The 72,089-nt window shown below is 36.9% G+C and overlaps 1 protein-coding gene and 1 pseudogene across 7 annotated transcripts in view; one reads left to right on the top strand and one right to left on the bottom strand.

Moving 5' to 3' along the window:
- LOC150084061 (protein deacetylase HDAC6-like) overlaps positions 1–18,150 on the top strand; it is a 463,437-nt gene extending 445,287 nt beyond the window's left edge. For all 5 annotated transcript variants that reach the window (XM_090375877.1, XM_090375876.1, XM_090375878.1 and 2 more), the window contains 3 exons: positions 125–283; positions 10,022–10,150; positions 17,969–18,150. In XM_090375877.1, coding sequence (XP_090232003.1) covers positions 125–283; positions 10,022–10,150; positions 17,969–18,028 — 348 coding nt within the window. In that variant the 3' untranslated portion in view covers positions 18,029–18,150. The remainder of the gene's footprint in view (positions 1–124; positions 284–10,021; positions 10,151–17,968) is intronic.
- A 12,846-nt stretch (positions 18,151–30,996) lies between these two features.
- On the bottom strand, positions 30,997–66,430 carry LOC150084060 (lysophosphatidylserine lipase ABHD12 pseudogene; annotated as a pseudogene). Of its 2 annotated transcripts, XR_016547045.1 has the most exons (3): positions 66,263–66,430; positions 36,864–37,081; positions 30,997–32,154 (listed from the first exon to the last, which is right to left on the bottom strand). The product of XR_016547045.1 is annotated as a lysophosphatidylserine lipase ABHD12 pseudogene, transcript variant X1 (transcript). The 2 variants fall into 2 exon arrangements; XR_016547046.1 differs by lacking the exon at positions 36,864–37,081.
- Between the last annotated feature and the right edge of the window lie 5,659 nt (positions 66,431–72,089).

Raw genomic sequence — 72,089 nt, 5'->3', positions numbered from 1 at the left:
AATCATTCTTGAATAATCTTTTAAAACATTTTTATTAAAAAACAGATTAAAATTATTCTTATCCATTTGTGATCAGAATTTTCATGATATTAACCTCTCCTAAAGATTTAATGTATCTTTACAGAGTTTTGATAGTGATGCTTTTTACTGTGTTACTCCTCATGAGTGGTGTCCACATCTTGAACTTCTGCAGTCTCTACCAAAAGAGGGATTAGATCCTTTTGCACTTTGCCAAACTTGTGGAGATGATTCTGAGAATTGGATTTGTTTACATTGTTATCAGGTATGTGTAGAAAAGACAGTTTATACATTAAATTTAAATGGATATCTGAGTATTATTTTGAAAGAGTGGAGATGGGATCTCCATTCTTTTAGAATCCATTGGTATATTATTTATATATAGCATGAGTTAAGGGGCACCTTAAAAAGCATTAGCATTAGTTGAGGCATATGATACAAGAAAGAAAACTTATACAGCATCAGCCAAAAAAAAAAAAAAAAAACCTTCCCATTTCACCCATCCGATTACTCCAAGTGTTTGTCTAATTCAGCCTTAAATTTATTTAAGCTGTCAACTTCCACAACAACAGATGGAAGTCTGTTCCAGCAGTCAACTACCCATTGACTAAAGGCAAACTTCAGCACATCTATTCTACAACTGTCTTTCCTCAATTTGAATCTATGCCCCCTCGGGTTCTTAGTCTGAGCAAGTGGAAGTATCCCATCAGCATTGAGCCTGCTCAAACCATTGAATGCCTTATACACCTCAATCAAATCACCTCACAGGTGCCTAGTCTCCAGATGCTGCAACTTGCAGATCTTAAGCCTTTCTTCATAAGTGCACCCCTTTGTTCCTCTCACCAATCTTGTTGCCTTTCTCTGTACTTGTTCTAGCAACTCTACATCCTTCCTAAAATGAGGCCCTCCAGACCTGTATACAGTCCTCAAGGTGTGGCCTGACCATTGCCTTATACAAAGGGATAATCACCTCCTTGTCTCTTCTAGCAAAATTCCTATATATCATTGACAAAACTCCATGACCTGCTCTGTCAGACCATCTGCACTGCTCAGAGAACTTCATACCTGACTGCACAATTACCCCAGGTCGTTTTCATTCTCCAACTCTCTGAGTGTAGTACCACAGAGTTGGTACATTTCTCATGGGTTACTGCTACCCATATGCAGTACTTTGCATTTGTCAATGTTAAACTTCGGTTGCCACTTGTCAGCCCATCTGCCTAACTTTTCTAAATCCTGTTGCAGTAGCATACTCTCTTTACCTCCCTAACAACCCTGCCAACCTTTGTATCATCTGCAAACTAGGGCATTAAGCCTGATATACCTTCATTGATATCATTGATAAATACACAAAACAACAATGGGCCCGGCACCGAACCGTGGGGGACTCTGCTAACAACATTAGTCCACGTAGAGCCATGTCCCTTTATTACCACTCTCTGCCGTCTCCCACTCAACCATCCCTCTATCCATTGCAGTAACATGCCTTTAATGCCATACCGCTCCTTTTTGTACAGGCGCCTCCATAGCCAGGTGGGCAGGAGCAGCAGTGCGTAGCACACGCTTCTTGATTAGACCAGGATTCGAACCCGTGGCCACCAAATACGGAGGATGCGGAAAGGTCAGGGAATGACCACTGCATATTCCCGGAGCAATATGGCCTTAGTTGCTAATGCTCCTAAAAACCAAATAACAATAACAGCTCCTTTTTGTACAGCAGTCTTCCATGTGTAACAGTATCAAAAGCTTTCCTGAAATCCAAGTACAAGATATCAAAATTATTTTTAGCATCCAGTTCCTTTGTGACCACATCGTAGTATCCAATAAAATTGGTCAGACAAGACTTCCCCGTAACAAACCCATGCTGTGTCTGAACTATTGCTGGTCTTGTCTAGGTGATCCTGTATCACCTCTTTAACCAGTAACTCCATTATTTTACTCAGAACAGAAATTAAACTAACAAGTCTATAATTATTTGTGTCACCCTTTGATCCTCCTTTGTGGATTGGGGTCACATTTGCACATCTCCATGGGGACCTCCCCTGACTCTAAGGATGCTCTCATAATTATGGCTAATAGTTTGCTTACTTCCCTTGCTGCCTCCTTCATTATAACTGGATAGATTACATCTGCCCCAGGTGCCTTTTTTATGTTTAACTTCAACAATTTCTCCTCCACTTTGTTCTCAGTTGTCACAAAATCACTTAACTACCTGTTAGAGTTTGATAAACTTCTGGTATTCCCCTCCTTGAATAACTCCTTGTGTGAATGTACATGCAAAATACTCATTCGGTTTATCAGCTACTTGAGCAGGACCATCAATAGTCGAACCATCTATATGGACCAATCTGATTCATCCTCTTCCTTCTAGAGTTTATATAAGTAAAGTACTCTTTGCTGTTTTTCTTTGCATCCTTTTCCAAAGATTTTTCGTAATCTGCCTGCCTGACCTCCCTGCCTGCCTAACCTCCTTTATGATTGATTACAGACTAGCTTATATCTGTCATAGGCTTCTGTGTCGCCTGATAATTTATATGCATCCCATGCATTTTTCTTCTCTGCCATGAGCCTCATTAATTCATCCATCATCCATTTAGGCCTGAACTATGAACAGTATTTCTTAGTTGGTATCAAAAGCCTAGTAGCCTCCAAGTCCCTGAAGGCTTCCCATTTAGAATTCACCGTTGGTAATATCATCATTAATCCCACTGTATAGAATTTAAAAACTGTTTGGGCAAAATTGCAGACACTTTCAAAATTAACCCTAACTCGCAACTTTTTTTCAGCATTGAACTGTACTTGTTAAGTAAATCTGCAGATCTCTTACTCTTAAGGTCATTAGTGCCAACGTGTACAACAATATCACCTTTTGTGCACTTAAAAGATATCTGCTGTACGACGTCATCAACTTTTGCTCCTGGTTGACACCCTGGTCCTGGTACATAGGGAACCCTGGAGACCACCTCAAAAAACAAGAATACCTTAAATACCCTGGTCCTGTCCCACCTATCCTTTATGCATAGGGATAGGTGGGACAGGACCTGACAGTAGTCACCGAAAATAACTAGTTCCTGTGAAACAAGCGCATAGTGTCTTGGAAATTGCCGCTGTGTGGCCTGATGCACAGTAGTGAGCTCTGACATTGAGTTGGGCAGTTGAGAGCTTCGTGGGCCCTCGTATTAATTTCTTCGAGGGCATTTACCCTACACCTTAAACTCTCATAGACACCCATCAGAATGCTTAGTTCGCGCCTGATTTTTTCAGTCTCTGCACCTAGAACACACAAAGACATCCTCCTTGGCTAGATCATGTCCTGCTCTAGACAGGTCTGCAAACATTTCGCATTTCGCATTGTTTTAGAATGTGATGCGTGGGAGAATTGTTCCCTTCGGTTGTCCCGTGAGCCACAGCACTGTGGCTATTCTGTGAACGCTGCTTTGCTGCTCTAGTCTGGGTCATGATTCCATTTAAGTATAATTTCATTAACAATGAAATTTAATAAGATTAATAAATTTTATTGATAATACTACACTAATCTAACAGATTTCTAATACACTGCTACGTATTTTGCTATCTAGTTTTACATTAAACCTTACAGCATTCCGTATCATATAACAATGGCAGCAAGTTACAAACGTAAAATCTATGGACACTAAGTATTAACTCCCAAAATCGCTATCTAAATTCAAAATAAACCATGGAGCTTGGCTAGAACTATAAAGCTACTTATAGAAAATAATTTATTATAACAATTAAGTGAATAAAACGACTAAATATAAATGAAAACTTAGCGTTTGCCAGAGCTGCAAAAATCTTGACCAATGTGGTAGTACCCTAGTAGTACTTATTATACTAGCGATAGCATTAATCAAAGCGCTTACAATTTTAGAAAGTATTTGGGGAAAAAAAAAAAAGTAAACAAAATACATACTAAAAAAAACTTGAAATTTAGATTTGGTCAGAGGAAGATGTTCTGTGGCAGAATGGTTTTATCCACACTTTTATGATGTTCCTTTTCATTTGGAACTGAAAGTTAGTATGTTGCCTGTTCTGACCTAGTAAATACACATCCATCCAACCCCTGAGCTGTGGTAAGGGAAAGAATATTATTGTCTTTTTTTTTTTTTTTTTTCTTCGTCTTTTTTTTTTTTTTTTTCTTCGTCTTTTTTTTTTTTTTTTCTTCGTCTTTTTTTTTTTTTTTTTTTTTTTTGCTGTTGAACTCTAATAGTGGAGCCCACATTGGTCATGCACAGACTTGAGGATCTGCATATGACTGAAAGTAAAGGAACCATAATGCTAACTTAGATGCCTACTGAACCTACTGATGAAATTGACACTTTGGTGCCTTTACTTTTCCTTCTTTTGTGTTTCATTTCTTGTAAGTATTCTTCTTTGAGCAGTCTGGGCTGCTGCAGTTGCACCTTTTACAATGAAGTTTTGTATTGGTGCACTTCCCAAAGTGTTTGCTCTCTTATATTCCCGACAAATGTAACTTGTAATTATAGCTGTTCTTTCACGTGGTAAACAAATGTGTTTAATTTATTAAATACAATTTTGGGTAATATTAAACAGAAATTAAATACAGGCAGATTTTAAGTGAATTATTGCATTAGGCCAGTGGTTTTCAACTGGGGTGCCGCAACAACATTCCAGGGGTGCCACATAATTTGGGTTTAAGTTACTTAAACTTATATTTTTTTTAAAACTTTATGTTTACTTAGTACCTCTATACCTCTATATAAAGAATAAAATTATTATATACTGTATATATATAATTTGTATTATGAAATGTAATTTTTATAACAATATTATTGTAATAACTATCATATAACACATATTTTTTAATATTAGATATATAAGAGTACACACACACATGCACGCACGCACGGGGAGAGAATTGGATCTAACAGGCAGAAAATTGAGTAGGGGGTGCTGCAAAATAAAATAAATTACTTAGGGGTTGCCGTTATTAAAAAAAGGTTGAAAACCACTGCATTAGGCCAACCATAGGGAACATTCTATTCCCTCCAAAGATCAATTAAATTTTGATTTATGTCCACTTAGAGACAAAAATCACTATTAACAGTTCAGCCTAAGTTGCTAATATCTTTTAAATCACATATAAGTACAGTAAAATAGAATATTACAACATTTAATTTTTTTTTATTGCATAGTATCCACTTTTATTATTCTTTCTACTTTTTTTACATCCTAGCAACTTCAGCCAACTATATGAATTTTTCCTTTCAAATTTAAAGAACAATAGTCTGTTAAATTGAGATTTTATTGTATACAAATTCCATCCATTATCTGGGAATAGTGGAATGTCCTCCAGTATAAATGGGCTGAATACACCACCTTGCAGAATCCATGCTGTGGTAAATTGCTGCTGTTCTGGTAATTTAATGCAGATCCTACATCAGGCCTAGCCAACATTATTGAGCCCCAAGCCACTTTCAGACATTCATATATAGTGGCAGCAAGACACATTACTTTAAATTTTAAATTGTTCTATGTTTTAAATTTGAAACATACATAGACTGAGCTACACACATTGCAAGGTCAAGCCTGTACACTAGTATATCAGTTGCAATAAAAGTTATAATGAAGCTGTGACCATACTGAGTATAAATAGAATATATTTACCAATTATGAAGAAGTTTAGAGTGCAGAAGTGCCTGCACAGTATTGTCAAATCAGTGGCAAAAGGCATTATAATAAACAGGCACTTTACAGGGTTCCCCCCACACACTTTCAATAAATTGTTTATTTATCACCACAAACAACATTATGCTTGGTCCTTGAGGTTGTCACAGACATTCTCTCAGATATGCCGGACAAGCTGTTCTTGCTACCTGGGAGTCTAAAACGCTGATGGAACTGATATTCGGGTGACACTTAAGTCAAGTGAACCCAATTTCGGCGAAGTCCGGACGGTCTATGACAGCCAGATCCTCTGCTTGCACCTTCACGATGGTGAGACTGTTAGTAATCCTGGGTATAACCTCCATGCACAAGTATATGGTGGGTGACCACCCAGGTGCGAACCAACGTAAGCAGGGGTCGAGGTGTGGCGCCCACACCACATGGAGGAACGCCGACCCTCTATGTTACCAGGCAGTACTAGGTGGTAGATGACTCTCATCAACCGGTGAAATACCACCACTTTGCTTATTGGAGGCTTGAAGTGGTGGAACCCATGTTTAGTCTCTAGAGCTAAGTTCCGGCCAACCCTTCCCTATCTCTTCCATCATGCAGTATGATTGATGATTTTTGAGGTTATGATGAATGTCGTGGCGAGATCCAATATTCCTTACATTTTGAGGGTACAGCTCTAAAACGGTTTTCGCAGGCCGGCCGCTAGATAGTACACCAGACCAAACCTATTGGAAACTCTCTAGGAGGCTTCCGGATCAGCTAGTGTATAATCTTGCTACCTCTACTCTGCCAGATAGTGACTGGAGGGAGTCCGAGTAGTGTGTATGCGGGGAGCATTGTCGAGGCCACGTTATGTCAAGGATCTGGGTATATTCTTACCACATGTACGCCATATCCAAAAATTTCATTACTTCATACAGCATGTCCCACCCACTTTTTCTTACTATTGAATACACCATGAATTGTCAAAATAATAGAGCAAGCTTATCTGCGAAAAGATCTAAACCTCCCAAGGACTTCCTAATTCATTTCACAAATATACGTGGTCTTAATTCCAATCTCAACGATGTCCATTTCCACTTGCAGTCTTCCAAACCCCATGTACTTTTTCTGACTGAATCTCAGTTATCAGTTGATTCAACTACTTCTCATCTCAGATGTCCAAATTATTTGCTGTATGATTCCTTTCGCCTCAAAGGTGGTACTTGTGCATTTGTCCGTTCTGATATTCCCTGTCAAAGACTTGGCAATTTGGAATCTCCTCTCTTTGATCTTCTCTGGCTTAAAATCTCTCTACCTCATTGTGTCAAATTCATCTGTTGTCTCTACCGTTCTCCCAACTCCACTAATCACTTGGAGCTCTTTGACTTCCTCTCTTTGCAACATGAATTTCTCCAGTCCAACTTTCCTAACAGTGAAGTAATTTTCCTTGGTGATTTTAATGTTCACAACTCCAGCTGGCTTCCATTTTCTAGTCACACCGACCCAGCAGGTCGAGATGCTGAGGCTTTTGCAATTACTAATGACCTAGCACAGATTGTTCATTTACCTACAAGAATACCGGACAATCCTAATCATACAGCCAATACGCTTGATCTTTTTCTCACAAACAACCCTTCTAAGTACAAGGTCGAAGTGCGAGGTCCTTTAGGCACTTCAGATCACAACTTGGTGATTGTCTCTTCTCCAATGGAACCTTTATCTCATGGCTATTCCCAACCTCGTATTGTTTGGCATTACAAGAATGCAAAATGGGATGACCTGAGAGACTTCTTTTCTTCTTTTCCTTGGTCTGATTACTGTTTCAAAACTTCTGATGTCAACGTTTGCTCAGATCGTGTCAGTGAAATTATTCTTGCAGGAATGGAATTCTTTATCCCACACTCCACTTTAAAATCTCGTTCTTTATCTAAACCTTGGTTTTCCAATAAATGTGCTAAGGCTGTCCAAGAGAAGAATGTTGCATATCGTAATTGGCTTGTTTCTAATTCTTCAGTTTCATTTTCTGCCTACACCAAAGCTCGCAACAATTGTAAAGCAGTTATTAATCAGTCCAAACTAGAGTTTGAACAGGCTAAGAGTAGAAAACTTGCTTCTTGCCCTAATGGTAGCCTAGCATTCTGGTCTCTTGCCAAAGCTATTGGCCGCAACTTTTGCCCATCTCTGCTCCCACCTCTGTCCAAACCAGATGGTTCTGTTGTCACTTCAGCCAAGCTGACATGCTAGCATCCCATTTTTCTTCCAGCTCATGTATTAATGATCTTGGTAAAACACCTCCCACCATTCCTAACACACTCCATTCAATGCCTCCTGTGGTCTTCCGTGAAAAGGATATCAGAAGGATTTTGATGAATCTTGATGCTAAGAAAGCTCCAGGTCCTGATGGTATTTCTCCACTTGTTCTCAAAACCTGTGCTCCTGAACTTACTCCTATTCTTTGCCGTCTTTTTTCACTTTCTTATTCCAAAGGTGTTTTTCCTTCTGCTTGGAAATTTGCTCATATCCAGCCAGTTCCTAAAAAGGGTGACAAATCCCTCCCATCCAATTATCGTCCCATTGCAATTACTTCTACTCTTTCTAAAGTAATGGAGAAATCAATTAATCGCCAACTCTTAAACTACCTAGAAACCTTCCATCTGATCAACGATCGCCAGTATGGATTCCGTCAGTGTCGATCCACTGGTGATATTCTGGCTTATGTTACCCATTTATGGACTAATTCAATGGAAAGGTTCGGTGAAACACAAGTAGTTGCTCTTGACATCTCAAAGGCTTTTGATCGTGTTTGGCATAAAGGTCTTCTAAACAAGCTTCCATCTTATGGTTTGCCAACTGTTTTTAGTAATTGGTTATCCAGTTTTCTCTCCGATCGCTCACTGAGGGTGATGGTATATGGCTCTCTGTCTTCTAACTTCTCCACTAATGCCGGTGTCCCCCAAGATTCAGTTCTTTCCCCCACTCTTTTCCTCTTGTATATCAATGACCTGCTGCCAATTCCTTAAATGCCGATCTTCAGGTAATTCTCCAGTGGGGCAGACAACTTAGTTGATTTCAACCCTTCTAAAACTCAGTCTTGTCTTATATCTCGCAAAAAGGATTCTTCTGCTCCTATGCTTATCTTTAGTGACACTCCGATTTCTAAGCAAAATGATATCTCTTTTGGGGATTACCCTGACTTCTAATCTCTCTTGGCACAAGCACATTACAAATATTGCTTCCTCTGCATCTAAAAAACTTGGTTTTCTCTTTCGCTGTCTGCGTTACTTTTCTTCCAAACAGCTGCTCACTCTGTATAAATCGCAAATCTGCCCTGCCATGGAATATTGTTCCCACATCTGGGGTGGTGCCCCCAAAACCTCTCTCAGGCTTCTTGATTCCATTCAAAAGAGGGCAGTTAGGTTAATTAATGATTCATCTCTAACAGAGTCTCTCCACTCGCTTTCTCATAGATGCACTGTTTCTGCTGCATGCCTCTTCTACAGATACTTCCATGGGCACTGTTCTTCTGAATTGGCTTCTATAATTCCCGCTCTCTCTTTCAAAACAGTCCGAACACGTGCCGCCACCAGCCAACATCCATTTACTGTCTAACTTCAAACCCACAGAACCAACTTTTCATCTTCCTCATTTATTCATTCAACTGCTGTTTTCTGGAACAACCTTCCTTCATACGTATTTCCTGAAAATTACAATCTACAGAAGTTCAAGTCCAATGTCAACAAATATCTTCTTTCGTCTTCTCAACCTCCAACCCAAGCACGGTACTAAGTACTATAGGTTCTAATACCTCTCGTGTGTGGGGTTCTCATAAAAAAAAAAAAAAAAACTACACTGGCTGTTTTGTACTACACAATACTAAGTTGACATTTATAATAGTGCTCACTGACTGTGTAACACCTAAGAGAACTTGTATATCCCTACTCCTCATAACTATTTGATTATGTATTCATACCATAACCATAATAAGAAACCTTCCCATTCTCGTCGGTTGGTTTTATATTAAATCTCTTGTTATATTTATTTAACTTATTTATTTAGTATTCATTTTGATGTTTTATGAATTACAAAAAATAAGCTGTTTCGATCTTTTGAGAGCTTATATATTTTGTTAGAATTATTAGCAAATAATTAGATTTAAAAAATTACAATTACATATAGTTGTTCAGAGTGTACAGCAAAATAGTCTGAGGCATTAGATAATGCAGAGATTTACTTATTAGATAATGCAGATATCCCAGATTAGCAACTACTGATATAAAAATGTTTAAATGGATATATCACTTATTTTACTTTTCTTCAGCGTTTTATCAAGTATGAATTATCAATTTTACTATATTGTATGTAGGTGTATTGTGGACGCTACATTAATCAACATATGCTTCATCACGGTAAAGAATTAGGACATTCACTAACTTTAAGCTGTAGAGATCTTTCTGTTTGGTGCTATGGCTGTGACTCCTATATACATAATGAAGTAAGTATAATGTTAGATAACAAATGCATGCAGCCTCAAAACATATTCGTGTGTAATAAATGAAAATATACAATAAACAGTGCAGAGAGGAAGAGTATTGGCACCCATCAGTATTGGCATGAAATTCTGAAATGAGTGTTAGTATGAGTTTGAAGAAATTGACCATCTTAAAATGCTTATAACTTGGATAGTTTTAAATATTTCTTATGGGACTTCTTTTTTTTTTTTTTTTTTTCTGGTCAATGCAACTTTGCTCTGTAATATTGAAATATTATAATGGCAGTAGTAGGTGGTTTTTTTTTTTTTCAATCTAACTATTGAAAAGTGACAAGAATGCTTTGTGTTACCAAAAGCTTATACACCCACTTATATAATGTTTTTAAAAATTAGACTCTTGTTCCAGTTGATTTTTATTTTGGAGAAATGTTTGTATTGTTTCCAGTCATTTTGTTTCCTTCAGAAATGATCACCCTTTTGATAAGATAATTTTAATGCATCATTACAGGATGATATAGTAAGGCCTAGGAGACTGAGATTCTTTTCTTCTGTTAATTTTTTTCATTTCAGTTTGGTACAAGATTTTCTCTCCAGATAGTGCTATTTGATGATGAAATTGGTTCTCCAAATATGATTCTACTTAAGTTAAATAATATTTAAACTTCACATTATTAAAATTCAGTTGGCAGCTTTGCTCTCCACTATTCATTATATGTTTGGTAGCTAGCAGACTTAAAACTAACATAAGTAAATACTGCATTCTGTGAACTGACAATAGAAAGTATGCAAAACACAAACTAAATCCAAAGCTTACCAGGTTTATTTCTAAAGCCACATGGCTTGTACTGCAAATACATTAAATACTTGAAGTTGTAACACTTCACTGTATTGGTTCAGCACACTCACTTGATGGAACAATATTAATAGAATTTCAGTAAATTGCAATAATTCTACTTAGTTTCTTTTAAAAAAAAAAAAAAAAAAAAAAATGAAATCTTAAATTTTTCTTTGAAAGATGGTTGGTTATATTTTTATATATATTTTGAGAAATTACATATGAATGTAGCTGTAACTGTTTAGTATACAAACATAAACACCTATGGTAAAGTTCGTTTGCTGTGATCATTATGCTATTAATTCATTCACCATCAGCAACCTGTATGATGTTCATAATATGTCACTGTACTCATCTCTCATTTGTCTTTAATAATTGTGATTGACAGTTGAAGAAGTATTGGAAATGAAAAACCCACAAAACAAAGTTTACTTGATGGCTAACTGAACAATCATGACAAATTTTTCCGAGGTGTTTATATAGCCATATTAATCACATTTGCCTTTTTAGTCATACCATTTAGCTGTTTAATATTTGATAATTAAACTACAGGAAGTAAATAGAATAAGGCTGTGGAGAACATTTTTCCCAATTACAGCTTCCCAGTAATATTCAAGAGCACAACTGGTTGATGGTACAATACAGGAGCAGAAGCCTGAAAAACAAGATGCAGGATATTTCAGAGACTGCCGGGAGGCATTGCGGTACAAGTAAACACATGGGTTGTGTTAGGGTAGCTAAGAATAGAAATAGGTGCATGTATACTTGCATGTACACCAATGCTAGGAATTTAGTAAATAAATTTGATGAATTTGAGGTATTGCTCAAAACATCAAAGGCAGATATTGTTGGGATATCAGAGACGTGGTGTCACACAGATATAAGGAATGCAGAACTGGAATTTGGGGAGTACAACGTCTACAGAAAGGATAGACAGGATAGGAAGGGAGGAGGGGTTATGCTATTAGTTAAGAAACACATAAAAATCCAAGGAAGTAAAGCCAGTCGACATCGCTGGACAGTGCAGTGTCGAGTCAGTTTGGTGTGACATAAGCATTGGGAGATCACAATTGAGAGTAGGAGTGTGCTATAGGCCTAATGACTCTGATGAGTATAATAAGAAACTGTACAGGGAAATAGAGTGGGCCAGTAAATCAGAGAGTCTTATAATGGGGGATTTTAATTTCCCAGATATTGACTGGAATTTGGGGGCTGGTCACTCACACACTAGCAAGGCTTTTGTGGATTTATTGGATGATTGTTTTCTACATCAGCATGTTCAGGAGGCAACTAGAGGGAAGAATACTCTTGATTTGATTATCAGCAGTGATTCTTCATGCATTAAGAATCTGCAGATAAATGAACCACTAGGTGGCAGTGATCACAGTGTGCTGAAGTGGGATTTACTCAAAGAGGTAACTACCATTAGGGGTAAAGGGAAGGGTTATTGCTTTCGTAAAGGCAACTACGATGGACTGAGACAGTATTTAAATTCTATACAGTGGGACCAACTGATGATGTTACCAACAGCAAATGCAAAATGGGAAGCATTCAAAGAACTTATCTTGGAAGCTACTAGGCTTTACATACCAACTAAGAAATATTGTTCAAGGTTTAGGCCTAAATGGATGTCAGATGAACTGACGAGGCATATGGCAGAGAAGAAAAAAGCATGGGATACATACAAATTAACACATGACACAGAAGACAATGATAGATACAAGTTGATCTGTAACCAAGTTACAAAGGAGGTTAGGCAAGCGAAGGCAGATTACGAGAAATCTTTGGCAAGGGATACGAAGAAAAACAGCAAAGAGTTCTTTACTTATGTAAACTCTAGAAGGAAGGGGATGAATCAGATTGGTCCACTTGATATCGATGGGTCAACTGTTGATGATCCTTCTCAGGCAGCTAACAAACTAAATGAATATTTTGCATCGACATTCACACATGAGGAGTTATTTAGCGAGGGGAAAGCCAGAGGTGTATTCAACTCTAGCAGTAAGCTAGAGAATCTTGTAATAACTGAGAGTAAAGTGGAGGGGAAATTGTTGAAGATAAACACAAGGAAGGCACCCGGGGTGGATGGGATCTATCCAGTTATATTAAAGGAGGCAGCAGAGGAAGTAAGCAATCCGAGAGCCGTAATTATGAGAGCTTCCTTGGACTCTGGGGAGGTACCCACAGACTGGAGATGTGCAAATGTGATCCCAATTCACAAAGGAGGATCAAAGGCTGACACAAGTAATTATAGACCTGTGAGTTTAACTTCTGTTCCAGGAAAATTAATGGAGGCACTAGTTAAAGAAGCACTGCAGGATCATTTAGACAAGACTTCAGCTATAGCTCGGACACAGCATGGTTTTGTTAAGGGGAAGTCTTGCCTGACCAATTTGATTGGATACTATGATGCAGTCACAAAGGAACTGGATGCAGGGAATAACTTTGATATTATATACTTGGATCTTAGAAAGGCTTTTGATACTGTTGCACATGGAAGACTGCTGCACAAATTGGAGCAGTGTGGCATTGGAGGCAAATTGCTGCTGTGGATAAAGGGGTGGCTGAGGGAGAGAAGACAGAGAGTGGTAATCAATGGACACTGCTCGTCGTGGACTAATGTTATTAGTGGAGTCCCTCAGGGCTCAGTGTTGGGTCCATTATTGTTTTCTGTATTCATAAATGATATTGATGAGGGTATATTAAGCTTAATGTCGAAGTTTGCAGACGATACAAAGGTAGGCAGGGTTGTCAAGGACACTACTGACACTATGCTGCTGCAACAGGATCTGGAAAGGTTGAGCAGATGGGCTGAGAGGTGGCAAATGAAGTTTAACATTGACAAATGTAAAGCACTACACATGAGAAACAGCAACACCAGAGCAACGTATCAACTCTGTGGTACTACACTGACAGTGGTAGAGAATGAAAGGGACCTGGGGGTGGTTGTGCAGGCAGATATGAAGTTCTCTGAGCAGTGCAGACGGGCTGCAAGAGTAGCTCATGGTGTATTGTCAATGATATATAGGAATTTTTCTAGCAGGGATAAGGAGGTGATTATTCCCTTGTATAAGGCAATGGTCAGGCCACACCTAGAGTACTGTATACAGGTCTGTAGGCCTCATTTCAAGAAGGATGTAGAGCTGCTGGAACGAGTACAGAGAAGGGCAACAAGATTAGTGAATGGAACAAAGGGGTGCTCTTACGAAGAAAGGCTTAAATTTTGCAAATTACTGTGTCTGGAGACTAGGCACCAGCGAGGTGATCTGATAGAGGTGTATAAAGCCTTGAATGGTTTGAGCATACTCAATGCTGATGGGATTCTTCCTCTCGCTCAGAATAATCACCTGAGAGGGCATAAATTCAAATTGAGGAAAGCCAGATGTAGGATAGACGTGCAGAAATTTGCCTTTAGCCAGCGGGTGGTTGGTTGGTGGAACAGACTTCCATCCCTTGTCGTGGAAGTTGATAGCCTAAATAAGTTTAAGGCTCAGCTGGACAGGTATTTTGAACGAACAGAGGGGTGAAGTGGAAGTGGTTTTTTTTTTTTTTTTTTTTTTTTTGGCTGATGCTGGATAAGCTTGCTTTCTTGCATCAAATGCCTCTACTAATGCTAATGCTAACTCATTAATAATAATAATCAGGGCATATATATACATCATCGTCTTCAGCCATTGTCAATCCACTGCAGGATGAAGGCCTCCTCAACACGTTTCCAGCAACTGTGGTCTTGTACTTTCTGTTGCCATTGTACACCAGCAAATTTCACAGTTTCATTGATCCACCTCATCTTTGGTCTTTTGCTTGTGCATTTAGAGTCAAGTGGTATCCATTCCAAAATTTTCTTGGTTCATCTATCATCAGTTCTTTTGATATGTGACCAGCACATTTCTATTTTAAGAACTTTGTTCTTTCAGTGATGTCACAGACCTTGGTTTGTTAGTGAATCCATGCACATTTTTTAATCTCTTTTGATTATGTTCAGATTCAGCGCCCCATACTTCTCTGTGTAACCCTCAGTCTTTGTAAAGCTTTGGCATTCAATGTCCATGTTTAAAAACCAATATGTTAGGACAGGGAGGATACATTGATCAAAAACTTTTCATTTGAGACAGAGTAGCAAGTTTGTCTTGAAGACTATATTAAGCTTTCCAAATGTTTGCCATCCCAATTTCATGTGCCCTTCATTTTCCATTGTGATGTTTTCCATCTGCTGAAATTTCTTGTTCAAGTTAAATATACCTTTCCATAGCTTCTAGTTCTTGTCCATAATTTTCTTTGAAAAAAAAAAAAATGTGCTTTTTTTGATATTTCTTGGCTTTTGTGTGTAACCTTTTTTTTTTTTTTTTTTTTTTTTTGTCCTTTAGCCCTTGATTGTCTTCTAGTGTTCTTTTGACAAGATCAGCATTGCACTTGTGCATTTCTTCTTTTATGCACTTTCTTATGGTCTTGCATATTTCTACATATTCTACCTTGTTTCTCGTTGCATCATGGAAATTGTCTCTTTTGATATTCTGGTTAATTTTTTGTGTTTTACAGTAGATACTGCCTATGCCCTATTGTTTGAAATATCTGCCAGGAAGGTCTTGCAGCACACAAAAACAAACAGTTCTAGTTCAAAGTTTTGATGAGTTTTCAATAGTTGGTTAGTGTCAATCTTCTTCACTTGACCAATTTCTTTCATTCTTTCTATACAGGGTGTCTCAAAAATATTGGTACAAACGTTTAGGGGAGGTAGGTAACATCTAAAGGAATGTGAATCGCATAGGCACCCATAACCAGAAACGTCACGGGAAAGTAGTAGCAGAGGCACAAGAAGCAGAAATGACACAAGACAGTGGCAAACATTTATTTTACATAATATTAACAATGGAGTATGAGATGGATGCATTTCATGATGTTACAACAGATGCTCGAAGGTTCCACCATGAGACGCGATGCATGCGTGACACCAACGCAGCATGGATTGGCAGACACGGTCGAACACACCTGGAGTTTCTTTGACAGTAGCAGCAGCAGCGCAGACGAGTCTCGCCACAAGATCCATTTCCATCTCCACAGGCGATTCATACACGATAGATTTGAGGGCCTCCACAGAAAGAAATCAAGGCTCGATAAATCAGGTGAGCATGGGAGCCAGGCAATGGTCCACCACGGCCAATCCATCGACGCCCAAAACGCCTGTTCAAATGGTCACGAACACACCTTCCATAATGGGCAGGCTCCCCGTCATGTTGAAACCAAATGTTGCGTCTCACATTTGCTGGAACATCGTCAAGTAACCCTGGTAGAACTTGTTCAAGAAAGATCCGATATTTAGTGGATTCATGTGGGATGATAACAGGTATGGGCCGACTAAGCAGTCACCGATCATACCTGCCCACACATTTATTGCGAAGTGATGTTGTGCCGCATGGGGGCGCACACCGTGTGGGTTGTCGTGAGCCCACACATGAGCATTGTGCTGATTGAATAAGCCTTCCTGAGTGGAATAAGCCTCATCCATGAACAAAACATAGGCTGGAAAATTCAAGTCTTGAACGCTTTCTTGGAGAAACCACTGTGCAAAAGCCACATGTGCAGGATGATCTTGGGGGAGCAGTAACTGAACCCTTTGCAGATTAAAGGGGTGTAAGGAATTGTCGTGCCAGACATGCTGTACACTGCAACGAGACACTCATAAGGCAGAGGCAACAGCACGTGTGTTGGTAGTAGGATTATTCTGGACAGCATTCAACATACTTTCTTCCATGGTGGGAGTTCACATCGAACGTGGTTTGCCCACACTACTCCTGTTACCTCTAAATGACCCATAATCGCACAAATTTTGATGCACACGCGCAAAGAAACAGTGGTCCCGGTACATGTCTGTCTGGGAAGTGTTCTCCATAAATTCGTTGAGTGGCTCATCCATTGCCCTCTGCTAATCCATACACTAGGTACATGTCTGCCAGCTCACAGTTCGTATATCGATGCATGCTCTTCGTGTGGCGACTACTGCTTGAATGAGTAAACCAGAAATTTTCCCTCTTGCAAACTGATGAACAGCGCCATCTACTGAATTACGGTGACGTTTCCGGTTATGGGTTCCTATGCGATTCACATTCCTTTAGATGTTACCTACCTCCCCTAAACATTTGCACCAATATTTTTGAGGCACCCTGTATATGAGACACCCTGTATATTTGAGACACCCTGTATATTCAAAAAAACTGGCCTGTCTCATATTCCAGGCTTTCTAGATAAGTGCGTCAGGACGGTTTGATACCTGTATTATACATGCCGAGATATTTTGGCCAAAACTCTGCATCAGAAATAAAACATTTCATAACATGTTTTCTTCTATAGAGTGATTATGGGCTCTTGGTCAAAATATCCCATTCAGTATTTGCACTTCTGTTTTTTCTTCTTGTTATTTTATTTTTATTTTTTTGAATGGAACATTATCAAAACAATTTTGTAGGCTATTGCTTTGGTAACTTTATTGTGCCTAAGTTTCTTATTTCAAAAATTTTGGCCATTGTCCCAATAAAATTTTTATTCCTTGAGTAAATAAGAATAAAATAATTAACTTAATCACATCGAGAAACTGACAAAACGTAAGTGGCTGTGTTCTGATTTTGGCAATTCATGCTTAAGTAAATTTATTGCCCAAAAACCTGGAAAAAAATCCAAAACAAACAAATTCCAGGTTTTTAGTTCCTAGAACAGAAATGTCGTAAAAAATTATATTGAAGACCAATTAAACAAGGGGAAAAATCAGAAACCAAAAGTATTCAGAATTGAGTCACTTTACACACTTTAGCAAAATAATTTAAATATTTAATTAGTTTTTTAAACTAATCAATATTTATAAAATTTTGAAAACATTAAGTAAATAAGTAAATTTTTATATAAATTATATATATGTATATATAATATGAACATATAATTTTGTTATATTTGTTACGCTTTCCCTATATTGGACATCCTCTTATATTCAACAGGTCTTATTACCAGCCAAAGAAGAGGCTTATATGAAGAAATTTGGTGGACATATAAATTAATTTAATGTTTAAATTTTAAAAAAAAAGTCTGAATAAAAAGAAAGGTGAATAGAATGTGCAGAAGAAAAAATGACTAGAAGATGAAAAAAGGAAAGATGAATAGAATGTAAAAATGGGAATGAAATGAGGAATGGGATGAGTAGAATGCAAAATATATTTAATTTTTATCCCTCTACATGTAGGTGGGAATTTAAAAAAAAGTGTTTACTGTTCTATGATGGAGAAATTATAATTCCCTCTTGTTTCTGTTTTAGGATGTGTATCTGTCAGACACAAAGTGATTTATCTGGTTTAATGAAACTCACTGCTGACTCTAGCTCTGTAAGGGAAAAAAAAAATAGTAGTGCAAAAATGCTCTTGTAAAAATGATGGAGAAGCACATCCTTTAGCATTTGATAATCTTCATAATTTATATGGTGAAGTTAACGACTTTTAAAATTTTGTTTTAGCAACAGATTCAACTAGTTGTATATTGCTGCGATGGCAGATGCAGAAAGCGTACCTCAATCACTGAAACATATAACTTTTTATCGTTCAGCATAATTTATGTTTTATACTACAAAGAGATACTGAAATGGAATTAAGTACAGAGATTAAAAATACATCATATTTTGTAGATTTTATACTCAAGTGTTATTATCCATTATATTTCTCTGTTGTTAAAAAAAATCATATGGAAGCAATAGTTCTACAATTAGTTTATTACATTATTTTTATTTTAAAAATTCAGATTCCTCCAAATTTTGCTTTTATTGTACAGAATAAATTCACATGATGAAACATTTTAAATAAAACAGAGTTTAGTAACGATTTGTTTCACTTATTCCTTTCCATTCTGTGGAGAATAACATAATATGCCAATATATATATATATATTTTTTTTTTTTTTTTGCCATAAATATTTACATTTGGAAAATAAACTCACATATTTCTTCTCTGAATGACAGAGCTTTTTAACTTAAAAAAACTACTTTTAATACTAAGAAAATTCCCTAACATTTTATGCATATAAATGTGTAGTACAGTCCAGATGTTACTGGAGTGGATAGTTTTCTTCAAAATTCAGTAATAACTTCTTTCATTTGCATCTGAATACAGTTATGCTTATCTTTAAAAATTTCCTTTAGTGTACTGGCCTTGAGCGGCAATATATTTTAGCTAGCAATTGCCAAATTAGTGAAAAACAATCAAGGAAGTTCCAGTATCATTAGTGGTTTAAGTCACAAGCAGTTTGCATTCAGTTGGCATCTTTGAAATAACCTTTTAGAAGTTGTTTTAACCCCATAAAAAATCACATGCTGCAAGGTTTAATCAGTAGATTGGATGCTTAAATGCTATTATTTTATGTTTAATGTAGAGACATGGCATTTCATTCAATGACTTGCAGCAAAATCAACTCCCCTGGAACACATCTTTCCAGCAGAGCCAACATTTGTGACACCTTAGACAAAACCTTGTTATGGCACCTAATTCATATTGTATCTTAACACACATGTATATGTAGTAGTGCATCTAGCAGCATCTATTTTAGGTGGCTCCAGTGGCAAGTAGCACCCCTAGTGCTGCTCCTGCTTTCCATTCTTTTTCTTATGATTATATCTGTTAGATGATGCCTGTCAGCAACAGTTTAGTCATAATTCATCTTCTGGTAGAAGGTAAATTCAAAGGTATGCCATTTTGAAAAAATAAAGCTTTGAGTATCGTGGCTTACACTTGGCTTTTTCTATTGAATCTTCATATGGTTGTTGTAACAATGTACACATTACAGATGGGGGACTTTTTTAATAACCTGTTATAACATTTTGCAATGTGTGTAAAGTTGCTATTCTAATTTAGGCACCATGTGCCTAAATTAGAATAGCAACTTTACACACATGGACTGTGATTGCCAGACATATTTTATGCTGTCCCATCCCTCTCTGGGAGATTTATTATAATATATATTATCCTGTCAAAAATATTTGGTCACTCTGTCCAAAAGTAGTGAATAATATGGTGTGGGCATAATAGAGATCTAGCAAGTATGAGTCATGGTGAGGAATTTGGAAATTTCTAAAGAAGTATGATTGTTAGTTGTCATTCAGCAATTTATCAGTATGCTACAGTAGATAGTTTTGATCTTCCAAAGTCAACAATGGACAATATTTTTTGAAGATGATACAATTAAACTTTGATCTTGTAGGATAAGAAAATTGATCAATGAGAATTAATGATGCTGAAGAGAATGGTTTATGTTGCCTACAAAACCTGACAGAATTCTAGATGTTAATGCTTGCGTGTGTGTGTGTGTGTGTTGTCTCCAGGAAGTTGCATGGGTTCTTGTTTTCAAGGGAAGGGAGAGTTGCAGTTAAACGTTCCACCTAATATTGATGGTGAAGAGAATGGTTTATGTTACCTACAAAACCTGACAGAGTTCCAGATGTCTGCGTGTGTGTGAGATAGTTCAAAGCATTCATCCCAGAATGAATGCTTGTTTAGATTGATGAAATTTCAACCATTAATACTATGAAAATTATTTGAGTAATTAAGACTGAGTCATACCCATAGTTTTACCATATGAATATTAAAAAAATTTCTAGATGGTTTTTAAACAGTCCATTTGTTATGCCAGCATATCCCAAGGGATATGTGTACCACATTTTGAATATCACTGTGCTACACAATGTTAAGGTCTAACACTCAAGTTTAGAGTGCACTTGGAGAACATTAATTACCATAATGCATTGCCTAATAATGAAATCTGGAGAGAAGGCAGTGCCATGGTGTGGGGCTGCTTGTTTGGAATGGGACTAGTGCCAAAAAATCCTCAATGCCATATTGTATATTGACATTGGATGAATCCATGATACTTAAATTCTGGCATTTCTATGGAACTGGGACTATTATGTTCCAATTATAATGCTCTCTCCCATAAACTTTATGGAAAATGAAGCTGGAATTGTTCTGAAGACTATCTCAGAGTCTTGAGAACAATTGCATAAAATCCTTTTAGGATCAACTGGAACAGTGGTATCAGGATAATGCTATCTGTGCTGAAGAACAAATGGCACCAGATTTACAAAAATTTTGCACTATGACAGTAGCAGTCTGCCATTATGAGCTAGTGGAAAGTCTTCCATAAAAAATCAATTATCATTTGATTCAAAGGTGAATACATATGTAATTAATTTTTTTAATAAAAGTATACACTATCCTCCCGCGTGTATTAAAGCACTATACGAAAGAAACATTGGTTTTTAAAAAAAAGGGAAATTTTAAGTATGATCCTTATTTGTGTTTTAATGACATCAAGAACCTTCTGGGGAAGGGGGAACTTACAAGTTTTTAGTATGTGGAGAATGGAATCTTGCTTCACTCTTTATGTTTGAACATTTTGACTTTACTGTTCTACAATATTGCAAAGGCCTTCAGTTAGATGGATTTAGATTTGGAAATGACAGGTTCACCACATTCTCCTCAAACCATTGTTGTGTTAGCTGTACTTTGTGACACAAAGCTTTTGCCAAGTTAATATAAATGTAGTCTCTCTCTCTCTCTCCAAAGAATTACCACAATGCAGGTATGGCAGAATTGTTCAGAATAGCACATAGACAGCTACATTCATGGTTTCATGACAACCAATATAAGTCCAAACTAATAAAACAGACTCATATCATCACACTTCAATGGATTCATTTCAGTCTGACTGAAACTGTTTGGACATGGCACACACAGGTGCATCCATCTGATATCTGGATCGCGTAGCATGATTTATGATACTATATTACGTTCTGCTGATTGGGCATCACAGGGATTAGAGGAGAAGTATATTGCTGGGAGACAGATTCAGCTTATAAATGGCTACATGACCATGGTAACTAGTTTTATGAAGAGCTTTTCCCAGTTCTGGCAGCTATCTATCTCTCAAGTCAGTTGCTGGGGATGCCTTTGATTTCCTGTCATGGTAAATTGTATCCAAAACCATACATCCCAAGCCAGGCAGCCCACTATTAATGATGGGCTGCCTGGCTTGGGATGTTCAATTGTGTTACCCTTTTTATTTCCATTGGTGTGTGACATTTGCAACATTTGATTTTGGGTGTCCCACTCTCTGCTATCTCTCAAATAGAGATGTCTGCTATGTGAAAACCTGATACCATATCTCTGTTGAAGGGATCTAGGTCCTTTTATCATTCCATGTGCTTGTCGTATGACCTCTGGAATTAATCATCCCAAAGTATCTCAATCATATTTAAGGAATGTTTATTATTTTAGGAACTTCTGCAATGTACCTTGTAAATTATAGCAACAGAAAAGTTGACACTTCCTAGTACTAGACTAGCTGATTAAATTAGAACTCACAATCACAAAAAAATGTTATATTTCTGAATTGCATATTATATAAAGGAAATGACAAAAGTGTTGGATCACACACGTTGCAGTTTCATCGGATTGCAATTATGGCTTCCCAATTCTCCAGCTTGATAAGAAGGTGAATTAATATTCTCTCTGTATCTCACTGACTAAAATATCAGAAAGCCATGATTAACTGAAATTGCACTTTGATAGGATTGCAATTAGTTTCCTGGTTCATAATGACTGGATATGGGGATAAATTAGTATCATCCCCCCCAACACACACACACACACACACACCTTGGTTAAAATATCAGTAAGATTCAGTAAGTTTGTTGCAGTTATAGTTTCTAGATGTTTGACCAGCATAAAATGGAAATGAATTAGCATTCAAAGAATTGGATAAGCACTTTTTGAATATTGGAATAATATTTAGATTTTTTTTTTTTTTTTCCTTCCTGTAATGAAAACCTGTTATTTAGAGTGCATGTCACTTACTCAATTTGCCCCATCTCTATGATGGCCATCATAGTGGTATTCAAAAATAATTAAAAAACAATTTTTTGTACTGTGGTTTACATTTTTATTTTTAATTTTCTGTGCTTATAGAAGGAGTATTTCATAGTCAGTGTAACAGATATACTGTATTTAAGCAAATTTATTAATTTCAATCTGCACCACTGATTATTTTTTAATTGGAGAAGAGAATCCAAAACTGGGGGAAATGAGTAAGCAGATGTGTGGCACACTTTGTACACAAATGCATATTCTTTATGGCTCTACTCTGATTAAAAAATAATCAGTGGTGCAGAATGAAATTAATAACTTTGCTGAAAATATGGTAGATCTCTTAATATACTGATTGGGGATACTACTTATATAACCACAGGCTATAAAAATGCTAATCACAGTATAAAAAACTATTTTTATGATAACACTGATTAAAATATACAGATCATAAAGATAGGCAAATTGAGTAAGTTACACAAAACTCCAAATAACAGATTTAGAGCAGTGCTGGGAATTTCCAACTCAAAAGGGAATGATAATGAAGGATTGTCATATATTTTTTGAGCCTTAGTATTCTAGAGTTAAATAAGCCAGACACTTTTGTTATTTTTAAAAACATTTTGCACAAGAAAACTGGACACGCACATGAGCTGTGTCTAGTGACCTATACAGCAATTTTTTAGCAAAAAAATTCTAAAAAACACAGGTTCTGTTTTATACTCTGACATGGTACCAGAGGAGTTCACAAATTCATTGAACTACTTTATTGCAGCCAGTGTACCAGTAAAATAATTCAGTGTTTTCTGATCTGTGGTCTGGGTTACTTATGAAAGCAGTCTGTAAGGTGGCAACAAAAGTTTTCTTGCAGTAAGCAAGTCTCATTAATGGTGATAGGAGGTACAGGTATGCAAACCTAAACATACTATACAGTAAACCCCCCGCTAATCGCGGGGGTTACGTTCCTGAGAAATGCCACGAATACCGAAAACGCGAATACTGAGTTATGGCTCCCATAGTAATAAAGGGGTTCCATTCCAAAGTATGAAATATATAAGAAAAACTAGTCTAAAATTTTGTCTGTGTATGTATTATATGTACCTTCATAATATGACTATGTACATAGACAGTACATAGTGAAATGCAAGCATATGGCATCGAAATGAAAATAAGAAACAATTTAATATTAAATGTAATATTTATTAGAAATTTCAAACAAATCTTTCAAACCAGCACCTTTGCTAGCTAAAAAACTTATCCCGCCAGTGCTATCACCAGTTTTGCTAGTGTTGATAAAGGAGTTTTGCCTTTTCACGAATGATGAGTGAATTTAACGGAATTTTATTTTGAGTTCGGTCTTCTATCCACAGATTTAAAGCTTTTTCCATTTTTTCTAATTTAACATCGAGTTACAGAGCAAATTTTTGAAGCAATTAGTGCGTTTTCACGGACACTATGGCAGATTTTTTCTTCCGATTTCTTTATTGATCGTACCGTTGACTCATTGATTTTATAATGTTTTGCCACTGAGGAGACACTTTTACCATTAGAAATTGTCTAATAACTCAATTTTATTCGCTAATGTCATCACCTTTGATCTTTTCACATTTCCCTTGTTATTCGTAGCCATATTTTTGTACGGGTTAGAAAGAACTTGTCCACGATAAAGTCACTTTCTTCCGATAACACACTCGAAAAAGTCTGTAGATTTATCACTTTTGTAAGCATATCAATTTATAAGCATATAAATTAAAAACAAACTACAAAACCTTCCACGACAAGCGCATAACACATACTGAACAAGGATTAGTGAGAAACATCCACTCTCACGATTTTGTCACCCCTCTCCCCCCACCCACTGAGCGCTGTTTTGACCAGGAAAGATAATTTTAGCCACGCCCATGTTTTTTTATGGCGGAAAATGTTCATGGCACTTTAAAATTCGTATTTTTTCAGATTTCATTTTATATTAAATCAGCGACCGTGAATAGCAGGGGTTTACTGTATAATTTAAGTATGAGTACATATCAGTATACAGGCAACTCTTAGTTTACGAACGAGTTCTGTTCCAAGATGTTCGTTATATATTTTGTTCATTATTTGTATCTTGCATTCCTGAGTTTTACGATACATATCGTATATGTTAGCAGCCATTTTAAGCATTAAAACCCTGTACTAAACATAGATTGATCTATACAATACATTTTATTATAATGTATGTGTGTTATGGTTTATCGTATACAATACATAACATAAAATAAGAAAAGAATAAAAAAACAAGATATCGTACTTGTTGATTTTAACAAGTATGATAAAGGTGTGCAACAAAAAACTTCTATTTTTTATTATTCTACTCATTAAGACAGGAGTTGTTTGCTTAACCGTCTACACAATTCTTTATCTTTAATAATTGTTGTGATACTTGATAGGTTACCATAATGACGAGCTATGTTCGGCTGCTTCTGACCTCTTTCTGTCCTTTTTATGATGTCTAGCTTAGTTTCTAAAATTTCTAAATTGATACTGCGTCTTTTATTACTACCACTATCAACACCAGCACTATTATTTCACTTTGGACCCATGATCGCTTAAATTTTTAAAAATATATTTTAAATCACCAAATGCAGAACTACACTTAACGGTGTCTATAAAACAACTGACCACGTTTATTGTTGTGCATCGCAAAAGATTGGTCGGGCACATCGATCGGTCGGGTGGATGATAGCAGCACTGTGTGTTCACAGTGCTGCTATCATCCATTTCAGGTATCTTTGCGACTGGAAAAGAAAGGGATGGGGAAGCTTCCCTTTCTCAGACCCTAAATGAACTAACGGATGACCGTCTAAGATAACCTAGGCAAAGAAAGTGATGGTCCTATTATATTATAATAGGGGGAATCACCAATTTCTTTCCAAGAGAAAACATTCTACACTGCATGGCATGTAAACCAACATTTTTTTACTGGCTAGATTGGTTTTATTAACCAAGAACGGTTCAGTATAATTATCATATAATTTTCTGTAATAAATACATTTTTTAAAGTTTATTTAAATCTTACAATTATGTTCACTATACGTTTATAAGGAACTCTATCTATTGGCAACTAAGAAATTTTGAAAGAATTGTGACGTTCGTTATAGCAAATATTCGTCAATCAAACATTCGTAAACTGAGAGTTGCCTGTATTTAAAAAACATATTAAACATGTATTTAATGTATAGTTTAATATTTGGCAGTCCGTATCTGAAAAAAGGTTTAAGATTTAAATCCCTGCAGATGTATTTGTTATAAGAAACATTGCAGCAGTTAATAGCGAGTAATTCATTTTTAGTGGTGCACAAACTCAGTCTTGAAAATCACACACCTGCATTCATGTATTTTAATGGGGTTGTTGTTTACTTCATTAGGAATATAAAGGAAGTGTTCCGTGTTTGAAGAGAATTAACTCTAAGTCATCAACACACTACAAAAAAATTATGAGAAATTCACATATGCAGATGGTCAATTTCATTACCTATCCACACCAATGTTTTTTGTTTTAATTTTTGCTGGATTTGTATTTATAATTGAGAAAAGGAAGGAAAGGGGATAATCCTCTTGAAAGAAAATATCTATACACAAGATGAGCCAAAATTGTGGTAAATATATTACAAAACACAGCTTGAAATATTACATTTAGAGAGAACTATCTATTAATATATATATATTTTTTTTTTTGCCAAAAAAAGTAAATTTATTACAAACATTCACGTGTGACTGATATCCAAAGGAAATGGCCTAAGCATTCTGACTATCACGCTCAAAACATACTGTCTGTCAAATAATTAAGCATTTTGAGAAGGTCTTCGCTAGAATCATGTTCAGTTCAAATTTATTATAATGCTAAACTTCTAGATTGAATCATCAAAAAATCCACAAGAGGGTTTCAAGTGAGCTGAAAATACCTAGCAACTTAAGTACAAATTCTGGGAGCACCCTGCAAAATTTGTAACTTCCCTTCCACCCACATTCTGTAGCAGATCTCGCCAGAAAGTAATTTCACCACTGCAAATACCCCAAACTTCAGTACAAAGAATTTTAAGACTTGGGATACATGGTTTATATTCCAAAATTGCATCACACACTTAAATATAATTCAGACAGAAAAATTGAATTGGCAAAAAAAAAAAATCTAGATGGCATGATATGATATTTTTCCCAGTAAAATCTTGTAGTGTGATGGAAAAAAATTTTCAAGATCAACAATGTTAACTGACAATTATGGTTATTGGACCATTGACGATCCTGATATTCAAACTGAAAAGGAATTACTTTCGAGCCATTCACTGTTTAGGCCAGGATTGACTATGAGATAAATCATTTTTTTTATATAATGTAAAATATTACTACAGCCATCTATTTATCAATTTTATAAAATCTCACTTATCCTGAAATTGAAAGAAAAGACCTCTTCATACAGAATGGTGCTCCTGTGCATTATTTCTTCAAATTTAGGAAATTCCTAAATGCAAAGTTATCAAACAAGAATTTCATTACCCTATCCAAGTGGTTGCCAAGGTCACGAGATTTAATCCCTGTTCTCTCTCTCTGTCTGTGGGGGGGCCCTATTTAAAATACTATTTCAACAAGTCACTGTTGAAAAAAAGCCGTGAATTAGGGTTGAATTTGAAAGTGTCTGCAATTCTGCCCTATCGTGTCTGGGCAGAATTGCAGTGTCTGCAATTCTGCCCAGACACGATAGGAGGGAGTATATGATGAGAGCCCTGTCGATCAATTCGGCCCTGGAAAGATCGTGCAAGGCTCAAGGGGTAGAATTTTTTTTCAGCCTGGTCTGTACTTGTTAACAGGAGAGACTGCTTCTACAGGGATGGGATACACTTAAATAGAAAGGGTGCAAGAATGTTTGCTGATGCTATCGAGGCAGTGTTAGGTGGGTCGGAAAACTGCTAGATTGGGGGGATACAAGGACTAATAGATTAACAGTAGCCACTGGCAGAGGTGAAAGTGATTCTTGCACTGCTTCTATTGGAATGAACAGGAGCTTGGAAAATAAGATGCAGGATATTTCAGAGACTGCTGGGAGTCATTGGGATACAAGTAAACACATGGGTTGTGTTAGGGTAGCTAAGAAAAAGAACAGGTGCATGTGTACTTGCATGTACACCAATGCTAGGAGTTTGGTAAATAAATTTGATGAATTTGAGGTATTGCTTAAAACATCAAAGGCAGATATTGTTGGAATTTCAGAGACGTGGTGTCACACACATATAAGGAATGCAGAAATGGAATTTGGGGAGTACAATGTCTACAGAAAGGATAGACAGGATAGGAAGGGAGGAGGGGTTATGCTATTAGTTAAGAAACACATAAAATCCAAGGAAGTAAAGCCAGTCGACATCGCTGGACAGTGCAGTGTCGAGTCAGTTTGGTGTGACACAAGCATTGGGAGATCAAAATTGAGAGTAGGAGTGTGCTATAGGCCTAATGACTCTGATGATTATAATAAGAAACTGTACAGGGAAATAGAGTGGGCCAGTAAATCAGAGAGTCTTATAATGGGGGATTTTAATTTCAGAGATATTGATTGGAATTTGTGGGTTGGTCACTCACACACTAGCAAGGCTTTTGTGGATTTATTGGATGATTGTTTTCTAAATCAGCATGTTCGGGAGGCAACTAGAGGGAGAAATACTCTTGATTTGATTATCAGTAGTGATTCTTCATGCATTAAAAATCTTCAGATACAGGAACCACTAGGTGGCAGTGATCACAGTGTGCTGAAGTGGGATTTACTCAAGGAGGTAACTACCATCAGGGGTAAAGGGAAGGGTTATTGCTTTCGTAAAGGCAACTACGATGGTCTGAGACAGTAATTAAATTCTATACAGTGGGACCAACTGATGATGTTACCAACAGCAAACTCAAAATGGGAAGCATTCAAAGAACTTATCTTGGAAGCTACTAGGCTTTACATACCAATTAAGAAATATTGTTCAAGGTTCGGCCTAAATGGATGTCAGATGAACTAATGAGACATATGGCAGAGAAGAAAAATGCATGGGATACATATAAATTAACACGTGACACAGAAGCCTGTGATAGATACAAGTTGATCTGTAACCAAGTTACAAAAGAGGTTAGGCAGGCGAAGGCAGATTACGAGAAATGTTTGGCAAGGGATGCAAAGAAAAACAGCAAGGAGTTCTTTACTTATGTAAACTCTAGAAGGAAGTGGATGAATCAGATTGGTCCACTTGATATCGATGGTTCAACTGTTCATGATCCTGCTCAGGTAGCTAACAAACTAAATTAATATTTTGCATCTACATTCACACATGAGGAGTTATTCAGGAAGGAGAATGCCATAGATGAAGTAAACGCTGCTAGATGATCTTGTAATAATTGAGAGTAATGTGGAGGAGAAATTGTTGAAGATAAATACAAGAAAGGCACCCGGGGTGGATGGGATCTATCCAGTTATATTAAAGGAGGCAGCAGAGGAAGTAAGCAATCCGAGAGCCGTAATTATGAGAGCTTCCTTGGACTCTGGGGAGGTACCCACAGATTGAAGATGTGCAAATGTAACCCCAATTCACAAAGGAGGATCAAAGGTTGATACAAGTAATTATAGACCTGTGAGTTTAACTTCTGTTCCAGGAAAATTAATGGATGCACTGGTTAAAGAAGCACTGCAGGATCATCTTGACAAGAATTCAGTTATAGCTCAGACACAGCATGGTTTTGTTAAGGGAAGGTCTTGCCTGACCAATTTGATTGGATACTATGATGTAGTCACAAAAGAACTGGATGCAGGGAATAACTTTTATATTATAAATTTGGATCTTAGAAAGGCTTTTGATACTGTTGCACATGGAAGACTGCTGCACAAATTGGAGCAGTGTGGCATTGGAGGCAAATTGCTGCTATAGATAAAGGGATGGTTGAGTGGCAGAAGACAGAGTGGTAATTAATGGACACTGCTCATCGTGGACTAATGTTATTAGTGGAGTCCCTCAGGGTTCAGTGTTGGGTCCATTGTTGTTTTTTTGGCTGATGCTGCATAAGCTTGCTTTCTTGCATCATATGCCTCTACTAATGCTAAATAGCCTGGCTTTTTGGCTCACCTTGTATATTCACATTCATAACACCCAGTATAAAATTTATCTGACAATGTGAACATGTCCTCATACAAAAAATTGTATAAACTTAAGACTCTGATGAAATATTGTTCCCAATATCAGAAACAGTATTTAATGTATAGTAATATTACTATGTTAAGAAGATGTCAGATAGCTTCCCATATTGAAATGGTTTCACTCCAGTTATTGATTATCAGTAACTTAAATTAATAATTTCTTTAAAAGTTGTTGGGCATATTTTAATAGCAGGTGTAGACTGCAGTAAGGTACTTCACTTGGTCTGCATATGTGGCAGGCAGTAAAGATTCCCATTAGATGAGATATGCCAGACTATTTCAATAATGTGATATCTCAAAATTCATTAAAAATAAAAATCTTTATTGCCACCTATGTAAAGAGGTGTATTATTGGTTGAAGTAAACACCAGCCTTATCCTCGCTCAATTCTCATTTTAAATATTTACATTTTAGCAGGAACAGCACTTCACTATATGTCCAAAGTATTTGCAAAAAAGTGTGCAATACTGAGAGAAATGATTACAAAACAACTTTTGTTTTAAATTCTAAATCATCTTCATTACGTGATATACATTATATACAACATAAGAAATTAAGAAATGGCAATGTTTAGTTTTTAAACTGCTATAAAATTTTTAAACATGCAAGAAATTAATATCTTATGGATGTTTTCATTAAAGTGATGTTTGCACAATCTTTAAGAGAAATAAGCACTTCTTCCTGCTTTAAGATAAATATATTTCTTACAAAAGGCATACAAATTTAAAACACATACAGTTTTTTTTTTTTTTTAGTTACATTGAGTTTTGTGATAGAGGACTGTACCATAAACTGTATGCTCCGAATTTATATACTGCACATATCTTAGGAAATAAATACAAATTTATCCTGACACTGGAAGAAGTGCTTATTTCTCTCAACTTTAATGAAATAGTTTATATATGTACAATTCAAAGAACATATTGGATGTTAGCACAATTAATAGATTGTTCTTTCATTATTTAGCTTCTTGACCTTTCAATGAAAGCCATTATTTTTTCTGGTAAATCAGGGGCCCGATAAAGATACTTATGCCCATATCCTAATTCAGCATCATATTCAATGAACTCTGCATTTGTTTTACCATTCACCTCAATATTTAATGCTCTCTGATATAGTTGCTGTCCAAGGTGGAAAGAGACAAGTTCATCATCTCGAGCATGCAGTATTAACAAAGGGGAGCTCACGTTGGCTATTCTTTGCTCACTGTCCAGATTGGTATCTGGATGTCTTGTAGGCTCTACAAAAAAACTGCGAAAAAATGGCATATAACGGTAAATCCTTGTTAAAGGATGAAAAGCAGAAGCATCAGCAATACTAGTAAATGGAGCCTCTAGAATAACACCTGCAGGGCTAAGATTTGATGATAACCCAGCAGCAACACGCACAGCAACACCACTTCCCATGGAGTGACCCCATATAAACACTCGTGAATGATCAACTTGTTCTGTTACCCACTTATATATGGCATTAGCATCACTGTGTAGACTCTCGGCAGAAACAGGAAGAAGGGTTGAGTCACCCCAGCCTCTGTAATCAAAGGTTACAACATGAGCATCCAGTTTAGGGCCAGTTAATACTTTATACATAGCAACACGATGCCGGGAGGCTCTTGATCCTCCACTGCCATGCAGATAAATTATTACTGTCCTGTTTGTGCTAAATTCTGTTTCAGATAAGAATACTGAATCATTACAGTGACTTTCAAGACCGCTTGGCAGAATATGCCATACGCCCAGTGTAACATTTGGTTCCGAATCAATGTAAAAGTTTCGTGCACAGGTGAAGCCTGCCTCATGAGGTGCAGAAAGGTTCCGAGGAGGACTAAGGTTAATGTAATTCATGTAGATCATGTGTCGTCTTAAGCAAGGACAAAGATAAAACCATACTGGAATAATTACGTAAGTGACTATTAATATGCCTGTTAATATTCTAGCCAGGTGACGAAATAAAGACAATACAATCACAGACTTCTTGCTCCCTTCTTCAACTTGGTCATGTGTTTTAATTTCATTTTCATTTTGTGGTGTAGTATCTGACACGAGAGTTGAAGTCCTAGTGCTCGCTTCTCTATGTCGAAGCATTGTAACTAAAAATAAATAAATAAAAAAATTAGCCATCAAAAAATAAATTACTTTGTTGTAATTATGTATTGAAATTCACTTTAAATCTACAAAATATGCTATCATACAAAAGCTGCATCTTAGTTTTCACTTTAATACGTTTACTTTTGAAAATATAATCACAATATTGGTTACATTATACTTGGTTGATTAGCATTTACTTCTTTCAACTGCTGTCATGTTCTTTACTGTTGTATTTTATTCACCTTTGCTCAAGTTTTATTCACTTTTATTCATCTTGTATAGCATTTTAATTCAAATTTTGTTAAAATACTAAACTGATGACTACCATGGCCTAAATGTTTAGTGGCTAATAGAATTTCAATTGCTGTGAGTAAATGCTGTACTCTTAATACACTCAAGATACTAATTTTCTGGATAAGTTTTTCTATATTACTCAAATTCTATTCCAAGTTTATTTGATTCATTCTTTTCTGATATTTGTATATGCATTTCGATCTGCTTACCTACCCATTTAATTGTATTCTCTTTAAAGTTATGCCATTTCATTTTATTTATTTCTGTTTATACCTTGGACATAATCACAAAGTGCAAAACCCACTAATAGCATAGGAAAAACAGATAAAATTATACCACCCAAAAACAGTACACAATATTGCTAACCATGCAGCACGTATTTCTTTTGTCATTACAAGTTATTTACAGAATGTCTTCTGAAATACAATGGAGAGAAGTTGCACAACAGTATGCAAATGCATGCTCATGCTCATATTCACAACTCAGTTAAGTTCTCCCAAATACTATCTAATGCTTTAATGTGCATGACAGGCTTCTGGTTATTTGCCCTCAGCAGAGACTATCAATTTCACAATGTGTTGGAAATCTCTTTCAAAAACGTTTCAGGATATGTGAATGTGAGAAAGCAACATTCTCAGTTTGTCCTTGTTGTGGTACAGTACCAATCTATTTTGAACATCTTATTTCCATACACTACTACCTCGTGGAATAAACCAATTGAATAAATTAATATTTATCGACATACAGTAGGCCCTCGATTTAACAGACAAAAAAATTTTGTCCTAAAGGAAATATTTAAAACTTTTTTTAATTCATGAATAGAGCACACTAACAGGTTGAGTCAATGAGTCGGCATTATCTTATCATGCATCTGATGTTGGGCTTGGGGTATTACATCATCTAGGTGAGGGATGGGGTTAATAGAGGGGGATGATTAGCAATGTGCATAAACACTGTCAGTCTTCCAGTGCAGTTTGTACTATTCTATTGTTTACATTTTGGTTGTTTTTGTGATTTTTACATATTTTATAATAAATACATAATATTTGGCTATCATTAGGGCCTCTTGGGATAAAGAAGTAAATGTGTTAACTTGAGCGTTGCACAAAAATTAGAACTGATCGAGAAGCTTGAAGGTGGTGTAACCGTTGCATGTGTGTGTGAGATTTAGAGTCAAAAAGCAAACAGTTTCAGACATTTGCAAAAATAAAATAAAAAACTTAAGGGAGTTTGCATTAAAATACAGTGTAAATGGTTGTTCCAAGACTACTTCTACAGTTGGTAGTAGAAATCATATGAAAGTGGCCAAAGATAAAAACCTAGAGGAAACAGTGTACAAGTAGTTCATTCAGCAGTGCTCAAATGGTATTGTTAGAGGTGGTGGAAACACTCCATTAGTTATATTGTATAAGTTGACACTATGCTTCTGCAACAGGATCTGGAAAGGTTGAGCAGATGGGCTGAGAGGTGGCAAATGAAGTTTAACATTGACAAATGTAAAGTACTACACATGGGAAACAGCAACCCCAGAGCAACGTATCAACTCTATGGTACAACACTGACAGTGGTAGAGAATGAAAGGGACTTGGGGGTGGTTGTGCAGGCAGATATGAAGTTCCCTGAGCAGTGCAGACGGGCTGCAAGAGTAGCTCATGGAGTATTGTCAATGATATACAGGAATTTTTCCAGCAGGGATAAGGAGGTGATTATTCCATTGTATAAGGCGATGGTCAGGCCACACCTAGAGTACTGTATACAGGTCTGGAGGCCTCATTTCAAGAAGGATGTAGAGCTGCTGGAACGAGTACAGAGAAGGGCAACAAGATTAGTGAATGGAACAAAGGGGTGCTCTTACGAAGAAAGGCTTAAGTTTTGCAAATTACAGTGTCTGGAGACTAGGCACCAGCGAGGTGATCTGATAGAGGTGTATAAAGCCTTGAATGGTTTAAGCATGCTCAATGCTGATGGGATTCTTCCTCTAGCTCAGAATAATCACCTGAGAGGGCATAAATTCAAATTGAGGAAAGACAGATGTAGGATAGACGTGCGGAAATTTGCCTTTAGCCAGCGAGTGGTTGGTTGGTGGAACAGACTTCCATCCCTTGTGGTGGAGGTTGATAGCCTAAATAAGTTTAAGGCTCAGCTGGACAGGTATTTTGAACGAACAGAGGGGTGAAGTGGAAGTGGTTTTTTTTTTTTTTTTTTGGCTGATGCTGCATAAGCTTGCTTTCTTGCATCAAATGCCTCTACTAATGCTAATGCTAAGTTTTGACGTGTTTGTTTAAAATAAAGTGGTTCCTGTCATAAATTTATTTTTAACATCTTTTAATGGCGTGTATAAATTACTCAATGTACATTATAATAATATTTAATTATACTATACATTATAATGCATCCTGTGCATTGTAAATTCATTATTAATATCTGTTTTTAAAATACATTGGATTCAGCGGACTTTTGGCAATAGCAGACACCCCTTCCCACAATTAGTCTATTAAATTGAGGGCCCACTGTATTTCTAATCTAACTTTAGGATAGTTTTAAATTAATACAAGGAGCAAAAAACTTTCTATGTACCAAACATAAAACAGTATATTCGTCTTTTAAAAACCACTGACATATGTAACTTAAACAATTAAACATTATTATATACATTATACCTTAATTAGACAGTGTCCAACAACTTTATACAAAAGTTGCACAAACTGAATATGACTACAGTTTTCCCATACTTTTGCTTCGGCTTGTAATAACTCTGATTACAAAACAAATTCCATCACACTTTTTGCCCATTTCCAACTCATTGCAGATATTTCACCTCAATCTGATTCTCAACTGTTGGAGCCTTCCCCACTCAGTCAGTTTTTGAATTCTACGAAAGATAAACATGCAGGCTTTGCTTGAGAAAGGTTTTCAAGCTACACTGCCCAAGATATTGCAAATTGGAAAAATAAACAAAGGTGAATTGCCATCAAATTTCCTAAATTTTTGAGGAAGTCATTCCTAGATGCGCATAAAACTTAATGTTTACTCTTATTGTTCAAACTGCAACATTCTAGAACTTGCACTATGATTAACAAAACTGATTACACTGGTGAATTCTGTGAATCAAGTTGATTAAGCAAGCATGCCCAAATCAGTTGCTATATACAAAGGAGAGTCAAATAAAAATACGACTTTTTTCTTTCTTTTTTTAACTAATAACTGGTGGTTTATTTTTCAGAAAATCTCCGTGCTTTAGAAAGTTTCACTGTCTGTGTGGAAACAACATCCCTTGCAAGCTCACTTTTCAGTCTTCAAAAAAAAAAAAAAAAAAAAACAAGAAAATCTCCAGGCCATATAAAGGATACTCAATCGCTTTCCAGTGCAGAGTCTGGATGATTACCATAGCTCTGATGAGCTGTAAGTGGTCACCCATGTGTAGCAAATAACATTGTCAACAAAAAAACGTCTGGGTCTCTTGTTTTTGTTGTAGCATTGAAGATCAACTTCGGGGATTTGTTTATAATTTTGGGCGAATTGTTTCACCCCTCCAAATGAAATCAAACAGCTGAAGTCCCTGTGATTAAAATAATCACAGGAGCATAACTTTCCTAGTTATTTCAACAACATGTTACATACTCTGTGGTTCAAGTACCTGCACTATCTCTCAATCCAAAAGATCACCTCAGACAATCCAATTGCAAAAAATTTCTATTCATCTCTGAGACACGTGGGAACCTACTGTGTACAGACCTTTCTGTACTGCAAAATGTCATGAATGATGTATGCAGACCCATGAATGTTATCCAGCTTCCTGTCCACATCAACTTATAACATCTGCCAGGGCATTTTCTTCTGTGACAAGTGTGTGAGCTTGTCCTGGGAGAGGATAATCCCCCCCCCCCAGAGTTTTCATTCCTTTACAGTGATTTTCCCCTTTATATAATTGTGGAATGGATGTATAGTTGTCAACTATACATGCTGACAACTATATTCACATGCTGGGTGATTTTTGGTCGGAGACCCTCCACAATAAAAAATTAAATAACTATGTTGCAGTAGTTTGAAAGCACTCATCATTGTAAAGACATTTTTTCTGCTGCTGCATATCATTCCCCAAATGTATAGGACCACCACCACTGTATTACCGTATTGTTCAGCAAAAACATTACGACCAATTTTAAATTTTACACTCATAGCAGTGTGCAATTTACATTTATACACTCCTCATTTTCAGTTTACTCTCCTTTGTGTATCCTTACATGTTGATGCATGTAAGGATACATTTAGCAACTATTTTAGGAGTTTCAGGCCTCTGAAACTCCTAAAATAGTTACAAAATGTTCATTCCAAAATAAAAATATTTCTGTTAATGAAATTAGAATCATTGGCAATATTTAAAGTGACATAAACATAGAACTAAGACATCTTTTACCTTTTGTTCAAAAGCATAAAACTAATAATGGATTCTCCTGCAGAATGGCTATCTCTAAAATGTTAGAAAGAGAAAGAATAGATTATTCTTAACCAGTCTTCTTTGTGTTCAAAGTGTTGAAAATGACAGTTTCTAAACCTTAGCTGATGCATATATTTTCTGTTTAAATCAGTATCTTTGAGAATCATATATCACTTTTCCATGCTTTTATGTAAAGTCTGAAACAAAAAAAGTCTGTTATGAAGTCTTATCATTTGATGAATTTAATTATTCAGTTTCAAAAAAACAAAACTACATACTCATAAAAACTTAAATGTAGTGGCCAGTGGCAGTCCCAGTAGAGACTATAGCCCTCACCCATCAAATGATTATTAAAAGCTTTCAGAATACTGCATTAGCCCTCCCCTTTAGAAAATCCTGATTTCTCAGAAAGATTACCAGAAACTGCTTTACCCTCCCCACCTTTCAGAAATCCTGGAACCACTAGACCAGTGGTTTTCAACCGGGGTGCCACGGCACCTTAGGGCGCCACAACAACAACATTCCAGGGGCACCATATAATTTGGGTTTAAGTTACTTAAACTTATTATTTTTTTAATTTATATGTTTATTTCATTATAAAGAGGTGTATGGTATCTTTTTAATTTTGTTGTGATCTATAATGGACGTTTACTTAGTACTTCTATATAAAGAATAAAATTATATACAGGCATACCTCGAATAACGAATAGGATGCGTTCCACGAAATTACTTCGTTAAGCGAAACTTCGTTTTCAGAGGTAAAAATACTATGGCCAGAATAGGGATACGTTCCTACGTAAAGAAAATGAAAAGCTTTTTTTCGAACAAAGAAAAGTTTTATTAAATAAACAGTCAACTTACATACAAAGTGAAATCACATTTTAAAATTGATTGCTTATGCTTTTTTTCTCTTTCATTTAACAATTGCCTATACGGATGTTATTGCATTTAACACTGATCGCTTAACAATAACACTTCTTCCTAAATCAGGATCATTTTCACTAAAAAAATTTAAAACGTTTTCAAATGTCATTTAAGCACCTTTTTAAATCTTTGGTTGTTAACACTTTTTCGGCAGGAACTTCTTTAACTTCGTCTTCATTATCTTTGTCTTCGTTGCTAACAAGGTTTTCTAAATCTTCCACAGAAAAAACCATCATCTTCTGCATTCAATAAATTTCTAACATCCTCTTCATCGACATTTTCGAAACCAATTGATTGAGCCATCTGGATAACTTCATTTCTAATTTCTTGGATGTTATTTTCTTCTTCTAGTACAACTTCTGGCCATATTTTGCGCCAAACTCCATTTAAGCATTTCTTAGTGACTTCTTTCCAAGAACTATCAATGTTTTCAATTGCGTTTTTAATGGTGTAGTTTTTCCAAAAAGTTTTAACTGTCACTTCCTCTTTATCCTCTAGTTCAGTTAAACTGCTTAATGTTCGACGCAGATAATAAGCTTTAAATGATGCTATTACTCCCTGATCCAATGGTTGAATCAGGGAAGTTGTGTTTGCTGGAAGAAACAACTTTGACAGGAATGCATGTGTCCAACGTGTTAAGATCAGTAGGATGTCCCGGAGCATTGTCTAACAACAAAAGAGCTTTCTTCAAAGTTGTTTTTTTTTTGACAATACCGTTTTACTTCAGGACAAAAGTGGTTAACAAACCAATCAGTAAATAACTCCTTGGGAACCCACGCTTTTCTGTTTGCTTTCCATATTACAGGTAAATTCATTTTTATGTTACCTTTTAACGCCCTCGGATTTTCTGAATGGTAAACTAATAACAATTTTAATTTATAATCGTCAGAGGCATTTGATCCAAAGAGTAACGTTAAACGGTCTTTGGCTGCTTTGAACCCAGCAGCTGATTTTTCTTCAATAAAAATGAAGCTTTTTGTTGGTAGCCGTTTCCAGAACAAACTGCTTTCGTCAACATTGAACACCAAATTTGGAAAATTTTCACGTTCAATTATTTCCTTTAGTTTTCCTGGAAACTCATTTGCAGCTTCTCCTGTTAATTTTACACTATGAATCCTGGCCCGTTTTTTAAATTTCTCAAACCAACCACGAGAAGCCCCAAAGGTTTCCGTAATTTCTTCAGTTTGTTTAGATTTCAGGTGATTAAACTGGAATATTTTTTTTATGTTAAATGGGGCTTGAAATTGCCGACTTCGTTATATCGAAGCTTCGTTATCAGAGGTAACGTTAACTGAGGTATGCCTGTACTGTATATATATAATTTGTATTATGAAATGTAATTTTTATAATTATATTATTGTAATAAATATCATATAACATATATATTTTTTAATATTATATATATATATATATATATATATATATATATATATATAATTATTCTTTTGTATTATGATGGTTCAATTCGTATTTTATTTTTAATATTCTATTATAGTAGTAATATTCTATTTTAATATTCTATTATAGTAGGGGATTGATGTCCATGTGATGTAATACAAAAATGTATAAATAATATTATATAGTTATAAAATAGTATTGATAATTTGCCTATTGCTACAGTTTTTCATCAATAATTGTTATGACAATTTCTTTGGCAATACGCAACAAGTTGCAAAATCCTAAATGTATAGGCCACGGGATATTAAGATAACCGAGAATAGGCTAGCTTAAAGACCAGTAATGTATTAACTATAATACCTATAGGTAAAAAACACCGGCACGGATAATGTTTAATTAGCCATCATGGCGTAAAACAATGACATTAATGATGAACAAAGACGAATTAAACCACAATAGAATGATAATACAAAAGAATAATATATATATATATATATATATATATATATATATACATATACACACACACACACACACACACACATACACGGATATATACAGAGATAGAATCGGATCAAACAGGCAGAAAATTGAGTAGGGGTGCCACAAAATAAAATAAATTACTTAGGGGTGCCGTTATCAAAAAAAGGTTGAAAATCACTGCACTAGACATTGGCCATTTTAGCATAAGAAAAATACAAAATAATCATATTATAAACACAGCATGCATAGTGGTGAAATTACCATACAGCCAGGTACACTGCCATAAGAGGCCCAACAGCTGAATATTTATAGTTTCACCACCAAGCATATATAAAAACTAATACTGGCCACTGATATAAGAAAATAAATAATATTTATGATACATAGCATCCTTTTACTAACCAACTTAAAATCATACAATCAATTTTTTTTTATTCCTCATTTATTTCCTGAAAATTACAATCTGCAGAAATTCAAGTCTAATGTCAACAAGTACCTTCTTTCATCTTCTCAACCTTCAACCCATGCATGGTACTAAGCACTAAAAGTTCTAATATCTTTTGTGTTTGGGATTTTCATTAAAAAAAAAGAGAAATGGCTAAATTGTTTTTTTTTTTTTTCTTTGAGATAGGGAATTGAAATATTCAACTTTTTTTTTTTGTGGAATCATTCTGTTATGTACCAACAGTACAGGCTGCTGGAAGAAGTGTAATAGTGTGGGTCATGTTTTAATGGCACATGCTTGGCCCTCTAATCCCACTAAAGGTCTGTGAATGCCAGACCATATCTAAATATCATTGAGGATTATGGAAGAATAGTGATCAAAACCATTGTGTCAGCATTCAGGGGAAACATACTGGGTGGTTATAAGTTTCCTTATTCGGGAGACCCTAGTGTCAAAACGGTTAGAGTTAATTATGTGAAAATCGGTGGGTATGTCATTTAGGGCATGGGGAAGCGATTTGTAAAAGAAAAATAAATTAGTTCGAATTTTCGCCGCCAGGGGGAACGGCGCTGCACATGTAAAAGATGTCATTTACTTCAAGACACACAGCTTAAGCAAATCACATCCTGTTAGATAAAAGCAGAAAGGCCAACACCACCATCAACAACCATTATGGCTCTTACAAAAAAGAAATGTGCTCTTTTAGTAAAACTGTTCTATTTGACCCCAGGGGCTCACATCTAGTGAGTATGGGCTTGGCATACCCAGGGTCCTGAGCTGGATATCATCATTCTTTTCTTTCTTGGTGATTCCCTTCTACTTTTTTCTCTCTCAATTTTTTTTTTTTTTTTGGCTGGTGCAGCATAAGCCTCAGGCTTCCTTGCACCATATGGATGATAATAATAATATATATATTTTTTTTTTCAATAAAAACCCAAAACATGAGAGATATTAGGTTGAGAAGACGAAAAAAGATATTTGTTGATATTAGACTTCAACTTCTGTAAAATAAAAATAATATAACTTATATTTATTTATTCTAATAAAATATATTTTATTATCCTATTCCGTTCCATTTTGTAATTACTTCGATATTAACCTTTACTTCTTCTCTGAAACAGTTTTGGGAAAATATTCGCCACGGGTACACTAGTAATAAAAGTAAACACATGTAGTTATTACTAATTAACATTTGTTTATTATTGATTTGTATTTAAATCGATATAGATTTTTGTTCATTTTATTGTACGCTGGTTCCCGTACAAGATTCACGTAATGCAAGAACTAAAATCTTGTGATCAAGAACAACGAAAAGACTTTGCTCTACGATTTCTGACTCGTACATGGGGCTGTTAAATGCACAAAAGTACCGATTATGGGGAACTTCTCATCCATCTACTGTGCATGAAAGACCACTACAAAGTTCATATGCTACAGTGTGGTGTGGATTCCCAGCAGAGTTTATAACAGGACTATTTTTCTTTGAAGAGTCTACACCTCATGGCCCCGTAAGGTGTTCGGTACTGCGCTCTTCTAAGAGATCACATTATTCCCGCTCTGCAAGAAAGGCAATGCTTGGAGGCCGTAATGTTCGTTCAAGATGGTGCCCCTCCCCACGTTGGTCGACAAGTGAAAGAACTGCTCCGTTCAACATTCGGAAATGATCGCATCATTTCTATAGACTTTCCTCATTTCTGGCCAGCCAGATCACAGATCTCAATCACTGTGATTTCTGGCTATGTGGTTACCTGAAAGACAGTTTACCATGGCGGCATACGTATGTTTGTAGATTTGAAAGCAAGCATTAAACAGCATTTAGCCAACATTCCCAATGAGATGCTACGCGAAACTGTGTCGCACACAGTCCTCTGTTTTCAGAATGTCATCTCAAGTGAAAGAAAGCACATAGAACAATATCTGTAGAGTTCTCTAAGTTCTGATATTAAAATCTAATCCTAAGTTAAGTATTCCATCTCATGTTTACAGTGCAAATTTCTCCCCTGGTGGCGGAAATTTGAACTTTTTTTTTTTTTTTTTTCTTCTTCTACAAATCGCTTCCCCATACCCTAAATGACGTACCCACCAATTTTCGCAGCGCTATCTATAACCGTTTTGACACTGGGGTCTCCTGAATAGTGAAACTTATTTTATAACCGCCCGGTAGTTATACATGTAAAAAAATTAACAAATTGCATTTTTAGTCATTATTATAAATATATTTTATTACCCGATTCCATTCCATTTTGTAATTACTTCGATATTAACCTTTACTTCTTCTCTGAAACAGTTTTGGGAAAATATTCGCCCCGGGTACACTAGAAATAAAAGTAAACACGTAGTTGTTACTAATTAACATTTATTGTTTATTATTGATTTGTATTTAATTCGATATAGATTTTTGTTCATTTTATTGTCACACCGCCCGTTGAAAATACCAGTGTCCGCTACTAGCACAAGGTGCTTGATGGTCATGCAAAATCGAAGTGCGTGACTATATTTAAAGCCATACTCGCATGATTAGATGTGCAAATGTTCTCATTATGATTTGCAACACTTTATCCGTGTGAAAAATTTCACTTCAATCTAGTTTACAAAATACGAACTGGACTATACTAACTTTCGTTCACTAATATATGTGTTGCTCCAATGAATTGTGTATATAAATAATAACAATAAATTTCCGTTTATTCTCTAGACGGCTGGGCAATAGAACTTTACAAATATTATATATTTAATTATTATCAGTAGCCAGATTTCCATCACCACAGCCACAAACAGGCTGTGCATTTTTTTTTTTTTTTTTTTTTGTGATAGTAGGCAAGGAGGTTGAGGGTCCGAAGTCTCAAACTCCTTCCTTGTAACTGCGCGCACTAACCACTGGACCATACTTTTACCTAGATACGAAGCTTTCATAGTTCATATTTTAAAATGAATTTCGCATATTAATAAATGCGAAATCAGTTACATGGATTTTCAGTTCCAAAATTGTAGGAGTGCATTAAATTCCAAGTTGAACTAGCTCATTTATTTCAATGTTCTGTACTAAATGGATCGAAGTTCTAATATCGCATCCTGTTTCCGTACATATAGGTATAAACTTTCAGTAGGTTATAAATTCTGATGTACCATATGCTTCGTTTACAGCCTGAGTGCTCCCTTCTTAATATAGAAACTTATCGTATAACCAAATGGCATGAAGCCAATGTAGAGTTCGTTTAACTTTTACTACAGCTGTAAATAAATAACTGCAAAATAATAATAATTACACCGGCCAGATAGTTTTCTTATCTGTCTTAAATATTTTAGCGATTCTTGCAAAGTGATTCTGAAAATGGTATCCAGTTTTCTCCATCATGTACAGAATTTTCACAAATTTTGTACGAGATTTCATCATGTTTAAGCGCGGTAGCATATACGCGTAAAGAGCCTACTGTCTTCATCATAATCCGTCAGACGCATTTTCGTGAAATTTTATATTGAGCTCTTTCGGGAAGATTTGTCAAGCCATCCCAAATTTTATTAAAATCGGGTGTTGAGTAAGGTAAAATTCGGCAATTATTATTATATACCGATATATATATATATATATATATATATATATTTTTTTTTTTTTTTTTTTTTTTCAATTACATGGGCTATCCGTATATTATACACTGGTGTGCAAAACTTAAGGACCAGTCAAGTTTTCACCAGTAGCTTTTCATAGGAGTGGCCTAGATATGGGAAAAGAATACCAAAGGAACCTTGTGAGGTATAGAAATGATGAAGGAAACAACACCGACACAACGACGGAAACAAAACGGTACAGAGGGACTTTACTCACAAATGGCAACATAGCACTGGCTGCTATGATACAGAGGAATCACTGCCAAAGATGGAACAAAGGGAAGAGGTGATCCTCAGTAGGAGATATGGCCACCCCTAATGTCTATGCAAGCTTTGCACCACCTGTCCATACTTAAAAATTAGAACAATGTTGTTGATAAGTTCTTGCGGTAACATCGTCCATTCCTCTGTCAGCGCCATCTTCAGCTAGTGAACATTTTCTGGTGGGTGTGAACGTGCCACTAGGCGTCCCCCCAGAGCGTCCCATATGTGTTTGATGGAATTTAGATCGACGAAAACGGGCAGGCCAATCCATACGAACAATATCCTCACTTTCCAAAAGCATATTAACAGCTGCAGTGCGATGGGATGTGGCGTTATCATCCATAAACACGAACTCGGGGCCAATGGCACCTCGGAACAGCGCACACGGGGAAGGATTACCTCAGTACAGTAGCGTGCACCGGTTACAGTACCGCCTTCCAGTACCTGGAGTTGTGTACGTCCATCCAAGATAACTCCTCCCCAGACGAGAACACCTCGACCGCCATATCGATCCCTTTCAGTGATGTTTTCGGGATGATACCGTGTGCCAACCTCTCGCCAGATTAGCTGACGTCCAGAATCGGTGCTGAGACTGAATCTACTCTCATCAGTAAAGAGTACCCCACTGCGCTGCTGTCCAGTCCTTGTGTTCGATGCACCACTGTAAACGGGGTTAAAGAGACAGAGCGTACTGGTCGTGGAGCAAACAGTCCACCTTCGTGGAGTCGCCTGGCCACAGTAAACCGCGGTATCCTGAGTCCTGTGCTCCTGTGCAGCTGGTTTGCAATGGATCCCGCTGTCTGTTGTCGGTCCCTCTTGGCCTGTAGGAGTATACAGCGGTCATCATTGGGCGTTGTTTTTTGTGAACGACCATCACTGGTCCTTCGAACAGCTGTACCTGTCGTTCTGAAGGCCGACCACGCACGTGAGACGATGCTATGGGCGATACCGAACTCTGCAGCCACACTCCTCGCACTTTGACCTTCCCAATTATTCGACCCCGGGTAAAGTGATCCAGATGTTGTCTACTGGCCATTTCGTTGTCTGTAGCACTGTATGAAACTAATCGAACGTCTGTAACAATCGTGCTCACCATTCCGTAATTTGCACATAACTGCTGAACTGCTGCTTTAATCTGTTTATGATTATGATTATTATTATTAGCCATATGATGCAAGGAAGCCTGAAGCTTATGCTGCACCAGCAAAAAAATTCCTGAGTTACCCTGAGAGAGAGAGAGAGAGAGAGAGAGAGAGAGAGAGAGAGAGAGAGAGAGAGTCAAAAGTAGAAGGAATCATCAAGAAAGAGAAGAATGATGATATCCAGCTCAGGACCCTGGGTGTGCAAAGCCCATACTCACCAGATGTGAGCCCTCTCATCACGATTCAAATTTTTGCACGTACATCAGCTTTCTACTGAACGGCCACAGTTATGCAGATCGCCACAGGCTGTTTCGTTTGATTTTGTAGTTGTAACCTTTAGAAACAGTGTTGGTCCTTAAGTTTTGTACACCAGTGTATATCAGTGATGCTCAACCAGCGGGCTGCATGCTGCCTGCCTAAACATTTTTTGTGGCCCGTCTCAGCCTATAAGAATATTTCAATAAATTTTGATTAGTGGCGTAACTAGGGTAGGGCACGTGCCCTGGGTGCCAAATTTGGGGGACGGCTTTTTAAGGTTAATAAATGTAAAATTTCCAAAAGAACAGTTTTAAAAGTGCGCCATTTTTTTATTTGCCGTGGCTGTGATTGATTGCCATCAACCCTAGTTACGCCTCTAATTTTCATAAAACATGCAGCTGCAAGTATCAAAAATAATAAAATAAATAGTTTCCGAAAACGAAGTTTCAAATAAAATTTCTCTTTTTCATTATGTAAGAAAATATCCAGAATGAAGGAACCTCATCCTGCGGCCAGCCGATATAGAATAATTTTTTTAAATGGCCCTTCGAAGGAAAAAGTTTCGCATCACTGCTGTACATTATAGATGAAACACTGGATATTATGTTTGTTGGAATGCGCAGAAAATAAAGGAAATAATAATGAAAAAGAATGCGCTACATATATTAACTAACTTGTTATTTCTTAAATTAGTTGAATTTTTTCTTTTTCCTGTTAAGCGACGTACCTCGCAACCTAAATATTCGCTCATTTTGTAATACTTCCAGCTGGATTTCTAAAATACACTAAACAAACGGAAATCGGAACACCACTAAATCGTTATCCGTGTTTCAAAGTTGGTGATAATGTTAAAAAGAATTGAACGAATAAATAATTAAATTTTCAGCAAATATTATTCACTATTAAATGACATATAGCATTGTTTTTAACAAAATCTCGAGTTGAAATTACTGTTTTTTTATACAAAAAACTAAATTTTTCGAAAGATGAATAATGCTGAGAATAAGACGAATTCGTTTTTTGTTATCAGTTTACTAAATTATCAATTCGCTCACAGTATTTCCAACTCACGAACTTCAAGAGAAGACAGATAGTCGGCCAACGAGACGGCCGAATGACGTTCAGCGATATCGATGTTAATCGCAATGGGAAGTGGAAGACGCACTTCCTTCGAAGACCAGATAAGACAGGACCTCACAGAACCACCGACGGTGAAAATCAAGGTCGACACGGACCTTTATTTGGTATATCAAATAAAACTTACTATAATCACTTTAAAATTTAATCATTTATTCCTACAATCTCTCTTAACATTATCTCCAAAGTTGGTGATAATATAAAGATCGGATGGTGTTAACGTTAAAATCTGATCACTCTTCTGTGGAATTCCAGTTTCAGTTTCCTTTAGTGTATAATAATTTCATTTATATTATTGTTTTCTTTCTTCCCATTTTGTAAATCTTTCTTACTTGATAGAGAAAAAAATGAAGGCTATTTTCGAAATCAATATAGCTAAATTATGGAAAATCACTTAGAAGAAAAACAACTTTTAAGGTGTTTTAAATTCGCAAGCCAAAATTCGCTAAACAAAAAAGTGTAGTTAAACATTTTAAACTATAACCAGGGATGGTGCCATGGTTTTCAAAGAAAGGGGAGGCTAAAGAGTGTTCACGGAAATCATTTAAGCTTTAATCATCATGCAGCAGTAAAAAAAAAAAAAAAAAAAAACCTCACATCATTTTGATCATAATGTGAGAGCTACAACCCCTTTATCCAAGCTAGCAGGTTTCTGACCCACCTATCACTGCCTTGATAGCATCAGCAAATATTCTTGCACCCCTTCTATTGAAGTGCATCCCATCCCTGTAAAAACAGTCTCTCCTGTTAACAAGCACAGACCAAGTTGAGAAAAATTCTATCCCATGAGCCTTGCACATTCTCTCAGGGCCGAATTGATTGACAAAGCTCTCAACATCCCTTCTATCGTGTCTGGACAGATTGCAGACACTTTCAAATGCAATCCTAACTCGCGACCTTTTGCCAACATTGCCAATAAAGAGTGGCATACCTCTCACAAATTTACGAATCTCTTTTACGAAACTGTTTTAACTCAAGCGCTCAGTAAAAGACCTAATAATAAATTATAGGTAAGCTTTACTTTATATACTTTATGGCCACTTTGTTAGGTGCACCTGTTTCATGAAATGGAGCTCTGCTTCAGTAATAGCATCATATACCACGCAATATAAATGCAATTCCATGCGAAAATGGACAAGACGAGATATTTAACTGATTTTGAATGTGGTGTACTATCGTCGCCAAGCGCACCAATAAGTATCTCAGAAACTGCGACCCTGTTGGGGGGAGGGGGGTTCACGTATGACGTGTCTCGGATATATCGAGTTGGTCCAATAACCAAATAATATCCACCCAACGACGATCATGTGATCGGAAACAGCACGGTAAAAGAAACGCTAGAGTCTGTCAAATAACAATCCAGAATATGGACAAGCATCCCTATGTCACACTTTCGACATTATTATTATTAGCCATATGGCGCAAAGAAACCCGAGGCTTATGCTGCACCAGCCAAAAAAAAATTTCCAAGAGAGAGAGAGAATCACCAAGAAAAAGAAGAATGATGATATTCAGATCAGGACCCCGGGGGTGCCAAGCCCATATTCGCCAGATGTGAGCCCCTGGAGTTAAATCTCATTAAGACCAATCCCACGATGAATCCACGATGAATTCTGAGGGCTAATGGGAGAAATGGTGGTTTGCTAATAATGAGGCCACTCGTTGCTAGATTTCCTTCTAATTTGGTAAGAGAGAGAGTCCATCGTATTCCAACGCTTGGCTTTAACTTTACAAACCACTTTCAGTTTCCCAAAATCCAATGAGCCAGCTTAATGCAAGTTTCCATGAGATACAAATTACTACTTGTAACAGTGCAATTATATGAATTCACAAGTTAAAACCATCAACTGATGGTATTACTCAGAAGAGTTCAACAACCTCTAAATACATCCCACTTCCCCCCCCCCCTCCCCAAAAGCAGTAGACTATGATAATTTCCTGTTAGGAGGAAAATTTAAGACGTACGTTTACGACGAGTGTTCTAATTTTATTCTCAGAATTAAAAGAGAAACATTAGAAATAAAATAACTGAAAAGCAGAATATACAACGCTGTAAATACTAAAAGCATAGAGTAGGGGAAATTAATTTCGAAATATTAATGTTTAAAAAAAAAAAAAGGACTTTCTGTAAGGGAAGAAAATTATTCAAATCAAGTACAATATTTCTTACCATGAAGCCACAGCTATACGGCGTGTATCGCGATAGATGATGTATCTTTAAAGTAGAGAAAATAAATTTTAAAAATTAAGTTGTCAACAAATTCAGATAAAAGGAACAGAAAACATGTTTTTATTACACAGCGCGTGCAAATACACGATAAGAGAGACCCAAACTTGGTCCTTCGGTGAAACACTAAAATCAGTTCGAAACAAAATGCGTGGATTTTGCAGCTGTCATAGAATGACTCATTCCGTTGTATTTGAAAGCCACCAATGACTGTATCTTATATTATGCAAACAGAATCTGGCATGCACTATTTCACTAGCAGCAGCAGCAAAACACGTGCTTCGATCGCCTCAGATTACCGGAAGTTTCGTACCAAGGCGTAGGATATAATTTCAAAACATCACCGAGCACTTTCGTGGTCTTAAACGGAAATATTTTTGGAACCCATATCGCAGCGGTTCCCAAACTGTGCGCCGCGGCGCCCGGGCGCGCCGCGGGATATTTTAAAATTTCGAGGGGAACAGTGGTACTCGACATCTCACGGACACTGCGCGAACTACTAGCCCGAGGTAGTTCACAGTTTCAACATTACTTATTAAGTTGTTTGGACCTAACTACTTAATAAACGAAACTTTTGTCCTAGGGACGCAAAAAAAATTACTGAAACACTAAGGGCGCCGTAAACCGTGAAAATTTGGGAACCTCTGCCATATAGTTAAAAAAATACATTATATACACCTACTTGCAAAAAATATCAGGGACGTGTATTTTTTTAACGAAGTAGCAGTTACAGACCAAAGAATCTCAATGTTGAGGGTATTAGGCCTTGACACTGCGCCTTAGATACTGTAATTTAGAAAGGGTTATACACTAAATTCAGAGACCTTACGCAGACGATTATCCAATGCTTACTGTGACGCTGTTTCAATAGAAGTTTTTTAATGAGAAGCATAGCTTATATATAACTTGTTTTTCTGAAGTAAAGAAATTCATTATAGCTATGGCAGGATTTCGAAATTAAATTAGTTCCATACGGTTCCAAAAGAATCTCCAGTACATGCTCTATTATTCATGAAGTTTCAGACGAAGTTTATGGAAATTATTCAATCGTAAATTTGATTTCGTCAAGAAGGTAATGACACAAAGTCCCCAAAAAGTGCAAGACCACAGATGGTAATCGCTTGTTTCGCCTATGCTTAACACCATCTCTTATATACACTCAGTGATCACCAAATTATTACCACCTACCTTATAACGTGTTGAGCCACGTCGCACGGATAATAGTCGCCATTCACCTAAGCATCGACTCCACTAGATGTCTGAAGATATCCGTAGGGATTTGCATCCATGCTGCCTAAAAGTCTTGCAACAGCGTTATATATGACGGATGCATGTCCATATGCCTCACTTTCCGTTCCAAAACATTCGATAGGCGTTTCATTGGACTGAGGTGAGGCAAATTTGGAGGCCAATTAAGACGGGTGATTTCTTAACTGTGTTCATCGAACCACTCGTCCACAGTGCGGGCCCGATGACACGGCGCATTATCGTCTTGGAAGATCCCGTTTCTGTCCGGGAAAAAAATGCAACATGGCAAGATGCACATGGTCTCCTCACAGCTATGGGTAGATCTCACCTGTGAAGCGCTGGTCCAAACGCACCAGAGATCCTAGTTCTTTCCAGCAAAACTTGCCCCATATTAAGCAACCACTGCCACCTGCCTGGAAAGTGAGCACAATGCACGATCCAGGGACTCATGCACCCATCGTGCATGGCGCAAGCAACACGCACCCTTCGTGCGTGTGTTGCTTGCACACACACAAAGGCATCCGTCGGCGTGTTGTACCAAGTATTTCGACTCATCCTACGAGCACACTCGTTTCTAGTCCTCCAGTAACCAACCAGCGTATTGTTGACATCACGCATTCGCCGTCGACGATGATCAGGAGTGAGGAGAGGGTGTCTCTTGGGTCGCCTGCTATGGAATCCCATACGTATGTGTGTGCGGCACATCATTTTGGATATTGTTCTTACACTCTCCATATTGTATTGCAATGTCAACTGTTGCACAGTGACGTGCCGATGAGCCCGTACAACGCGGTGCACCCTTCGCTCACCACGACCATCCGCCTTGCGCAATCCTTTACAGTTCTGCCGGAGGGATGTAGTTTGATCCGTTCGACACCTTTCTTTGTACACCTTAACTACAATGGGCCGTGAGCAACTACAAAGCGTGCCGTTTCCGACATGGAAGAACATGACGCATAACCTCTCACAATCATACCCTTTTGAAAATCCATGATATCTTTACTACGTCCCATAACTGCTACTTGATCCTTTGACTTGCACGACCATATGCAAATTACCACTGCTCTAGTGTAAGAAGCTGCTCGGCTTTTTATACTACGAGCTATACGGTATAGTCTATTACGGATGGGTGGTTAAAATTCAGTGATCACTGAGTGTATCACTTTAATTGTATATCTATAAGATAAATTATAGGACCAAAAGTATTCGGCCACCCCGGGGGCATGCATATCGGGTCAGACATACCAATATAAATCTCGTGGGTATGTCTATGCCAAATCAATACGTTAAAAGCGAGTATAAATCGTGCAGTTTAACGACTTCCTGAATTTCAACATGGAACAGTGGTTGGATGCAAAGCCAGATTTACCGAGAAGTAGTGGTACAGTTGCAGAAGGGCTTCGGAACGATGTAATTACTGTTTGTCTAGGCGCCCCAGCGACCTTATTTTAGAGTGTCTACAAATATGGGCTCCAGCACCCCAGACTACTTAAATCCGGCATTAGTTGGCTGCCACATCAGTAACCTTTCTAATTCAAAACTTGTTTTTGGGCGCAAGTGGTGCTCGTGTGAACCTCTCAAAATCCACTATGGCAGCTGTAATTCAAAGATGGAAGACCGTAGGTGACACCTGAACGAAAAAAAAAATAAATAAATAAATACTCCCGGCTTTCACAGACTCTAGAAAGTGGCAGAAGGCGCTATTATGTGTCATTCCAGTGGATACGTTTGGATATGGAAATTGTCTGAAGAGCGCTTCCTGTCAGAGTTAGCTTCTCGGCCGTGGAGTTTGGTGGAGGCAATAGGATGGGATGATATTTCAACTGGTTCGAACTTGGTCCATTGGTTCCTGACACCTCGTACAGGACTAGTCTTTAGACAATGACGTCGGATTGGCTGGATCAGTGCGTGGACCTCAACCCCAATAAACACCTGTGTTGCAGCGTTGGATTAGGCTGCGGCCGAAACGAGTCTTCCATACCGATTCTGGCAGCTGCTTTGCATTAGGAATGGAGGCGAATGCCGGCTGACACCTATCGGAAGTTGGTCAAAAGTAAATCCAGGAATGTTGAGGCTGTACAAATAGATAGGCCAAAGGCGGTCTTATTAAATTAAGTTTTTATTCTTTTTTTAAATTCAAAAACCTTATTATAAGGTTTTTTGGCAGGAAATTGTTGGTGCGGAAACTCGCGTACATGGATATTGTAATGTGCAGGCGCACCCACCATCTTGCTGGAATCATGTCGGAAAATCTCCATCCTCGTTCATGGCACTGAAAAATGCTTCTTCGTTAAGCATACGTAAATAGGCGTCTGAAGTGACATTTCATTGAAAAAAAGAAGGGACCTATGATGTGGTATTTCCAAATGCCACACCATACCATTACACGAGTAAGCACCTTATTCCCTCGAAGGAGTAAACCAGTGAAGTTTGCTCTGAGACAGTAGCGAGTTGTAAAATAATTCTGTCGATTTATGTTCATCAGCGTCATCACTAAACAGAATTGTGGATGGGAAATTTGCATTTGGGCATATTGTTCTCTGGCCCATTCACAAAATTCCATCGGTGGTCTGGATCACTGCCTGCGTCATCTTCCATCCATCTGCGCCTGTGTCAAAATTCCATCCGCCGGTCTGTGCCACCAACGATGATACAGGCAGTGATAAAATCTCGCAGAGGATATTTTGATGAAAAATCCTTAAAGTTGTTAATATTAATCATTTCAATGTTTTTTGTTGTAAATTTTTCAAAGCTTAATAAAAAATCATAAAATACTTTGTAGTGCGTTGTTTTTTATATTAAACCTTACATTGCCATAGCATCAAAAAAATTAACGAAAACTATTGTCATACAGCGTGATTCCAAACTTATGGGCGGGAGTGTACCTTGATGGGTCCGGTTTCATTATTCACAATTCTGAAAGTAATGGAAAACCGGCTCCATTAGTTCTAATTAGAATTTGGTTTTATTTTTATATGAACAATTTGAGTGGGTTGAAAGTAGCCTGCACGCTCTCTCCTATCTCATAAATGTGATTTCTTGCTGTGAAAACAAATGGAGGGAACAAAAAAATATCTGTTTTTATAAACGAACTACGTAGTGCATTGCGTCAACCATTGGAAATAACTAAGTAAAGGCACGTGTAAACAAATCAATGCGAAAACACGAACGAATTGAAACTGCGTATTGCAAATTTACGAGATATACAGAACATTGCAAAAATAACATACCCCAATATTCATTTCAAGCGCATCAGTCACTAGTATCTAATTACTGTATTACCAAAGGCAAGCTGGAGTTCTGATTTTTGTAACGCGCAGTTTTTCACAAAACATAGTTCTAAGAGTATCTGTGCAGGTTCTGAACTTCAGATATAAACGGTTTTATTTGTGCAAGTCTAAAAATCCGTTATATTCGTTAACTTCAATTTCAGAGAAAACTCATTTATAGTAATATAAATTAAAAATACAAAAAAAAAAAAAAAAAATGTAAACATTTAATAGAAATTCAAAATAACGAATTCGTAATAGTTGTCATATACACTGAGTGAGCAGAAATCATAGGCTACCTACCTAAAAACGGGTAGGCCCACCTACCGCCCGGATAAGGGCAGTCACACGACGAGGCATTGAGTCCACTAGTTCACGAAAGCGTTCCACAGGTATTTCCATCTATGCTTGCTGCACCGCTGCCCATAATTCCGTCACATTCCTAGGTGGAAGATCCAAAGCTCGAACCGACCTTTCCACAACATCCCAAAGATGCTCCACGGGGTTCATGTCCGGTGAACGAGAAGACCATTCCATGGTGATAAAATATGCGGAATGCTCTTCAGAATGTCACCGCGGCTCTGTGGTGAGGCACTATCGGATGAACCAGGTATACAAGAATTTTGATACATACCCTTCACGTAACAGGGAGCCCTTCCAGAATAATGCGAGGACCATGCCGTTATTCTAAAACCCTGAAAAACACCGCCAGCGGACTGCAGAAAGGGCAGAGGGCATTTCGGAATCCATTTAAATCCATCTTAAATATTTACCAAAACATGGAAGTTTTAATAAACATTTGTTACCTACAGTCCAGAACATAGTATCTCAACCTGTGAGCTGAAGAAACATTTATGTGGGTCGCGAAATTTTTCATAAAACACAAAGACTGCATTAATGTGTAATAATGGATTATTTATAACCCATTATTACGCTTTATTTATATTTAGTGTAATAATTATTTATATTTTAAAAAAATATACTTATCCATATATTTGAATATGAAAAACTGTGACACCAAAAGATGAATTATTCTATCTTCTACGCCCGTAAATAACATTTTTTTTTTTTTTAATCGCAGTTTAAGGTTGAGAAACGCTGGTATAGAATATTTTAACCCCTAAGGTACGTTATTCGATAATCGAACGCACCTGAAAGTTAAATGAAATGAATAGAAAGCAATGAATAGAAGCCTAATTTGCTGAGTATATGAACCAGTCATCTACGATTTCGGTAGTGGGATATCTTCTTCAGAAAAAGAAATAAGATATACTGTGCTGTCCATGTATACAACTAACCAACCAGTCAGCCATAAATTTTATCGCAAATTTAAAACTTATTGTTGGGTTTAATAATTTGTTTATGTATGATGAAAGATCAAATATTTACTTATTTTAATATTACAAAAACTAATATAAAACAGTGATAAAAACTAAAACAAAATAATAACGGTTAAGCACATACGGAAAATAAAATCGCGCAACCAATTTCAATAACATAAACTTACCCTCAAATTGGACTATTTTCTGATAAATAAGCCTTCACAGGAATAATTTTTAATAATAATTTCTCAGCTATGAACACTACCTACCATTACCACTGGCTGAATAAATAGCAAAAGATACAATGTCATATGACGTAGATAACGCAGAGCAAACGATCATAGTCACATGCAACCAAGGTGGCTGGCCACCTGTATTTCAGAGCAGCTTATTAACAAAAAATAATAATAATAATAAAATGAAATAAAATAAAAATCCAGCCAACGCTTTCTAGCAAAGAGGAAAGCTGTTTGCATGCATATCTGCGAGAACTCTGCTTTAAACGTAGAACATTTTATTTTAAAACATTCTCGAAAACGTCATTAAAGTGAATACTAATTTACCAAGCATTAGGATTAATTAGAGCCACGTGCCAGCAGTGAATATAATATTAAGGCCTATCACAAAGTATGTAACAGAATTTTTAACCTTTTGAACCATCCTCATGCCGCTTCTTAACAAGTGACTCATCTCTATTATCAAGTAACAAAAGTTTTACTTCCTCCAGCCCTCTGTAATTTTCATTCGTTTCTTTGTTTCATTTAATATTATAAATAAATGCATTTATATGAGAAATCTTTTATTAAACACTAACGCCATACAATTACACACTTCGAGAGTTGAATAAACTGTTTTTAAGGGTTAAAAAAATAAGAAGCTAAAAATGGATTCTTACAAATATGTCTGCTTATGTTATTTTGCCCTTTGCTGTAGCAACTTTGCTTGTGTTATGTTATTTTGTTTTTGTGGCAAAAAAAAAAAAAAAAACAAAAAACTAAGGCTACGAGGCGTCAGTTGTTTCTATAAACTTCGTATAATCTACGACCGAAAATTTTAAAATTCTTTTATGTTCAAATTTTAATTTAATATCTTTATTTCTAATAAGATACAGCCGGTTAGAGCCACTGATCAGGGGAGTATAAACTTGCCTCTATTACATAATTTACTTTTCATCTAACTGACACTGACACTTCTGGCCTTTACTACTCTTATAAGTGGTGTTGCGTTTGAAAGATAAATAATCGCTCTGATAGAACACAAAATGGTAGAATAATCAATTATAAGCGAGTCGAGTCTCCAAACTGTAACTTGGTGAGCGTTAAAATGTTATTGTTTTATTAGCGAGATATAAAAAAAAAAAAAAAAAAAAAAAATATATATATATATATATATATATATATATATAATATGTAACAGAATGATCATACGAACATTGATCAATTTAAAACTTTACAATAAAAGAAGAAATTTCATAAGAAACTGCGTGGGAGAACTTGATTCTCTCCTCAGCAAGCTGGCAGCATGGAACCAATTTAATGGCTTCTTTTTCATCAATTGTACTTATTCAATGGCAGCCCTGTTATGACTTCAACTAGTTAAATTCTGGCACATGCCCAAACAACTCTAGTTTCAAACAAAAAGAATTGTTTGAAGATTTATTTCAAACTTATTAATAGATATTCAGTGTTGCAGAAGCTGTGTCATCGTGAACACCTGGTGACGTATTCTCTTCTATCTAGATAATATCTAATATTTGTCAATATGCTTCCTAAACAATTTTGCGGTCATATTCAGCTAATGCAGATGTGAAGGGTTGGACAAATATTACCGGTAATTATTAATGAAAACATTGAATACGTCGCTACCATTAGACAGCATTACTAACAAAATAATTACAAAAGAAATATGCAATTTAAAAAAATCTTGAAAAAACTACATCTGATAAGAAAATAATAATAATATCAATGGGAACAGTACAAACCTATCAAACAAAACAGTACAAATTTGCGTGTTTTGCGGAAGGAAAAACAGGAACTGCTCAAGGAGAAAGCCCTACTCCCATCGCCTGAGACCGGCTAACTATAGACTTGACTGAGAGGCCTTTAGAAATTTCTCCAGTCACACGACAGGATTCAAACCTAACCTCTCCAAACAAGTGACAAGTTGCGAAACCCTATACTAGTTATATCACGGTTTCCTAATAATGCTTTATAACTTCAATAAGGTCTCTCTTTTTTTCTGTGGTTGATAAGTCTGGAAGTTGCATTTTAGAATCCTCCATACATGGTGTTTAGGCTGGGAAGAGGAGAAGGAGGAGGAGGGGGCGAAGCCTCCTCTAAAATATTTATTTTATTACTTTGATGCCACTCAGTGCTTTTTGAACTGCGGACAAGTGCCAAATCATATTTAAAAATGAAAGGCGTGTACACGAATTGACAGTCTCTTCAATAATATGCAAGAGTCCCTCTGCTCAGGAAAAACTGATGGTTGAAAAACAATTCTTTTTTATAAACGTGCTTTTTATGGTCTTTTTCCACAATGGTTAGGTTGGTCGGTCTCAGGCGAGGATTGCATGGTTTTTTGAAACTGGATATTTTTTCCAGCAAACAGCTAACCGATCGAAAAATACACACAATTACAGACACGATATACTGATGCCTCATAGCCTTATTTGCTTTGTCGCTCAACTCACACCTTTATAAATGTACGAAATGCTCTATCTGCTCTTTCGGCTGCAGAACGAAGGTTATATCTCAGTCCAGTCTTTACAAGACTGGAATGAGACATAACCAAACTTTTTAGGCACATCAGCAACTTAGGACATATTGCACCGCATAAAATATGTCTGTAAATTGCGGTGTTCTGTGGTCGAATTGCCGTTTGCTGGATGAAAAATCCGAGTTTCCAGGAGGAAAATTATGCTAACCTCGCCTAAGATCAACTAACTCAGCCCATAGAAATTTCTCGTGTCATTAGCGGGATTTCAACACTGGTCTTTTCCACTCTGTGTGGAGAGGACGGTGATTATACCAACTATGCTGCCCACGAGGGCCGGCAATGACTCGATGCTGAAGACTGAACGATTCAAAGCTTGAGCTATTTCTTTTCTCATTCAATCCAATTTCATGAAGCAGGATAAATAATGTTTTATTTAAATTCAATCGGCAAACATTTCTTCTTGCCTATTTTATTCCTTTTTCCTTTTGTATTAGAGACTATATAACAGTCTCTTTGATTTCCATATCGAAATAATTCTAGCGTTTAAAAACCAAATTTAATAAATATTCTAACTTTACGAAACCCTATTTTCAATATTCTACAGTTATGAAATACTATTTTCAATATTCTAAATGTATAACCGAACACGTTGTTCATCTATTTTCTTAAATATTAACTAAAATTAACAAATTTGCATATTGTTCGAAAAACTCGTATGAAACATATCTGTAGAAGGTGTGGCTATTAAACAAGGAGACTGCGCACGGCCACTACACACCAAGCTACACACAAATGCAATGGAAGACAAAACAGTGTTTTTGTTTTCCAAAAGGGTATACATTTGTCTTCCCCAGTCAATCCCCGCCCCAAATGTCAAAATCAAAAATGAAAACAATGCTTTTTGTTTTCTTTGATATTCAAGTAATTATTATGGCTGAATACGTCCCATCAAATCGAACTGTCAATAAAATATACTATATTGAAGTTCTGACAAAGCTGAGTGAAAAAACTGGAAGGAAGAGACCTCAATTGTGGAACGACAGTTGGATACTCCATCCAGCATACAACGCGCTCTCTGTTCGCCAGCTTCTGGTCAAAAAACAAATCCCTGTGTACATGCACCATATTCGCCAGACCTAGTCCCTTGTGACGTTTTCTCTTCCCTAAATTGAAAAGAACCCATTTTCAGTCTATTGAAGACATTCAGAAAAAAACAAAAACAAAAAACGATTGAAGTGTTAAAAGGGTTTACAGAAGATTACTTCCAGAAATGTTTCTGTGATTCGTAGAAACGGCTTGCACATACTGCTGAAGGCAGTAACGTGTAGGGTGTGAAATATTTAGTAGCTACACCTTGTATAATAACATTTATAAACTTAAAAACCTTTTCAGAAAATTCTAAATTTTTGGGATGGAGTTGCAACTCAATTTTTTTTTCATTATTATTTTTTAATTTCTTATTAATGTTAGGGAAAATATTATGAATATGCTAAACTTCGAGAAGAAATGCTCAATTCCTTGCTATTAAGTTTTAAAAAAATTTAAAAAGGCAGCTAAATCCCAAATTGTTTTTTGTTTTTCTTATTTATTTCGCACTGATCAGAAGTTACAAGTGGAGTTGCATTAATTAACACTTAATATTCACTTTTAAATATGTATTGATACATATTTTTTAACTTGTTATAGAGGATTTTGTTATAAAAATCCCGTTAAAACGAATACCGATTTAACGAAAAATTCACTACAATGAAATTATTTCCAACTCCCTCCGGCCATCTTCCGGATGACCCGTATTTTAATGGCACTGGCCTGCCTGTTCTTATCATTACTTAGATATCAATGGACAAGACGAAATAGTTCAGATTTAGCGAAGGGGGAAAGAGAAAGAAGAAAAAAAATGACTGCCCAACGCAGTCCTCCATCACAGTATAGTGAATTCGCTGTCGCTCATGTGGAAAGGTCCTGGGGTTTCAATGTTTGTTAATGTTCATTTAACTGAAAGTTAGATTATTTTAAGTTACCACATTTAAATGGTAATTACGTAATTTTTCATACGACTCTTAAATGCAGTTGATAATCAGCAATAATTATTACTTCTAGTCATATTTGAAAAAGAGAAATGAACATTAAGAAACATAATTTGAAGATTGCAGACGACATACTGGATGAAAATTTTTGTGGAAAAATATTTACTTTTTTCATATACAGTATTCTCAAAATAAAAGTTTCCTTTCTTAAAAAAATTCTCATTGATTTCTCTTTCATATCTATCATCGGCCGACATACATTTATTATTTTCAACGCAATTTTAATTTTGTATGTAAATAATGTTTTGTAATTGGACAGTTCTGAAAATTAAAATTTCCAGAATGGTGTTTTTATTCTAAATATGTTACCTTCCCCAATTCTGCGAAGATTCTTTTTTTTATCTTTCTTTTTCTTTTTTTTTTTTTTTTTTGTACAATGTAAGGATTTTTCATAAACTAGGGAAAGGGAAAATAAGTTTTTCCTTATTTTGAAAATTTTATTTAATTTATCTAAACAATAATTTGCGTCTTTAAAAAACAATAATAATAAAATGTACAAAACTCAATTAAAGTAAAAAAAAGTAAGAATATTAAAACAAATCTGAACCATGTTTATCATGCCAGATTTCTTGGAATAAATTCTGTCCACTGGTCTCATATTAACATCGGTTTTTGTTTCAATGCATTATAACAGAAGTCTCTCTTTTCAAAGACATGCAATAATCTGCCATTATGTTTGCGTTCTACTTTCCTTGGTATCTTCTTTCCATCTCTTTTAAATCATGGTGGAATCACTCACTGTTCCTTGCTGACAAAAACACAATTTTATAGTAAAAAAGGCCATCAGAAGTTCAAGAAATGAACCTTAAAGCTTATCATACGTCCTAACCTGTAAAATTAATTTTATTTATTATTTTATTTTTTATGAAAACTCCAAACACGAGAGATATTACAACCTACACTGTGCTGCCATTTTATTAGGTACACCCACCTAGTAGCGTGTTGAGCCTCCTTTAGCCTTCAAAACAACATGAATTCGCCTAGGCATGGATTGAGCAAGATGCTGAAAACGTTGTGCAGGAATGGAGCACCATGCAGAAATGAGTGTATAACGCAGTTCTTTGAGATTCAACGGAGGGGTGTAGGCCTGCAGCGAACAGCCCTTTCCAGCTCATCCCAAAGATGTTCAACAGGATTGAAATCCGCAGACTGAGCGGGCCACTTCAGCAAAGAAAAGTCATTGTCATGTTGCTGGAACCATTCCATAGCGATTCGGGCTTTGTGGACCGGCGCACATCTGACTGAGGATAAACTGATCGGATGTACTTGGTCAGCAACGATATTTAGGTACGATGTGGCATTCAGACGTGAATCTATGGGTATCAATAGACCCAACGTGTGCCAAGAAAACATTCCCTACACCATAACATATCTAGATATGTTGGATCGTTTCTGAGGCCAGGTGGCATCGTCGACATGTGTCATCTGACATTCCGAGCTCCTCTGCAATGTATTTTCTATAGTTTCTGGTGTTGATTACCTGGTCTTGGATGGCCAGCATGAATCCTTCAGTCTCGGGGAAGAGCGTCCCGCTTGTGAGCCATGCAATGTTATCGATGTGATCTTGATGGAGGTCATTGTAGTGTCTTCCATGGAGTGTCTTCTTTGCCCATCTTTCTAACTTCGTTTCTTGTACCGTCTGGACGGGAAGGGTTTCCTCGCTTAGGTTGAGTGGGGTATACCACTTATCTATCTTCCTTATGGCCTGGTGGAGTGGTTATTATTATTATTATTATCGGCGCATTATGGCCATGTTGCTCTTGCGCCGTAAAGCCCACACTCAAACATATTATTATTATTATTATTAGCCATATGGTGCAAGGAAGCCTGAGACTTATGCTGAGAGAGAGAGAGAGAGAGAGAGAGAGAGAGAGAGAGAGAGAGAGAGAGAAGTAGAAAGGAATCACCAAGAAAGAGAAGAATGATGATATCCAGCTCAGGACCATGGGTGTGCCAAGCCCATATTCACCAGATGTGAGCCCCTGGGTTTATTAGCAAGATGTGTGAGATCCGTATCTTTCAAATGTACTGAATATGCAACTGGAACAGAAGTAACCCCAGGGGCTCACATCTGGTGAGTATGGGCTTGGCACACCCAGGGTCCTAAGCTGGATATCATCATTCTTCTCTTTCTCTTGGTGATTCCTTCCTTCCTTCTCTCTCTCTCTCTCTCTCTCTCTCTCTCTCTCTCTCTCTCTCTCTCTCTCTCTCTCTCTCTCTCTCTCAGGGTAACTTGGGAATTTTTTTTTTTTAATTTTTTTTTTTTTATTATTTATTATTATTATTTTTTTTTTTTTTTTGCTGGTGCAGCATAAGCCTCAGGCTTCCTCGCACCATATAGCTAATAATAATAAATGTTCCCTTTTTTAAAGCCTAAGATCGCCTTTCAATTTTCGAGGAACAGAGTCTCCATTCATCTTGGTTCACGTATTGGAGCGCCTAAGCCATTAATCCAAAATAATTCTCCAATCGAAAACAGAATTTTCCTGAGAAAAGTATGGAATGAGCTCCTTCCCAAGGTATCTGTATCAAGAAAATGACATTTTTGAAAAGAGTAGGTTTGTAGCCTGTAGTCGATCCCACGATCTCCGTAGTCAGATCTCTTACAAAATCATTTTGCACGTCATTTTATGAATTGTTGCCCACGGAATATCTCGGAATTAGCATTAGCATTAGTAGTGGGAAATGGTGCAAGGAAGCAAGCTTATATAGCATCGGCCAACAAAAAAAAAAAAAAAAAATTACCATTTCACCTAGCCATTCCTTACAATACTTGGTCTAGATCTTCTTCAAATTTATTTAAGCTATCAACTTCCACAACAAGATTGACGTTTGTTCTACTAGGCAACCACCCGCTGGCTAAAGACAAACTTCCGTACATCTATTCTGCAACCGTCCTTCCTCAATTTTAATTTATGCTCCCTCATGTGTGTAGTCTGAACAAGAGGAAGAATCCCATCAGGGATTCTTCCTCTTGTTGAGGTGTTTAAAGCTTTGAATGGACTGAGCAAGGCTTTGAATGGATTGACCTTAAACACCTCAACCAAATCACCTCGCAGGTGTTTAGTCTCCTGACGCTGCAATCTGCAGAACTGAAGCCTTTCTTGGTAACTGCACCTCGTTGTTGCACTCACCAATCTCGTTGCCCTTCTCTGTACTCCTTCCAGCAGCTCTACATCCTTCCTAAAATGAGGCCCCCGGACCTGTATGGAGTAATCAAGGTGTGACCAATGCCTCATACAATGGGATAATCCCCTCCTTATCCTTGCTAGAAAAATTTCTGTATAGCATTGACAAAACCCCATGGGCTCTCCTGGCACCTGTCTGCACTGCTCAGAGAACTCCATATCTGATTGCACAATTTTCCCCAGGTCTTCTTCATTTTCCACTACCCTGAGGGTAGTACTACACAGTTGGTATGTTACTCTGGGGTTACTATTACCCAGGATACCATCATTCTTCTCTTTCTTGGTGATTCCCTTCTACGTAGGGGACCGGATTCAAAAGGGGTAAAGGGGCCTCGTTTATTTATGTTGAGACTTTGATGGCTCCCTCGATTGGGGGCTTTGGTGCGGCGCATCCAACGTACCCCCATTTGTATGCCCTGAAGACCCATATGCAGAATATCACAACACCGCTCCGGCACCAGCAGACGTGTCTGCTAATGCCAACGGCTACCGCAAAGCGAATTCGTCAACAGTAGCATCATCTGCCTGGAATTACAAAGCACCTATTTCTTTGAATTTCCTTATAATTTTGCGCAATCTATTTCGTGAAAGAAGTCCTTTTCTTCAGTTTTTAAAACGGTGATGCTACTGAACCTCATGAAGACATTATTATTGTTGTATTGCTGTTAGCTCTATACCATAAAATCACAACCTTTCATTTGCAGTTCCATGTTGAGTTTTATGTACTACTGGGTCGCGTATGCTTTTATTACATCTATGACAGTTAATTCGTGTAGGTCTTAGATGTAACAAAAGTCATGGTTGGTGAAGCACCAACACGCCATGGTGTCACTTTTTGGAACTTTTTTTGTCCCTTTCGTTTCTCCATGGCCTAGACCAGGGTTTGGTAATCAGCGACCCACGTGTAGCTCACGGGTAGTTTTTGTGCGGCTCCAGGTTGTCTGATCAATAAGATAAAAATGTTGCCCGTCTACGAATTTTAATAAACAAAAATTGCAGAAACATGTAACAAGAAAGACAACTGATAGCGTTGCTTAATCTAACGTAATCAATGCTATCAGTGTGATAAGTATTCACCACATAGCACTAATGATTAGAAGTAAACAAAAGCGGCACTCTTTAATATGGCATAGAAACACCCAAAGAAATCCAGAAATGTTGTTCCACAAAACACAGGACTTTCTACACACCTTTGTAAGTAAGCAGGACCTTTAATTAAGAAGCCAGTCTATGGAATTCTGTGCTAAAAGTGGTCCTGCAACTGTAAAAATAAATAAATAAATACATAATAATAATTTAATTGTCTTCTATTCATGAGTGATATGTGGTTATGTTGTTGTTTGTTATTTGGTTTTTAGGAGCATTAGCAACTAAGGCCATATTGCTCCGGGATATGCGGTGGTCATTCCCTGACCTTTATGCATCCTCCGTATTTGGTGGTGACGGGCTCGAACCCCGGTCTAATCAAGAAGTGTGTGCTACGTGATATGTGGTAGTTGCATTATTGGCCACGTGGCAACAAGGAAACGGAAGTTTGATGAAGGTGTGGTTTTCAGAGAAGACTCGACTAGTGAATACTCCTTAATTGAAAGTAAAATTGTTTATCTGCCAAAAACCTGTTTCGGTTACGAAACTATACAATACTGTCATTATGAGGGCGAACATAAAGACAAATTTAAGTGTCACACTGGTGAACTTAGAAAAAGTAGTCTTCAGTTTTAGAAGTTGGGAAACTATGCATTGAAATGAATCAGGTGTGTGTCCTGGCTATGCGGTGGCTGAAATCGTCGCAAGAATAGGGCCTTTTAGCGTCTCTAAATTTGTGAAACAATATATACTATGGTATATGTCTCCTTAGTTTATTCCCATTGCAAACAAGTGGGAGTTGCTCTCGCTTCTGAAAGCAGCCACCTCATGAGCAGAAATAACAGTTAAAGATGCGATCAACCTTGTTCGCGGTAGCTAAGGCGACAGGGTCTTTGATTGTTATCCCAATGCATGAAGTGGCTGCGTTCTGGAGCATAAGCAACAACTCCCACTTGTTTACATCGGCAATAAACTAAAGAAAGAAAAAATAAGAAAAAAGATCAAAGTTGTGACAGGAGAAGTGTGTCCATAAAAATAAAGGTTAACAAACATCACCCTCTCTGCTGGAACTTATGTAAGGATTAAGCTCTGGGCGAAATCATTTGATTGTTATCACTTGCAATAGTTAAAGTTTTTATCTTTGGAACTCGTCTGGCTTTTACAGTTTTCGAAAGACCAGTTGTTTAGTGCAATTTGAAAGATACCATTAAAATTGAACTGTTGTTCTGGGAAATACCCGCTTCTTTTGAAAATCAGCTCGACACAGCTGAAAAGTATAACAGGTGGTGGTGGGGGGGAGGTGGTTGGTTGTATCAAAGAAAGATGCCTCTGGTCTCCCAGCGCTTTTGGTCTGAACGTATTTTATGAGATATTCTATCCAAAAGTAGTTTAGCTAACAAGTCGTTGGTTGAACAATCGTCTGCAAAAGAGCCAATCGGTGTTCCAAAGCTGAATTGTATTTAATCGAGATCAGTAATTTCTTCCTATAAAATGGAACAACAACAAACTATTTAAGGTAAAAATATAGAGTTCTCCTTAAAATAAATACTCCAAACTTTTAGTACACTGCTCAGTCAATTGTATACATTTTTCAAATAAAATTGCTTTACATTCCTCTTACAAATACGCCGATGACGGGAATCGTCCAAGTCGTAACAGTAATATTTTGTTTAATTTTAACATCGAATTCAAAAATTTAAGCACAAATATGACAAATAAAGATTTATGAGAAATCTAAACCTAAAAATAAAACATACTGACTCCTTGAAACTTTATATTGCAACATCCTGTATATTCTTATTCTTGAACGTATGTGCGATGAATTCGTTGCGTTTTTGTTTTTCTTTCCTATGTCAAACGCAACTGCGTAAATCCCTCTTTCTTATTCTAAACACGTTCTAAGTCACAGATACGGTTAATAATCTTGAACTCAATTGCACCAGAGCCCTTGTTATTACAGAAAGGTGGTTGACACTGAGCATGATATTGGGAAATTATTATCAATATGAGCTTGCATGAGTGCGTATGTGCTGGTTAGCTAAATGAGTCTGCAATAAGCAAACCTGTAATGAAACCCAACAAGCACGACCTTCTTCACACAGTGGGAGGGGCGGGGACATTTTCCACCCTAAGCTTTACAACCACTATATGTCCTACCGCAAAAGCTTCAATCAGTTTTGGGTTTTTTTTTTTGTTAAAATTGCGTGCGCGATTTTTTTTTTTTTTTTTTTTTTTTCCAGCATGAATAGAACCAATCTTAATTTGGTTCGGTTTTTTTTAAAATAAATTTTAAACTATACTGGTTAGATTGGTATTCCAATAAAAACATAAAACTGCACGCGAAAAAAAAATATAAAAATAAAACCAGTATTCTTTCTCATATTTGTACGATTTTGACTAAATTAACCTTTATTGTGCATTGGAGTGTGTGCGCACGCGCGGAGTACATTGTTCTTACCCAATCTATTTCTGAAAGAACACAACAGGTCCGAACCAAGAATTTTATAACACTTTTATGTCTTGGAAATAACCAGTCAGGCAGACGAACTTTGCAATATAACAAAAGATCAACTTACCGTTTGTCTTCGTATGCGAAATTTTAATCGCTGAAGTTTATTTTTACGGACTTAAAAACACATCTTGTCGGTTGTGCACGCAGGAAACAGTTTATCTACCAGCTATGTGCCCGACCCTTATCCTTTTGAGTTATGAGGCCAATACTTGGCACCGTTTATGAGTGAAGGGCTGAAACCATTTGCTTTCATTAAAAGACACGCTGTAGACCTCATACGACGAGTGGCATGTCTGCCAGTTGCTTCATGGTAATTTCATTGGTCGGGCTTAAGCAACAGGAAAAACGGGTTTTTTTGGTTTATAAAGCACATGGATAGTTCATTCGTCATCTTCTATTGTTTACCATATGGCATTCCCTTAATTAATGATGAGGAAAGTCGCATTTCACTCAAGATTTTTAATAATAATTTAATAAAGTCGCAAATAAATAAAATAAAACAAACACAAACTTCAACATAATAGTTATATTTCTACGTAGTCACTAAACACATTTATACGATTGTCTATCGTATAAACATTGTGAAAACCAGTGATGTTCATCATTACCAACCTCTGCATCGTTAGTAAAATGTTTAGTCACTGAGCTGTTGTCTAAAAGGAACAAACGAATGGAAATCACCAGGGACAAGGTGAGGGGCATGGGAGGGAATGATCAAAAGTTTCCTCCCCAAATCATTAACGGTTTCTTGGATAGCATGCGCTGTATATGATCTTCGTTGTCACTGAACCTGCATTCTACATCTGAACAGCCCAAGCAGCGCTGAATCACCGATTAACTTGGGGATTCAATGCGCGGAAAACGGCATTGAATCCCCAAGTTATTTCAGACGTGTACAATAAGATGCAGCCATTTATGAATCTTCGGACTTTTAAACGTTATCTAACTTTCCAACTTAATGTCTCTCCTAATATCCCTAGCACAATATGGCCGCAGTTGCCCATGAGCCATTAAACACCAAACCAATGAAATCCTAATATTCCACTAGTTTCTTTTCCTTCCTTGTGATCCTTAATTTTTCCTTTCTTCTCACCACTTAAATTTTCTTCCTTTTTCAAACTATCTATTTTTATCCAACATTTTCTTCAATTATGTTACTTTCCCTTTTTGGGAAGTTAGTTACCTTATCAAATATGAGGTATTACAATAAAGTTCCCGGATTGGTGCAATAAAAAGAACACAGGGTGAACGAACTAAAAAATGGTTTTATTTTTACAACAATTAGATTTTTCTTTATGTCTTCAACATCCTGAAATCTCTTTCCTTTTAGGGCAGTTTTCAGCTTCGGAATAAAAGAGGAAGAAGTCCGCTGGTCCTTGATCGGAAGAGTAGAGTTGATGGTTGATCCGTACAATGACATGTTTCGTCAGAAATGCTTTCACAACAAGTGCGGAATGGGCGGGGCCATTGTCGTGCAATAAGAGCCAGCTGCCTTTCTCTCGAAATTGCGACCTAACTGGGAATGTGTTTCAATATTCTTTAACGCACCTGTACGTAGTACGCAACATTTACTCTCTCCCCTTCAGCTAAAAATTCCTTGTGAATCGCACCCTATTTGTCGAAAAACACGATCAGCACCGTCTTGATCCTGAACTGCTGTAAGAGAAACATTTTGGGCCTTGGTGATGATTTTGAAGTCCACTGCAAGGTCGACGCTTTGTCTCTGGGGTCATATTAACACCTAACACTCATCTCCAGTGACAATACAGTCAAAGAAATTAGGATTTTCTTGACAAGCCTGGATGAAGTCTTCGCATGATGACACTTTTTGTTGCTTCTGCAAATCTGTAAGACTGTGTGGCACAAATTTTGCACAGACCTTCCTGTTTCCTAAATCTTCATACAGAACTTTGAAGAATCGTCTCCTTATTCATATCTAACTCATCAGCGATCATTCTGAAGGTCAAACGACGATCTCTTGCCACAATTTCCTGAACTTCTGCAACTCCGTCCTCATTTCGAGAGGTTGAAGGGCGCCCACTCCTTGGGTCGTCGTAAACATCCTCACGTCCTTTTTTTTTTTTTTTTGAACCACTTTTACCATTCAAACACTGGTAAGACTTGACCTCTCATTACTATAAACAGTTTTTAACATTTCATACGTTTTTCCCAGTTTAAAGCAAAATCTGATTTGCGTTCCTTTCTCCATTGCAAATCGCGATACGGAACGTTAACGCTACCAACGAAACTAGTTGTTACATGCACATTGTCAGCCTACTGGACAATCTCTTCACCACCGGCGATAAGCGAGTGCATTGAACCACTGAGGCTAATTACGAGAGCATCACTGGACTTGGGAGTAATTCCATTGGATTGGAAAAGTGCCAATGTAATTCCAGTACATCTAAGAGTGAAGTGAGAAATTACCAGCCGGTCAGTCTAACTTTAGTAGTAGGGAAAATCATGGAGGCAATGATCAAGGGTGGAACTCAGGATCATTTAGATAGAAATGGAATTCTGAAGGATAACCAGAATGGTTTTAAAGGGAAAATCATGTTTAGCTAATCTGGTTAGCTGTTTTGACAGGGTCACTCAAGAGCTGGATTTGGGGAATAATTTCGACATAGTTTATTTGGATTTCAGCAAAGCATTTGACTCAGTCCCACATGAGCGTTTACTTTATAAGCTGGAACAGGTTGGAATCACAAGGAAAGTTCTTGGATAGCAGGATGGCCTCAAGGCAGGAGGCAGAGGGTTGTAATAAATGGCTATTCCTCAGACTGGATTCATGCAAGAAGTGGGGGTTTCCCAAGGATCAGTTTTGGGACTACTGTTGTTTTTGATTTTCAAAAATGACATCGATGAAGGGATAGAGGGTGTGATGTCTAAATTTGCAGATGATGTAAAGATTGGTAGAATAGTTAATGATCACCGCCAAGCAGAGCTTCTTCAGAGTGACTTAGATAGACTTCAGGGATGGTCAGAAAAATGGCAGCTATGCTTTAATCCAACAAGGTGTAAGGTATTACACTTGGGGAGCAGTAACCCCAAAATAACTTATACACTTGATGGAGTTGAAGGATAAAAGGGACTTAGGTGTTACGATACGGTCAGACACGAAGTTCCCCGAGCATTGTAGATAAGTTTCAAAGAAGGTCCATGGTGTCCTAGCGATGATTTATCGAAAAATTGCTAGTAGAGAAAAGGACGCCATAATTTCATTATATAAGGCTATTTATTGTTAGACTACTTGGACTACTGTGTTCAAGTATGGAAACAGCACCTAAAGATAGATATTGAGCTTCTTGAAAGAGACTAAAGACGGACAACTCGCCTGGTGAGATCGGAAAATGGGAGTCCATATGAGGAAAGATTTCGAATATGTGAGTTGCAGAGCTTGGAAACTAGGCAACTTAGAGGAGACTTAGAGGTGTTTAAGGCTCTGAGAGGCATAAGTAAAATGAATGAGGACGAAATTTTCAATGGTTATAAATGATTCTAGAACTAGGGGACATAAATTCAAGTTACGGGGGGGGTTGTTTAGATTGAATTGCAAGGGATTATGTATATAAAGTGCTTAGCATCATAATACACAGCCATTTCTGAATAAACAGAAAATTTTTAAGGTGGCATCGTTTTAGGTTATATCTCATATTGTGAGTACCTTCACAACGAGTTGCCATGATATTGCACTACTTCGAATAAGTAACGCTTCACCTAAGGAGAAGACTAGTGTTACTTATTCAACACTAGTCTTCTCCTTAGGTGAAGCGTTACTTATTCGAAGTAGTGCAATATCATGGCAACTCGTTGTGAAGGTACTCACAATATGAGATATAACCTAAAACGATGCCACCTTAAAAATTTTCTGTTTATTCAGAAATGGCTGTGTATTATGATGCTAAGCACTTTATATACATAGTCTAAATTTGTTCGCAGCTTGAGGCTCTAGCCCTAAATGCGCATTAGTCTAAATTGCAAGGGATTTTATTTTAACCAGCAAGTTTACAGCAACTTACTGGAATAAGTTACCTACATGGGTAGTAGAGGATGACAGTTTTGGGAAATTACAGTCAGCTGGATAATTACCTAAGTGAGGAAGGAAACGCATAGGTTGCCTATTTCCTTTTCTTTTATTAATTATTTATTATTTTTTTTTTTTTTTTTGCTGGTGCAGCATAAGCCATAGGCTACTTCGCACCATGTGGCCATTGCTAATACACTAATACCATCTGTTGGAGAAAGTTTCAACTACAACGTACCACTACCGTTTATTTTCAATTTCATTGAACAGCGCCAGTCCGGGAACTTTATTTCCATACCTCATATGTTCCCAAATCCCTAGAGGAAAATCGGATCTCTAATGCGCATGCGCAGGTACTACAAACTTTCCGGAATGCTGCATGTGGAAGGATGAAAAACAATCTACATAAGTTTATCTATATTATTATTATTATTAGCCATATGGTTTAAGGAAGCTCGAGGCTTATGCTGCACCAGCCAAAAAAAAAAAAAAACATTCTGAACTACCCAAAGAGAGAGAGAGAGAGAGAGAGAAGGATGATATCCAGCTCAAGACCCTGGGTGTGCCAAGCCCATACTCACCAGATGTGAGCCCCTGGGTAGGGAAGCCGTTTTCTTTACTCCGTCAGTATGAACGATAGGCTTAACAAATCGGGTTAGAAGTAGTCTGAAATCGAAGCTATTTCTTCCTACAGTTTTATTTTACTTACGGAACGGTCAGTTTTCTACTATAAATGAGAATAGTTCAACATTCACTTCATAGATGGAATCACAGGAAGATGTTAGCTGTTAAACAAACAGTTGTCTAAGTTGATAAGGCATTTTTCCTGATTAGCAATTTGCACTTTAACTATTTAACTGATTAACAATTTGCACGTTCGCACGAGTCCTTTGTTCCGAAGGGAAAAAAAATAATAATAATAAGAAGAATAATGCTCTACTAGCACTGCCTACCTTAAAAGAAAAAACTAATCGTTAGGATTCCATCGCACTGTTCGCTCACTATATGTCCCACGTTGCGCACGGGAACTCATACACTCATTGCTATTTGTTACGTTTAATACGTTTAAAACGTATTTGAAACGAAATTGAATTAGATCCTAATCTAATAGTTCACAACAGTTTGATTCCTTTCGTTTTTGGCCACAACCTTACTTATGTAAATGCCGTTTCGTCGCGTGCTATTCTTGCCGCGCGTGTGTGAAAGAATCAATTTAGAAATTTTACAAATGATGCTTGGTGATTCATTACAATATTATTATTATTATTATTATTATTATCCGTTTATTTCCATAAGGAAACCACCCCGGGACGGCAAAGTGCCAGGAGGGTGCTAAGTACATATCAGGGTACGAGATACTACAAGAGTGTTAACACAATTATATCTGAAGATATTGAAGAACTTTTGCGATATCCAACCGAATTCCTGGACAGCCTCGGTTTAAGTGGTTCACCACCCAACATTTTAGAGTTGAAGGTAGGAGCAGTTATTATTATTTTATTGCGGAATATGGTAATTTCAGAAGGATTGGTCAATGGTACGAGACGTATAGTAAAAATTATGCATCAGAACTGTTTGGATCTAGAAATAATAACAGGAGAAGCTAAAGGAAAACGGGTACTCTTGCCGCGTGTAGATTTGACTCCATCAGATTCGACTTTGCCATTCTCATTTAAGAGACGGCAGTTTCCTATTCAGCTGGCTTTTGCGATGACTAAATAAAAGTAAAGGGCAAACGTTTGATAGAGTCGGAATTTCGCTTACTAACCCTGTATTTAGTGACTGCCAAATTGTATGTAGCAATCCCTCGGGGCCAATCATTCTAGCATGTTAAGATAAAGTTACCAGAAGGGCAGAAGAATACAAA

The sequence above is a fragment of the Mastigoproctus giganteus genome, chromosome 6 (assembly GCF_048544385.1).
Source record: "Mastigoproctus giganteus isolate SK-2022 chromosome 6, ASM4854438v1, whole genome shotgun sequence".
NCBI classification, from domain to species: domain Eukaryota; kingdom Metazoa; phylum Arthropoda; class Arachnida; order Uropygi; family Thelyphonidae; genus Mastigoproctus; species Mastigoproctus giganteus.
The sequence above is the reverse complement of the archived record's forward strand: the minus strand, read 5'-3'. Positions and strand labels throughout refer to the sequence as shown.